General features: G+C 35.7%; 4 protein-coding genes and 2 pseudogenes across 53 annotated transcripts; 3 read left to right on the top strand and 3 right to left on the bottom strand.

Moving 5' to 3' along the window:
- Window positions 1-3,409: 3,409 nt before the first annotated feature.
- Window positions 3,410-12,435, bottom strand: LOC126692005 (ubiquitin-activating enzyme E1 1-like; annotated as a pseudogene).
- A 5,701-nt stretch (window positions 12,436-18,136) lies between these two features.
- Window positions 18,137-24,489, top strand: LOC126692003 (DEAD-box ATP-dependent RNA helicase 38). Its single transcript, XM_050387399.1, has 9 exons — window positions 18,137-18,297; window positions 18,536-18,873; window positions 19,245-19,538; window positions 20,407-20,634; window positions 21,512-21,577; window positions 22,770-23,171; window positions 23,266-23,377; window positions 23,823-23,908; window positions 24,169-24,489. Exons 2-9 carry the CDS (start codon window positions 18,565-18,567, stop codon window positions 24,238-24,240), a joined length of 1,569 nt encoding a protein of 522 aa, XP_050243356.1. The 5' UTR covers window positions 18,137-18,297; window positions 18,536-18,564; the 3' UTR covers window positions 24,241-24,489.
- A 142-nt stretch (window positions 24,490-24,631) lies between these two features.
- LOC126692004 (pistil-specific extensin-like protein) lies at window positions 24,632-25,636 on the top strand. Its single transcript, XM_050387400.1, has 2 exons — window positions 24,632-25,018; window positions 25,102-25,636. Exons 1-2 carry the CDS (start codon window positions 24,850-24,852, stop codon window positions 25,446-25,448), a joined length of 516 nt encoding a protein of 171 aa, XP_050243357.1. The 5' UTR covers window positions 24,632-24,849; the 3' UTR covers window positions 25,449-25,636.
- Window positions 25,637-25,999: 363 nt separating this feature from the next.
- Window positions 26,000-28,023, top strand: LOC126692002 (uncharacterized). The gene is made up of 3 exons (XM_050387398.1): window positions 26,000-26,456; window positions 27,201-27,531; window positions 27,680-28,023. The coding sequence occupies exons 1-3, from the start codon at window positions 26,191-26,193 to the stop codon at window positions 27,764-27,766; spliced, it is 684 nt and encodes a 227-aa protein (XP_050243355.1). The 5' UTR covers window positions 26,000-26,190; the 3' UTR covers window positions 27,767-28,023.
- A 1,435-nt stretch (window positions 28,024-29,458) lies between these two features.
- Window positions 29,459-68,583, bottom strand: LOC126691999 (vacuolar protein-sorting-associated protein 37 homolog 1-like). 50 transcript variants are annotated; one of them, XM_050387348.1, is made up of 20 exons: window positions 58,491-58,840; window positions 58,191-58,347; window positions 57,892-57,902; window positions 37,030-37,245; window positions 36,654-36,693; window positions 36,491-36,537; window positions 35,773-35,917; window positions 35,236-35,453; window positions 34,816-34,855; window positions 34,653-34,699; window positions 33,897-34,065; window positions 33,363-33,577; window positions 32,943-32,982; window positions 32,775-32,821; window positions 32,438-32,697; window positions 31,538-31,625; window positions 30,467-30,506; window positions 30,304-30,350; window positions 30,056-30,176; window positions 29,459-29,923 (listed from the first exon to the last, which is right to left on the bottom strand). In XM_050387348.1, exons 1-20 carry the CDS (start codon window positions 58,497-58,499, stop codon window positions 29,763-29,765), a joined length of 2,118 nt encoding a protein of 705 aa, XP_050243305.1. In that variant the 5' UTR covers window positions 58,500-58,840; the 3' UTR covers window positions 29,459-29,762. The 50 variants fall into 50 exon arrangements, with proteins under 50 accessions (XP_050243305.1, XP_050243303.1, XP_050243309.1 ...); XM_050387346.1 differs by lacking the exons at window positions 57,892-57,902; window positions 58,191-58,347; window positions 58,491-58,840 and adding exons at window positions 37,544-37,700; window positions 37,853-38,031 and having other exon boundaries at window positions 29,459-29,548; window positions 29,759-29,923; window positions 37,030-37,256; XM_050387352.1 differs by lacking the exons at window positions 36,654-36,693; window positions 37,030-37,245; window positions 57,892-57,902; window positions 58,191-58,347; window positions 58,491-58,840 and adding exons at window positions 57,411-57,450; window positions 65,980-66,067; window positions 66,886-67,110; window positions 68,383-68,583.
- Window positions 53,853-57,265, bottom strand: LOC126690755 (vacuolar protein-sorting-associated protein 37 homolog 1-like; annotated as a pseudogene).
- Window positions 68,584-72,089: the final 3,506 nt, after the last annotated feature.

Raw genomic sequence — 72,089 nt, 5'->3', positions numbered from 1 at the left:
TAAAATACATGAAGAATAGAGATAGGTGTGGTGTAAACTTAGGCAATTAATGAGATATTAATAAGATAACAGTAAAATAAGTTAATGTAAACTTTTGGATAACAGTAAAAAAAAAATTAATGAAAGAGGTAAAAAAAAAGTTATATGCCAAATTAAAGTGTCATTTGGCAAGATCTCATGCACTCTCGCATGAGATCTCTGCTTTTATATATATAATAATATATATATATATATATATATACATATATTTTGATATTGATTGATATCCACTATAAACTTAAATACTCCATCAATTTTTTTTTTTCCTTTCCTTTTTTTGCTTAGATCTTTTTTATGTAACCCAAAAGTCATGTTTTACCATAATTAAATCACCCCTAACAAAATCTATCGTTTCCTAAGAGGAAAAAAAAAAAAAAAAAAAAAAACTCTTTCCTTTTTCTTTTCTTTTCTTTTCTTTTTTTTTTTTCTTTTTTTCTTTTTTTTTGGTTTTTTCCCCTCCATCACTCCTAAAACAAAAATTTAATTATATATTATGAAATTAGATTTAAAACAATTTATATTTTTTCCCCTTTCCATAAACCTAAAGATCTATGCTCTCTTTCCTCTTTTTCCATTTTCCTATTACCATAATATCTATACTCTCTTGACTCTTCTTTCATTTTCCTATTACCATAATGAGTAATGACCCTTAATGTTCCAATTAAGCATATCTCTACACCTCTCTCTCTCTCCTTCTTTATCAGCATATGAATCGATATTACCTTATATTTTTTGTTTCCATTTGAATGTTAAGTTGTCAATATTTTTCTTTTTCGTTTTCGGAAAATTATTAGACACTCTCAGAGTATCATAAATGCATACTCCTCACTCTCACATAAATGGTGGGTCCTACCAAGAATTTAATTAGTTAAACCCACCATTCATGTGAGATGAGGGAGTACGCATTTATGGTACTCCGAGACTACACAATAATTTTCCTTCGTTTTCATTCAGCATTTATTTATACTTCTCATTGTGTTGCCATGATAGACTCCATTTACCTTTTTAAGTTTACTCTTTTTAACTGTTACATTTTATGGGTTTATCCAACCTTTCATATGTTGATATATGATCGTTACCAAAAAAATTAATAAATCTTCTATATCCTTTCCTTTTCTTTCAATAAAACAGTCAGACCCTTTTGGACATACACCACTGAAAATTTCTTTAAAAAAACCTTTTTCCCTCTCCCTGTGTGTGTGTGTTAAAAATACTAGTATTCTCATAAAAAATAAATAAAATAAAAAAGCAGTCAAAAATTTCAACTCTATATATTTTTTATATTTGGATTTTCTCTTTCAAATTCTCTAAGAGCATTCTCATCAGCTCTCTAAAAAAAATGTCATTTTAACACACCAAAAACCCACTTTATCATTTTAGAACATCATTTTACAACATACCATTTATCAGATGTTCTATACTTCAATTCTATATATTAAAATAATATTTTATACACATTAAAATAATATATTTACCCAAAACACAGCAAAAATACAAATGCACAGCCCAGTCACCACCAAGTCCAACAACCACCGCTACAACCACCGCCACAACAACCACAATCACCGGATCCTCCAACAAATTCCAAATCCAAAAACCTCAACAAAAAAACAAAAAAAAAAAAAAAAAAAAAACTCAAAATCTTCAACAAAACCCAACCCAACAGATCAATCAATGACCAAACTCAACCAACCATCGGCAACGAGATCGGCAGCAAGAGTTATGGAGGACGACGAGCAAAGAACGGCGACTGTGGAGGACGACGAGCAAAGATCGGCGACCACCCCTGGGCGAGCAGAGCTTCAGATCGGCGAGCAGAGATTCAGATTGGCGAGCTTCAATCGGTGAGCAGAGAGGTTCAGATCGGAATTGCCTTCTCAGGAAAAAAAAAAAAAAAAGAGAGAGAAAGAGGTGCAGAGACGGAGAGATGGAGAAGAGAGGTGGAGACCAGAGAGGAGAGAAAGAGAGAGAACTGTGTTGCGGAGAGAGATGTGTTGCGAGGAGAGGGAAGAGAGAATAAAATAAGAAAAAAAATTATAGCATTTGTGTCTGTACTGTCTCATATTTGAGACGGTACTGTAGCGGTGTGCCAAATTTTTTGGCATTTGGCACACCTCATGAGGGTCTATTTTTGTTGTTTGGTGTGCCAAATGCCAAATATTTGGCATTTGGCACACCTAATGATAGTGCTCTAATGCATTTTTCTCCCAAAAAATATCTCTCTAATACATGAAGTTTAGGGGTTGCAACAAGGAAATTAACTTCACCACAACAACAGTTCCTCTCTCTCTCTCTCTCTCTCTCTCTCTCTCTCTCTCTCTCTCTCTCTCTCTCTCTCTCTCTCTCTCTCTCTCTCTCTCTCTCTCATGTATTTGCATGTTCTTAATTCACATATTTCCTTTTTTGTATTTAGAATTTGTGGTTGAATGGTTATTTTGTAACCAAAGATTTATTTTTCCTAAAAGCTTGAAATGGTTGATATTATTTTAAGGTTAATGTTAAAGTTTTGAATCTCGGTGCTTGGATGAGTTTTCTTTAGATTAATGTTTTTATAACTTTGAGCATAAAATAGTTTTATAGGAATCAATTTGTTTGTACAATTTTACTTGTATCTTTAGTACAAAACTTATATTTGGTTGGTATTCTTCTTTGTATGACATGTAGTACTTTTTCAGGTCTTTGTTTCTATGATGTTGCATTGATCAAAACATGAAATTTGATGAGAAGCAACGTCATATAAATACCTCTACTTCCAATGCACAGATAACACATGCAAACATACTTTCATTTTAAGTTAACATCAATTTGACCATGCATTAATCTATATATACTATAAAACCGAAGCCTCTGACTTATTTTTAAGTTCTCACATTTTTCCACATCAACACTAATAAATAAAAAAACTATTTATTCATTGTTGGATTTTTTTTCATAGTCAATAGCTTTCTTGTGCATCGCACGAGTTAACGACTAGTTTTCTATAATTAATAAAATTTATTTATATAACATGTTTTATAATAGCATTGAATAAATTATAGCTACTTTTGAAGAGATTAAATTCTATAAGTGATTGTCATATCAGCATTTTACTTAAAATTCAATACATCCTACCACACCTAATAACATCTTGACAGATTCCCAATTTGGTTAGATGTATATATGGGTATTAGAATTGATTAAGTGCGATTGTGTTTATTCTTAAATGTGTGATAAGATAATGGGCATATTGGGATTGGAGGGGTAAAACATGAGTTTTACACCACGTCCTTATAGAATTTAATCTCATTTTTGAAATATATTAAAGGATCTATCATTAAAATTTGTAAAGATTATAGCAATGATTATGTTTTAAGGACTGTATACATATTACTAATTAAATGACCAAATATATTAATCATTGTATGAAGATATAAATAAGACTTGAATATTACAAAGCCCTACGGTTAAGGTGTAATTTTCAAAGATTTGTTAAATTGTAATTTTAGCAATATTAAATGGTAGAATGGTAACTATGTACTACCTACTCGGCTATTGTATTAGCTATAAAACTACACGTACCAACTACCCTTTTCTACATGGATGGCACCTCACCCCTCACCCAAATCATATTCTATCTTCCTGAATATTCCCACCCCAAGTTCATCCTCATGTTAGTCTGTGAAGGTGATGATCAAGAGAGTCAAACTTTTGAGGACATATCAACGAATCGATTCTACAAAAATAGTATTTCGAAGATGCATGGTAAGGTAATATACAGTAGCAGAAACTCGTGGCTGGTGTTAAAGACTGTTGTTTCAATGGAGGTCTCACTTTTTAACATTGTCTCTAAGGATTTGGTGCACCTACCACAGTTGTTATCATGTGGGACTATGGATATTTGTCTCCTTTTGTCATCACCAAATGAAGGTGATTGTTGTGTTATCTTCATTAACAGCTCGTCAAATACATTCTACTATTGGAAACCTAGAGAAGGGAAATTTCATGAACAACGGTTTCATGTTGAAGATTGTACCATAGTTGCTGCTATATTAAGAAGTACAATTTACTTTTTAGCATTGATAACAATTGAAGACCATGAAGACCGTAAACAGTATGCATTGTCATTGTTTATAGCTGTCTTTGTTGATTCATTGTTGCGCTTTGAGAAATTTACAAATGAAAATTTGCCATCACATGGTAATAATTCATCCGGAGAAGCTGATTTTCTTTTTGAATCTACTGGTGGGGAGCTCTTGTATCTTCATAGGTCGACCTTCATAGTACCATGACTCCATGTCTCGACCTATGAAGGTACAAGAGCTCCCCACCAGTAGATTCAAAAAGAAAATCAACTTCTCCGGATGAATTATTACCATGTGATGGCAAATTTTCATTTGTAAATTTCTCAAAGCGCAACAATGAATCAACAAAGACAGCTGTAAACAATGACAATGCATACTGTTTACAGTCTTCACGGTCTTCAATTGTTATCAATGCTAAAAAGTAAATTGTACCTCTTAATACAGTAGCAGCAACTATGTTACAATCTTCAACACGAAACCATTGTTCATGAAATTTCCCTTCTCTAGGTTTCCAATAGTAGAATGTATTTGACAAGCTATTGATGAAGATAACACAACAATCACCTTCATTTGGTGATGACAAAAGGAAACAAATATCCATAGTCTCACACGATGACAACTATGGTGGTTGCACCAAATCCTTAGAGACAATGTTAAAAAGTGAGACCTCCATCAAAACAATAGTCTTCAACACCAGCCATGAGTTTCTGCTACTGTATATTACCTTACCACGCATCTCCGGAACACTATTTTTGTAGAATCGATTCGTTGATATGTCCACAAAAGTTTGACTCTCTTGATCATCACCTTCATAGACTAACAGCCAGGGTATTGTTGGGGGTAGATGATAAAAGGAGGATAGGAGAGCTCAACTTGCATATGCTGTTCCATTTTATCAGCTAGCATTGTCTTTCTTTTGCTTGAATATTCTGTTTCATCAGCATCCATTGTCTTTCTTTTTCTGGAATCAACGGCTAGACCAAAAAAAATAAGAATTTAAATGAACAATTATAAATTAGTTATTTTGTGAATGAAAAACATAAAAAACAAACAAACACAGGGACAATTAAGAGTCATTCGCACAAGGTCAAAACAAGAGTTTAAAAACCAATCTTACACCAGGACTGTTCATCTCACACAACAAAACGCCCCAATTTCTATGACGACCATGCAACGTCACAATTATTATTTTCATATTAAGATTCAGATTAATTTTACGTACCAATCTTGGCTCCGAGGCCCTGCATCCCAGAAACCGTAACTTGAGAAGTGAAGAGCAGCAGCAGTGTCTCATTGATATCAGATGAAACGCTGTCATTGTTCCTCTCTATGGTTCCCGCAATAGAGCAACGCCTCTTTGTGGCTCCTTCTTCGCCGCCTTGCATCCTAGAAACTGTAACTTGAGAAGTGAAGAGCAGAAGCAGTGTCTCATTGATATCAAATGAAATGTTGTCATTGTTCCTCTCTGTGGTTCCTGCAATAGAGCAATGCCTCTTTGTGGCTCCTTCTTCGCCGCCTTGTTTTGTTTCATTGCTTTTGCACACAAATACATTTTCATTAAACAATAGAATAAACTTTCTATCATTTGAAATGTGACTCATTTATTTGGCATTTGGCTTTTAAGGAAACAAGTGAGGGTGTGAGTATTCGTGGACGTGTGAGCATGTGAAGATGTGAGAATGCATGGCTTGTAAAAAAAGCATGTGCTTGTGAGATACTAGCATGCGAGGAAGTGCAATTAGGCATGCATAGAGAAATTATACTAAATGCAAGAAATTGACCTCACTCCATTCGCAATTCATCACTTAGAACTTCCTATAATCATCATGCAAAACAAACCCTAATGGAAAGATTAGTGTTTAGGCGATGGGGGATTTGTTGGCTTATTCATGGGTCATGGATAAACATGTGAATTCCAAAGAGAATATCATGCAAATATAATCAACCAACATGTGAATTTATTGACAAAGAAGACACATCATTTATTTAAAGAAATTGAAAAGAGATTTTGGTGACCTTAGGGACAAAAAAAGAGCGATTTATGAAAGTTTGGGGGTCAAAGTGTAGTTTTGTGAAAATAAATTAAGGACATGAGGAAACAACCACAAAACCATGGCTCAACCTCAAAAGCAAAGCAACGCCAATATTGGTATTGAACAATTATCGATACTATATATGCAGATAAGGAGTTAACACTATCATAACTTGCATCCCATGCCAAGTAAACTGAATTTCTAATAAAAGCAGGGTTTTATCCTAAGATTGTAACACCATTCATTTGAGTATGTCAAAATGCCTACCTAAAGCAAATCGTAACAGGTGGGTAATCGATAAAACGGAATTTATTGCTTATATCGACATCATGGTTCTCACAATTCACTTTTACATCAAGGTGATGCCGATATAGAGGTAGATCTGCCTCGGCCACTTCCTTAGCCAGATCCACCAACTTCCTATCCATGAGCTCAAGATTCTTCTTTTTGTCGAATTTGTTATAAAGTGGGACACTACTGTGAGAAATCTCGAAAATGCTCAAGCCTTTGTCTTTCAGCCATTGAAGACACTCTCTCAAAGTTGGACTGCCCCTGAAAATCCATCTGTCCCACACAGTCCAGCTCAAGTTTTTGTACTTGATCACCTTAGGAGGAGCAGGCTCGACTATTGAGAGGAGGGAGTTCTAGGTCAGCAAAGGTGTTTCGGCAGTCCTCTAATTTGTGTTCTCCATCTATAACCTTGTACAGCTCCAAGCAGACAAGACCTGGCGCCATGGCACTGGAGGTTGCAATTTCTGGAATGATCCACCACTTGGCCTTAAGCATGTTAACTTCAGGGATGCCATAGTTCCCTGCTCTCATGCTTGCAAGTCCAGCTATTAGGTCCATATGATAGTTTGTGTCATCATCCTGGGCATCAAGAAAATATGTTGACAACAACCAAGTCTTAGTCCAAAAAGTTTGAAATCGGATATGGATTCTTAGCAAACTTGTCACAGTCAGCCATCTAGAAACAAATTTTAAGTGCACTAAAAACTTCTCCCTCCCCTTGGGGCCAATACTTACAAGGGGAAAAAAAAAAAAAAAAAAAATCCAACCACCTAGATGCATGATTCTAACATAGAATCTAAATAAACACCAATTAACAGAATTCTGTATTTGAAAACAGGAAGGAGATCATCAGTATGAAGTGAATACTATAAGAATAACAATGGTGTCTTATCATATCAGTACCAAGAATACTGCGGGATGAACAAGCCTAAATATGGCAACCGATTTATCAACTTGGAAACCTTCAGAAATGGTTTTTCAAAAAGGTCTGAGCACCATGCCAAACACATGAACTTGACCTAACGTAAGATTTGGAAGGTAAAAGCTACCTCCTCTCATCCTTAGCCAAACACATGACTCAACCCACCATCAAAATGAACCTCCCGAAGAAGGGCATAAAGGGCATAACTTTAAAAATCAATTATGTACAGCTATGAACTACACACATGACAATATATATAAGAACTGTAGCACGACTCTATATATACAAGAACTTTAATACATGATTGTAAAAGTCCAAAAAAATTCACTACAAATGTGCACATTCTAAACACTTCCAGGAGGGAAGGGGGAAAGAGTAGGGAGGGGAGAAAAGAAGAGAAGAAAGGAAACTAACCTTCTCAAACTGAATTGGATTCAACCTGAAACCTGGCGGCAACTGAATCCAGCATTCGTTTAACTTCATGATCAACTCCCTGATAGCTACAGCATCATCTTTAAAAATTCCTTCCACATCAGGCTGGAACTCAGGGACATCAGGCTGGAACTCAGGGACTATCACACTGTTAACAGCATCAGCCATCTCTGTAGGAGACTTAATCCAATCAGGAATTGGGATGCCAAATGTCTCTGCCCGTAGAACAGATGCTGCCAGAACAAAATAAAAGTGACTGGGATCATCAACTGAAAACTGCAGTGGGCTAGGGAAATGTTTGGGAGCACTCCAGAATGACTCCTCATCAGATCCTGTGGCATCCTCAGGATAGTCGTCTGTTAACTGCTTCACACGGTTAGCAGTCTTCGAACCTGGTTCCAAGAATACATGCCATTAGACACTCGGTTAAAAATGTGATCATATAATGTTAATTAAATAAATGTATTTAATAAATAGAATAAGTACTTCAGACGAGCCCATTCTATGCAATCTTGAAACACTTCACATTTCTCCTTGTCAAGAAATTCAATAGCACGCTCCAAGAAGTCCCTGGCCTGAGCAACTGAAGTCTTCATTGGGAATATGTCTTCCTCTCTCTCTCTGCCTCCTGTTGTCAGTTAAATCTAAGCTTCTCTCTAAGGCAGGCATTCTTCATTGCGAATATGTAATCACTTGGGTCCATTAGATAAGTATTCACTTCAGCCGGTGTCTTCTCAAACAAATCCTCAAACTCATATCGAGCCCATGCCAAGCAGTGTTCAATATTGTGAGAAAATGAGTCAACTGTGTCCCAGGAAAATTGCTTTTCAATTGCATCTCGAGAGGCATCATAATTTTGAGTTAGGTGAGGAATGACCATCTGGGTGTTACACCTGGTACCTAGGGTCCCTGATTCCAATAATGGCTTTTGGAAATATAAGCACTTCCGACCAACATACAGCCTATCATTCACATTGTCCACAGCATCGATTACAACATCCAGGTCCTCCCAGAATGTGTAATGAAAAGTATCCTCTGCCCGACTGGTTGTGCGGATCTGCAGTGCTTCAATGTTGAGGTTGAGACTAGGGTTTATCAAACAAGCAGCTGAAGCAGCGACTGATGACTTGCCTAGCGCAATGTTCTGGTCCCGGAAGAGAAATTGATTGCTGGGGTTACATTTCCCAACATCACCATCTGTAACTATTAACTTCCCTTGTTTACCACAAGAAGCCCCATCACAGCTAAATTCTTCAAGAATTCACACCCCAGTGCACCAGATCCTACAATAAACACTTTGGCATCCTCCAGATTCTTCTGAATCTTGGATCCAAACACAGAAATTTGTGCATCATAACGACTGTTCAAGGGCTTCAGATCACTAGGATGCAAGGGTTGCGTGGGAAGGGACTCAATTGAGTCAAAGTACAAAAACTGTGCAGAAAAAAAATAATTTAAATAACATTTGAGTTAAAAATATAAAATGTGAGAACTTCTATGACATAGGATAAAGTTTTATAATTATTATGTGAGTTGATGGTAAACTCAAGACAGCAGGGGAAAAAAAGGTTCACTCAATCAGTAAAGCAGCCCCAATCCATAGTCTGGACAAAGCAAAGCTTTAAGTAGACCCAACTATCAATCTATCAAGCTTCAAGATCCACTCAAAACCAATCCCCAAATTACGTGACTAACCTGGAAATGAGGATGACATTTCCCAGAGCAAGCCTTCACAACTTCCTGTCCAACAATACCACCAAACATTGCAGCCATGGGATTCAGCACAGTCCTAGCACCAGATGCAAAATGACGAAGAAGGTTTTGGTCAATCGCCTCAAGCTTCCCATCTGATAAGGTCTTGTTGATTTCAATGACCCAAGAAATGAATTTCTGAGCGTCATTCTCTGATCCAGCAACTGGGAATCGTCCAAACTCTATTATGAATTTATCTAGCGCTTGAAATGCCAGGTGTAGGAGGGGTTGACGATCAAACTTGGAGAAGTCACGTAGATATAAATCACCAGGGTCCCTTAGTGCTTCTCGCAATGGCTTAAAATTTACATTAGGTTGCCTCACCTGTGTGACAATACCTGTATGTGGATCCTCATCATGAAATACTGGAAACTAAGGGCTAAAGTCACAGAACACGCTACCAAAAAGGCCTCATACTTCAGATTTTATAAAGATGATTGGAGGTTGATGACTACGGCAGTAATCATTATATTCAAATGCTTTCTCCAAGCAAATATCAGTAAAAACTACAACCTGTAAAAATTCAAATGCCAAAGACATGCATAGAATTAGAAGCAAAATCAGAATTGAAGCAAATGCATCTTTTCCGAGATTCAAATTACATTTTGCAGAAATCATGTTGTCCATCTAGCAGTTAAAGAACAAACATAAATACATTTCACAAACTCCTAAGCAAACACACTAATACAACTATACAAGTTGCATTAACCTGATAAAAGAACAATTTCAGATGTCACAGATAACATGCAGAATTATGCAACCTAGAAACATTTATCAGGCTGATAGAAATATCTAGAAAGAGGTGAAACATGACTTCATATATCCACATATCCCCCTCTTTAGCTGTGATACATCATTTTCCAACTTAATAACTCCAAGAAGCATTGAAGTTCCTTGGACAACGATCAAGGAAATAGTTGACCAGTTCTACCATCAGAACATTTGTTGGGCCATTGGTTCATATATTCTAAACAATTAATCTATGACACAGTTATTTATTGGATTTTAAATACTATCCACTTGCAGCTTAGTTGTAGCAATTTCATACATACGATAATTGTGTAATTGGTTCAAACTCTCCAACCCTTGCTGTTTTCATCTCAGAACTTGAAACAGACATTATTTTTCTCAACAAGGCTTGGTCAGGTTTAATAGTACCTATTAACTTATTTTCAAGACACTTTATTTTTTCAAAATATGATAGAATTTCAACCTATGATGTCCGCCCTATGATGACTGCTGCTCTTTATCATTAGGCCAATATACCAATTGATTTTTTATGTAGGCGGTGTTTAAAGCTCACATCTCTTGCTTGCTCAACGACAAGATACTTTATCAATGGAGCTAAATGAAACCCACCAAGACGCTTTATGTTGACTTATATTACAAATAATGTATATTGACAAACAAAAATACAAAGAATGAAAGATGGATGTTTTTTTATAATTTAAAAAAAAAAATGCTTAGTTCCTCCAATGTTAGATGAACGCCCATTCTAGCATCCATCAATCTACATGCACATATTATTCTGCAACCATCTAGGAGAGCTAGTCCACAAGTAACTGCAACAGATCAATTGGGCAGAGGGCACTTGCCATCATGCCAAGGTCCAACCTCTCCGAGGATGGAACAATTGTAAAGGACATAAGCTATGACCATAATGAATCAAATGTCTTACCACCAAGTTGCATTTTCCATGATGCAAGTGTATTATGTGGTAAGATATCTCTTGGCATAATTATTGATTAACCAATACTTTGATGTCAAAAATAGTTTTTTTTTTTTCTTCTTCTTAATCTTACCTTAATTTCTACCACTGCATCAACACATACAACCAAACAAATTTTTTTAAGGTTCCAGACATAAAGTACTACCAATGAAAGTCAAGCATCCCATTCATATGCAATTTCCTTAACCAACAATGATTAAATAACTCGACAACATTACCTGAAAATCCGAAAGTTTTTCCTTAGTCAATTCAGTTGTCAAAGTTGAAATTACCACAGAGTTATTCAACCCTTCCAATTTCTGCACAGAAGCATTGGCACGATTCTTACCCACATCATCCTCAGAAAAAATGAAATTTCCAGATAAATCCCACAACTCCACAACACCTTTGTCATGCAACATGACAGACTTCACACCAGCAAGAACAAGGTTCTTCACTGCAAACAACATAAACCCCAAAATTTTATAATGCAAATTAATGCAATATCACAACTATTAATGCCATTGCATGCCATTGACATATGATTTATGTTATCGTAACATAGACTAATAGTAGCATTACTAAAAAGCACCAGCAGCCATGAAATCACATACCAATCTCAGCACCGAGGCCCTTCATCCCAGAAATTAGAACTTGCGAAATGGGAGGAGCCATAGAATACTCTCTGTCAGTTACAAATGAATCCATGGCAAGAAATTATGAGTGTTATACAATCTTTTAACATTATCTCAATCTTTTACTAACATGAACATGAACTTGAAAATAAAATATAATGATATGATATTCCTTCAATGCCAAACTAAAAAGTGTTCACTGAGAAATTTAAACAAACACATAGAGCAAGTCTTAGGAACAAAAAAAAATTAATCTAAAATTTCAGCATATGTTAATTATTAGGTCATTAAATCAAGTAAAAATTGATAAAAAGATTACCTGAAATCGTGAGAGTGAGACGGCACTGTGACAGAGGAGAGAGCTACTAATCGGTGCTGTTGCAGTGGAGTGCGTGAGAGACGGAGAGAGTGTCGTTGAATGTGATGGAGTGAGTGAGAGACGGAGGGAGATATGCAGAGCCTCTGCTGAGTTCAGTTCCTCTACTCTTTCTCTTGCGCCTCCGGCCTCTGCCCTTCTTCACACGTTATTCGGGTTGAACTTATTTTTGCTGCAACCTACAAACTGAAAATATTGTAGCAGAATAGTGTTGTAGGGCTCATGAATAGTGTATGAATTGTACATAAATAGTACATAAATAGTTTTTTTTTTTTTTTTTTTTCTGTACAGTAAAATCATGTGATATTACTGTTTATGTGCAGAAAAAAATAACCGTAGACACCCCGTCCGAACCCCACCTTAATATGTTTTTTTTTTTTTAGTTTATCCTTTTAAGTAATCTAACTTTACTATTATTTTAAATGCAACCGGCAGATATGTACTTAAGAAAATTAATAATTTGTTACTTTACTGGCTTACTTGTTTTGTTTGTTTTAAGATTTATCTTTTTTTAAAGTTGTAAACTTTGTAATTATATGCTTTTTGACAATGAACATTAACATTGAAAATTTTTTCCATCATAAATTTATAACTATAAATAATTTTTGTCATGCTCAAAATTATTAGAATTGAAAGATATTAACAAGCGGTATTAAGTGCAATTCATTTCCTTAATTGATTTAATTCATTCTCTTTAAACATGTTGTCATTGATTTCTTTTGTAATTGAAAAAAAAAAAAAAAAAAAAAAAAAAAAAAAAAAAACTTGTTTGAAAAATACGTGTAAACCCGATCTGACCTGCAACCCGATTGACCCGTTTAAAAATGACATGTTTTAACCCACAACCCGTTTGACCCACAAACTTGATTGACCTGACCCGCCCATTTTGCAACGTCTAGACAGAGGGAAGAAGAGGAAGAGTGTTGTAGAAGCAGGACGAATTGAGTGAGAAAATGGTTGAGATTTAAAGTTTTTGAAAAACTATTCAAAAAAAAATTTCAATCAATGGTTGGGATTTAAAGTTACCTTTTGCAACTTTGAATTTCAGCCATCTATAACACCTGATCTCAGTTTGTGGGAAACCTTACCTCATCCCATATTATTCTATCACTAAATAATAGCTGGAATTTCATGATCAGTTTTTTTTTAAATTAAAAAAAATCCAAAAAAAAAAAAACCAAAATCTTAAACACAAAATTAGCATTTAAAAATTTGACATCTTCATCTTAATAAATAAATGTCACATCATCATTTTAATAAATAAAAAGCAACTTGTATAATTGAATTACTTCATATAAAAAAGCCCATAAAACAAGGTAAAATTTGGAGTGTGCAATGAATCTACCAAAACCGACTCAACTTTTGATCGGTTTTTAAGGTTAGTGGGTTAAGTTGGGTCACAAATTTTTTTACAATGGGTCGAGTTGGGTTCGGGTCATGAGATTTACAAATCTGCCTAACCAGACCTGATCTACCTATATTTAATATATTTTTAAAATTTAAAAAATATATTATATAATTTTTTTATTTACTATTTGCCCTTCCACCTAAATAAAAACCAAATTTGGGCCCGTTTGGTACGTGTATTTAAACAACAATTTTCAGTTTTTTTGGAAATACGTGTGGGTGAAAAAGTGTGTGTGAAAATATATATAATGTTTAAAAACTGAAAACATATATTTAAACTCGTGTACCAAGCGGGGCCAGTATTTTTTATATAGTTTGTATTTTTTTGGTGTTATGCTCATTATCATTTTGTTATAAATTTGCTCTTATTTGCAAGTTTCCTTGCATCTTTCCTAAATCCAACAAACCAAACCATTAGGCGATTGACAATAGGACATACTATCAAAACAAAAACTTCCAAATCATCAGTATGACTATTTGATCAGAAACTTTTACATCCAAAACAAGCCTAATTATGTTCGATTTCTATAATTTGTTTGTGAGAAACAACTTATATTAGGACCCAATAGCAACTTGATAAATCTAATTTGGGTTTTAAAGATAATACCATCATCATGGTTGTTGGACCAAAGTGACCGAATTGAACAGTAGATGAAAGGGGATCGAATTCGACTTAAGTGAGTCAAAATGCTATGTTAATGCGGCTCAAAATGAGCGCGGCAACAATAAATGTTACATTTTAGCTTTTAGATATTAATCACCCAAAATGATTCAATTAGACATTGACATTATTTCTATTAGGATCCTCATGAGTTCATAGGCTAACTCCATCATTGAGATACTTAAGTCCTATCCATCTATTTTGAAATGCATAGATTGGGTTTTCCCACATCATCAACATTCAAAACAAACATTAACTATCACCATTGGTGGAGACCACTCATTTAAAATCAAATGGTTAGGATAGTGAAGTTATTCTAAGAACTCTAGATGATCTTAGGCCTCACCATACTGATACCAGTGCAACCACAATCAAATGAATATCCAACATACATGCTCACTCGCACACACACAAAATTGGGAGATTATTCACCATTTGGTGGTACCAAGGACAATTTAAAGTTCCTGGTGGAGTTCTATGGAATCCCACACACCAAAATATATTTTCTCTCTTCACATAAATCCATATATTATACGTCGATTCCATCCTTCACAAACATAGATATTTAAAAAAAAAATTTTGACACAAAATTAACAACAAACAAGCTCAAACTCAGGACCTTCTGAATAATAATATGTAGTAAATAACCCTAAAAATGTGGCCAAAATAATAATAATAATAATCATGAGCTTCTCAATTAAATTTAGGGTCTCAAAATGTCCTAATTAAACTATGTAATATGATTTTTCTGCAAGGAAACAATCTAAAACATACAAATCACAATTCAAAGTTTCTAACAAAACGAATTCAAACTTGAAAAAACTATAATTTTAAGTTTTTACCCCCAAAAAAGAAAAAAAAAAGTTACAAAAGAGAGGGAAAGAGACTAAGTGCCTGTTTGTTTCAACTTTCCCAACCCAAAAAGCCTGTTTTGAAGAAAGCAAATACAAAATACCCGTTTGGTTAGGTATAAAACGCAACTTTTTGGAAAATGTTGCGTTTTGGGTTTGTGAAGAGAACGCGCAATGCCATAAAGGAGTTCAGAGGTGCATTTTGGAAAAAACCCGTGCGTGTTGATTTATATCCGTTGGACTTACAGGGCAATTACCAAAGGCCTTGTACCTGAATTGGCACCTCCCCATATACAAAGTGCTTGGGGGTCTAGGGAGAAAAGGGTTCGAGCTGTGGGGTTAGCAACATGTTGTAATTATTTCTCAAAAAAAAATGATTCTTCATTCCTCTCATGTCATCTCTCTGCTCTGCCCTTTGCCCTGAAGCTCACTCTCACGCCATCCTCTTCTTCTTCTTTCTTTGTCTTCTTCAATGCGCATTCCTCTATATATATATATATATATATATATATATTTTTTTTTTTTTAATTTTATTTATGTCTAATCTAATCTGAGAAATACAAAAACCACCAAGTACCACCAAAGTTTTGACATGGTATTGAGCCAACTTCGTTTGATGAGAATCAAATGGTGTGGTTGTGTGTGACTTTTTAGTTTGTGTGTTTTGATGAGATAGAGGGAAAGAAACTTGCAAACGAAGTGGCAAGAGAAAAGGGAGAAAGGAAGAAAGAAAATAGAAAAAGAAAGAGGAAGAAAGAGCTCAGTTCTATGTGGAACATTCTGGAGTGTGAAGTGGTAGGGAAAAAAGACGAAAGTAGGAAACAAAGAAAAAAATAAGGGTACGTGTATGGAGGAAGTGGCAGGCAAAAAGAGAAAAGAAGGAAATAAAGAAAAAAAAAAAAAAGGTACGTGAGTGGAGGAGAAAAAAAAAGGGAAAAAACAAAGGAAATATGGATTAAAAAATAAAATAAAATAAGGGAAACATAAAATAAAAAATAAAAAAATTAAAATTGATAAATACTGTCATAATATTTTCATAATACTTTCACAATAAATTTTAAATGGTAGGTTATTATTAGTTAATATTGATAAAAAATAATTTGTTTAGAAAGAGAAAAAAAGAATTGTAATAATACGTTCAAATTAAAATCAGTATAAATTATCACAATATTTTCACAATAAATTTTAAGTGGTAGATTATTATTAGCTAATATTTGTGAGAAAAAAAATAATTTCACTATATTGATTTAAGTATGAAATAAACTCCTTTATATATACATTATCATTTTTGGTAATTTACCACTCAAACTACAATTTTTATAAGTGCTAGTCAAACACTTAACTTTTTCAAAAATTATTTTTTAACAACTTTTACGAAGCACTCAACTTTTACAAAAAGTCCAATTTCATAAAGCACTTTTTGAAAACCCCACTTTTTCAAAAAACCCAATTTTAAAATGCTGAACCAAACTCATCCTAAAGTCTAGACTATCACGCTGCTCTAAAATATCCTAAAGTCTAGACTATCACGCTGCTCTAAAATATCATGTAGTTAGATTCATCAACCAGTATCCACACTTCATTATTCTATGCAGACTGGAATAAGAAAAAAGGCCACATATAAGTATATAACCATGTAAAACGCGTCTAGATTCAAAACAAATAAAAAAAAAGGCTCGTTAGTTCTTCTTGAAATGTTTTTTTTTTGGTTGAGAATATTTGTTCTTGAAATGTTGATTAATAAGAAATACTACCCAATTAATGAAATACCCATCTACATTTGCTTGAGTTTGGATTACAAGTCAATGGGACTATAATGAAGTCACTGTCCATATCTTTCAAACTAATGTGTAACGCATGCACATGTACAAGAATATTTGACCAATATTGATAAAAAGGGAAAAAAATTTGAAAATTTTTGTCAGTTATCTTTGTCCTCACCAACTTCAAAAATTCTTAGAAAAAAATTGAACAATATTGATAAAAAGGAAAAAAAAAAAAATTATCAGTTATCTCTATTCACTAGATGTGATATCATGATAACATCTTTGCCAACTTAAAAAATTATTGGAAAAAAATGTTCACTAGATGTGATATCATGATAACATCTTTGTTTTCTTACACACTTATCTTGATGTTCTCATCAACTTCAATATGAGACTTTCATATCTCACACAATCACCTAAATGTACAACTAGCCTTCAATGTGAAAGATTTAAATAGTTAAAAAAAAAACAAAAATTAGTGTTAGGGTTTTCTTGAGAGAGAGAGAGAAAGAGAATTGGGTTTCTATTTATACTTAACAGGGTTTAATAACTGTTGCAAAATATTGAAACAAATATTATATATAAGGATAAAAGAAAGAAACAGCTAATGCCTAATCACAACCCAATCCTGGATTTTGACATGATTTTTTATATTTAATCCTATGTGTTACAGTGGCAAAATATTAACTCCATGGATCTTTGTTTTTACTGAACTCTATGGATCTTTAACAACAAAAATTTGTTTTCAATTAGGTTGTAGATTTATAGCTCTTACACGTCCGAATATGTATCATAGAACTAAGGCATGGTGCTGAAGATATCACCTACGTTGTGAAATTAGTAACAATAAAAATTATTATGGTCCATAGATGTAGTTGTACATGGCCTTTAAATTACAGGGTATAAATAAGTTTTATTTTCATAATAGAGCACCGAAAACCAATGTCGTTTCCTAGTGGGATTAGAACAACTTTTGTAAGTCGATTCCCCTGGAATTTTAAAAAAAAAAAAAAAAAAAATTAGAGAAATTATTATAGAATATAAAATAAGCAAATCTCAACGTGAAATTATAAAGAAAAACTTATTATATTTTATCAAGCAAAACTCTCTGCTAATTTATTTATATATAGGACATAAAATATACAAAAATTCTATGGGGATTTATATAAAGAAAAGCTTATTAGGTTACTTTATCTGTCTTCCTCTCTCTTATATAAAAAACCCTATTTCTGCAACTTCAATGTCTCATTATATAATTTCCTAGAGAGAGAGAGAGAGAAGAGTTTGTTTTGTAGAGAGAGAATGGTTCTCTAAAGCTCTATCTCTCTTTGTTCGGTTCTGTTTGTGTTCTTTGGTTTTCAAGGTAAGAGAGTTTTGTTTTTCCTACGATTCTCTGTGACGGTGATATAGGTTTAGGGGTTTTTTTTTTTTTTTTTTTTTTTTACGGGTCGGGTTTGGATAATATCCATACTCTATCCGGTTAAGCTCTGCCCATGAAGAACGGGTATTACCGACTTATTATTAACGCAAACGCCACTGTATAAAATCCTAGCTGCCCCAGATTTTTCTTTTCTTCACTCTATTCCTTTCCTTTTTTTAAGATTATTTTTATCGATCACTCTCTCTCACGATGGCTGACACCACCGACACCGCCACCGCCACCACGGCAGCGCCACCGCCTCAGGAAAACACCACAGCTGCGGCTGCTGCTGCTGCTCCTGCTCCGCCGCCGCCACGGGAAATCCTTGTTCCAAAGACGGAGACGAAACGGTGGGGCGACGAAGAAGACGACGAGCCATTGGAGGACACGGCTACTTCGTCAACTTCGCAGCCGGACAAAGTCGCCGCCGAACTCAACGTCGAGGCCTTGACAATCGACGACACCAAAAGCACCGTCAACAAGTACCTCGATGAACCCCAAGACGCACACATCACTGCGGTACCATCAATCTCTCTCTCTCTCTCACATCACCAAGATTTGAATTTCTTTATTTGCCTGATCCTATTTAGGGTTTCGATCAACTCGATACCTTTGCTGCTACTTTTGGTTAAAATATAATAAAGTACTGATTTTGATTATAGTTTGAGATCCTAATTAGGGTTTCGAATTTTCATCATAGATATTAATTTTTGTTTTGGTGCTTTTACAATGTGGTTAGAGATATAGTGTTCTATAGTTTTAATTCCTATTATTATGCTACTTGGAACATGAATGCAGAAACACAAGTGTATTGTTGAGTCTAATAGATATGTTTTGTTCAGTTTTCAATTTTGTGTTTTGATATATTAGGGGGTTAATTTTTGATGTAGGTAACTGTGAATGATACCCCGTATACATCTGCAAGTACTTTCGAGGACTTGAATCTGTCGAAGGAGCTTCTGAAGGGTTTATATATTGAGATGAAATTCCAGAAGCCAAGTAAAATTCAAGCTATTAGTTTGCCCATGATTTTGACTCCTCCCCATAAGGATTTGATAGCCCAGGCGCATAATGGTTCTGGAAAAACTACTTGTTTTGTGCTTGGGATGTTGAGTCGCATTGATCTGAATCTAAAGGCTCCTCAGGCCCTTTGCGTCTGCCCCACGAGAGAGTTGGCTTTGCAGGTAAAGTTTTGCTCTTAATTTGTTATATAGTTAAATGTTTCGTTTTGTTTCTTTAATGTTGTTCTTTTTAATGTTCTGTTCAAGATCATCCCTTAAATACTGTAGGACTTATTTTAAGGATCTTGAATGTATTGTTTTTTCCCAGTCTGCAAGGTCTTAATTAAATATGAACCCAAGTTATAATAGTTTGTAATTTATTGGCGGCGGTATTTTATTTAAATTTTTTTGCAAGAAAATAAAATTCAGGAGTTGACGTTGTTAAAATGTTGTTTTCTGTGTCTTCATCTTGAAATCTCAACTGCACAACTGAAAACTTGTTAAAATGTTGTTTTCTGCGTCTTCATCTCCAAATCTCAACTACCCCCAACTGAAAACTATCTTTTATGAAATACTTCTGCTGGTTCTATCCTCAGTATAGTTTAAAAAAATCAGAATTGCTAGAATTACATTATTGAAGCTTAAACCAAAATGCTTGTTGAATTTTATGATTTGCAACTACCTGTCAGGGTGCCTCCTAGTGGTTGGAGGAGCTGTAGACCCAGACATCCTGGGCTTGATCCTCACTAGGAGTTACCCTAGATTACCTTATACACGGTTTTGGCGGGTGGGGTTGTGTATCCATGGTGTACTCCCTAGGGGTGGTTCCAAAGGGCTTCTTTGATAAGGTTCCGTGTTATCAAAAAATTTAAAAAATAAAAATAAAAATAAAAATTTATGATTTGTAATTCTAATGTATTCTAGCATGATATCCTTGGCTCATATTTTCTGGAGATCAGAATGATATGGTGAAAATTAAGTTCTGAAAACCATGCAGATGCTTTTCTATGTTCCATATCTCTAACAAAGTTTAATTGTGTGCATCTGGCAGAATTTGGAAGTACTTCGGAAGATGGGGAAATACACAGAGATAACTTCTGAGTGTCTTGTGCCAATGGACAAAGCAAATTATGTTCCAATATCAAGAGTACCTCCATTGTCAGCTCAAATCGTAATTGGAACTCCTGGGACAATAAGGAAATACATATTGAATGGGAAATTGGGCCTATCTTATATTAAGATTCTTGTTTTTGATGAGGCAGATCTCATGCTAGACGATGTAAGTTTTTGTTTTTTGTTTTTTTGGCTTAATTCTAATAAATGAACATTCTGAAATATTGGGACTAAATCTGAAGTTTTTATGTAGCACAATGCCATTAGCCCTTGCTGGATTTAAAAAAAAAAATCCAAGCTTCTAGTTTTCTTAGTTCTAATGGTGGTATGTAATGAATTTATCCATCCTTTAGCTTTAGCCCGTTTATTGGCATTGTTAGTTCTGGAAATTATAGGAGTAAATAGTAAATATAATAAAACTTTTCATATGGTCAATAATACTAGAAATGAAGAAAAAAAAAGGTAAAATCAAGCATTTGCAGCCCTTCAGTGAGTGAGGAGAATAAAGATCTCCTCCTGCCTTTTCTTTTGAGCTGGGGCAATCAATCAGTCCATACTTTTCTGGGTGATTTGTGGTTGCAAGCACGTCTTACATAGTATGATATGTAGACATGAAACTAGATGCATTTCAGATTGCCCAATGCCTTCAAGATCAATACAATAAAGCTGTCATATTTGGTGGTTAAATCTTGGGTTTATTTGGCCCAAGTTGCATTATGAAAATATATTCTATTGTATCCATAGGGCGAGTTTTTTTAGCATTCTTTTTATTTATTGCTGAAGCATTTTTGATGTGCAAGTGGACTAAAATTTTTACTTCATACTATTTATCAATTTTTTTATTTTTTACTTCATACTAAGTAGCAAGTTGTCATGCATGCACCATCTTTCTTAGCACTAATGTGTTTTTTTGCTCAATTCAACCCAAATCAACATTGCTAGAATTCCAATTACATTATTTGTTTCTAGTGCTTACTTGCATATGGATGCTTGGCTTGCAACTAAATTTAGTTTTTAATCATTGATTGTTCATTTTGGTGTAGGGTGGCTTTAAAGATGATTCATTGAGGATAAAGAAGGACATTGAAAAAAAGAGTTCTCACTGTCAGGTTTGTTTAACTAATGTGGTTTATATATTTTTTTGCGTGTGGGCATATATTCTTAAAATGAGATTTGCTTGATGAGTTCTTGCTATTTACTCTTTTCTTCCCTTCTGTTGACATCATTCAAGATTTTAAATTACTTGTGAGTTGTGAAGTTGGGGAGATGAATTAGATGCTTCTCTTTTGTTTAAATGCTAATTTTACATATAGTTCCTTTATATGATGACCAAATACCTTTGGAGCTGCAATGAGAACAATATCAAAAGTACTTGGTGAAACCCAATTCCTAAAATTTCTGGCTAATAAGCCCATGAATATTACTTTAAAAATATCTCAGTTTGGTTTAAAGCACTTGGCAAAAGTCCCAAGAAAGATTAAAGGATCGAGTAGGTTATTGTTAGATATTACTAACTATTTTGGTAAAGGTTCCTCCTCGGGTAGCTTTTTTCTCTTGGACTGCTGCTTTAGGCAAGATTCTAACTATAGATAACCTTCAGAAGAGGCATTTTGTTGTCCTTGAGTGGTGTTTTATGTGCAAAAGGTGTGGGAAATCTGTAGATCATCTCCTCCTTCACTGTCCTATAGCCTTTGAGATGTGGAGTATGATCTTTTGCTTGTTTGGTATTTGTTGGGTGATGCCTCAAAGGGTAGTGGATTTGTTGGATTGTTGGACATTGAAATTCAGGTGTCATCTTAATATAGTTATTTGGAGGCTTGTGCCGCACTGTTTGATGTGGTGTATCTGGCGGGAACGGAATTCTAGAAGCTTTGAGGGTCGTGAACGGTCCATGATTGAGTTTAAGTCTTTCTTCTTTTTTACTCTTCTCGAATGGTGTCTTGTTTTACCATCTTTTTCTTGTACTTCCCTTTCTGTGTTGCTTGATCATTGTAATTTGGTTTCTTGATGTTTTTGCCTTTTTGTACATTTCCTATGTACCGGGCTGTGTGTTTTTTAATAAATTTTTTTTGTTACTTATCAAAAAAAAAAATTATGGTAAAGGTTGCATTATATCTGTTGTGTTGATATATTATCTATTACTTCCTTTCTTGTGGTAGGTAAGTTGTAGTTACATTAGGGATTAAAGCAATACTTTGCATAAGATTCTGTTTATAAGATATGTTGACATAGGTCTGAATGAGTTGTATTTCCAACTAAGAAAAAATAGTTAACTTATTTCTATAACCATTTTTTTTTCAGGTTGTACTGTTTTCTGCTACATTTAATGAAACCGTTAAAAATTTCATTTCAAGGGTTGTCAAAGATTACAATCAACTTTATGTCAAGAAAGAGGAACTATCTTTAGAGTCTGTGAAGCAGTACAAGGTGCGTTGTCCTGATGAACGTGCCAAGGTTCTAGTGATTAGAGACAGAATATTTGAATTGGCAGAGAACTTGGGTCAGACAATAATATTTGTACGTACAAGAAATAATGCGGCAATGTTGCATAAGGCACTTGCTGAGCTTGGTTACACAGTTACTACCGTTCAAGGTGCTGCTACTCCAGAAGATAGAGACAAAATAATCCAAGAGTTCAAAAATAATTTGACTAAAGTTCTTATATCAACTGATTTACTTTCCAGAGGCTTTGACCAGCAACAGGTGCTTCACAATCCCCCTCCTCTTTGACTCTCTGTGCCTAAAGAGTGGTTCAAATTTGACATCTGAGTATCTGTCTTTTTTTTTGTAAATGTAGGTTAATTTGGTTATCAACTACGATCTTCCGGTGAATCATAACTACCAATCAGAGCCTGATTATGAGGTGTACCTGCATAGGATTGGTAGGGCAGGGCGTTTTGGCCGCAAGGGTGAGTACATACTATATATTTTAAGTGGTTGCTAAAATATTACTTGATACATGGGGTTCAAGGGATATACGAGTAGTTTGGCGCCTAGGCTTGAATCCCACCAGCCCCTTTCTCCCCCATTACCTAGCTAAAAATAAAAAATAGAAATTGCCCCTGGCCATGTCAGATCTGAGGCCAGCCCTAAAATTGTTTAAACATATTGTTTTGGTGCATGTTTGAAGAGCGATAGTAGGAATGAATTGGACTTATGACTCCCAACTCTGAAGAATTTTCTTCTACATACAATCCTGGCAATCCGTGACTTAGTTAATTGGATCCTGATTACATCTCTAGTCGTATGGAAGCAGAAGAATATTATGTCGTGATCACTCTTCTTTATTAATTATTAAATATACAATATATAGTCCTTCATAGTAACAATGTCTTGTGTTTTTTGTTCCTACAGGAGCTGTGTTTAACTTGCTGTGCAGTGACAGGGATGAGATGATCATGACAAAAATTGAGGGATATTTTGGCACCCACATCGCAGAGGTAATTTTAAGAACTCCCTATCTAGTTATATGATTCTTTCCCTGTTTATGTTCTGATGATGAAGGTAAATTGGAGATAATAGAAGTAAAAAGCTAGAACCTTGTCAAATTCTAGATATGATTCTTTCCTTGTCTATGCTCTTCTGATGATTATAGATAAATATAGTAGAACAGAGAAAAAGGCTAGAATCTTTTGATCAGGTTTTGGTTGGAGCAGCTCCTGTGCAAGATCTAAATTATGTTTTTGCACCATTTTTGCAGGTCAATTCTTGGGATCGTGATGAAGACTTCAACAATGCCCTTAAGGAAGCTGGATTGTTGTTTGATTCATAGATGGAGCTAGAGGAGCAACCAACTCACAGCGTTGTCGAAGAGTTTGATTTAATTTTGTCATTGGCTTTCCGTTTGTTTGAGTATCCTCCTTTATGGTTGTCTTTCCAGAAATTTAGTCATTTTATGTGTAAATTGATGTAATAGTACTTTATACATTTTTTGGTCCACAAATATAGTTCGTGTTGCTCAATGTAATAGTACTTTTTAGTACTATTTTTTCCCTCAAAATTCATAATATTTATATCCAAAGCTCTTGTATTTTAAATTTTTAAAAGAATTGTATTAGATTTGATATTTTCATATTCAAAAGATTCTTTCTTTTGGTCCTAATTATATATAATAAAAAAAAATCCTGAGCTATTTTGTTTGTTATTTATTTTATTTTAGATAAGCAATTATTATCTTGAGAGAAAATATATTGAATATGTGCACAAGAAACTTAGAATATATTCTCAAAATAATGTCAAAACGTGCCAAAGTGGATTGCACGTCAAGAGTAGTGCCCTCCCTCTCCTAGTCAAAGCTCTCCTACTACTTATGTATAGCTTCTTTGGAAGTGGTTCTCATCTTTAACTTATTTTGGTGTGTCTGAGAGAGAGAGAGAGAGAGATGGGAGCTTTGGTTTTGGCAATATTTACAGCATCACTTCTAGTGAGTTGTACCAATTTAGCTTTGGCAGTGAATGAACCCAAAGTCATACATGTAGGTGGAAAAGTACTGTGCCAGGATTGCACCCAAGAATGGAACGAATGGGTTCATGGTTGCAAACCAATCAAAGGTAACATTTTTTCTTAACTTGGTTGGGACTGAGTAAGTTTTTCCACCACCAAATAATGTGTGGATTAATTGGGTTCATTGCAGGTGGTAAGGTATCAATAACATGCATGGATGATAGGAGTAGAGTTGTGTATTATGGAAGTGATGCGACCGACGAGTTAGGCCAATTCGACATCATTGTGAACAAGTACATAAACGGGAAGGAACTCAAAGCTAAGCTATGCTCAGTGAGACTTGTTTCCTCCCCAGACTCGACTTGCAACATTCTCACGGACTTTGCTGGTGGAAAGAGAGGAGTGAAACTCAACCTACCAAGTTTGGTGTACCGTGATCAGATTAAATATACTCTAGGCCCATTCTACTTCACAAAACCCTTGTGTGATGAACCCAATACCACTGATTCTGATGACACCCATGGAGGCCACTATTGATGTTTCTGAACTGAAACATATTGTTCTTTCTCTTCTATTTTGTTGTGTTTTTCTTTCTTTCTCAAAGTCTTGTACATCTTCTACTCCCTTGTGAGTTGAGAGGACTTTTGTTTTGAAGTGATGTAATAGTTACCACAAAATTGACTATAAATTAATTTAATAGTTTTTTTTTTCTTAAAAATATAAAATGATGTGACATTATTACTTTGTTTTTTTTTAATAAGAAAATCTAGTATCACAACTTATCTCATAACTTTTTTTATATGATGCGGCAGTATGAGTGATAGAGAAAAATTAATGGGTCGATGTATAAATAATAAACAACTACTCACAGTTTGCCACATTAGTATTAGTATTGTGGTGAAAAATTGTGAAATAATGTGTAGTTCTAAAACTACTGTTCCAACAAGGTTTATGAAATCATTGAAATGTTTTTGTACAATCACATCAACAAATTAGTTTTGAACACCCTAAATTAAGATCTTATTATTTGAATCTAAAAAAAATAAAGAAAGAAGTTAAGATCCTTAATAATTTGAGACACAGCCTTAAAAGGCCACGTGGAAAGAGCATAGCCGCGAAGAAACCCAAAAACTCAGCAAAGAGTCCAACACTCCAACTAGACAGACAAAGTGTGGTCAAACTCAAATACCCCTATTCCTTGTTAAAGATCAAAGGCCCAGACAGACTGAAGAGTCCCATAGAAGCACAGTTCAACCCGGTCGGGTCCTCTCAATTCTCAATGAATTCAAGTTCAACCCGGCTTGCCAGAAGAACCATCACCACATCATGGTCTTTGATCCCAAGATCAACGGCTGTGGTTGGCCGTGGTGGGCCCAGCACTAGGTCGGCCTCGTCTTCCTCTTCCTCTTCGTCACCGTCACCGCCACAATCAAATAAATCTCCGAAGACAGAGAAGAAGCTGGTCGACCGTTTATCCGCCGTCATAGACGCCGTCAATGACCGGAAACTTCCCCCTGAGCTTCGCGGCCAGCGCAACGCCGTCAGGTCCTCATCTCTCTCTCTCTCTCTCTCTCTCTCTCTCTATTATAAGGTTTCATTCTGATAAAATTGGATGAATGAGAAAGACATAATTTTAGTACTAGTGTTAAAATTCCATGATGTACATGTTACTTGGGATTTGTCTTAATTTGACTTCTGACTAATGAATTATGAAGTTGCTTTATTCTATTAGCATTTGTTCCAAAACTTTAAGACATTAAGGAAATGAGTGAATTTTGATCATTAATTATGGAAGGCTACCTCGACTTTTGAACTATGGTAATGAATTTGACTTACAAGATGTAACAATGAGTGATCGATGCCTAATGTTTGAATTATTTTTTAATAATTAGTACATTAGTACTTTAACAATATATAAATAAATGTTGAAATTTCCTTTTTATGATCGATTTCTCATTTACGAATTATGAAGTAAAATTTATTGAATCTCGAACATTACTCTTTGAGCATTATTCTTATGCTATGTTTGGAATGGAGAGAGATGAAGGGACATAGGATTAGGTTTTTACTTCTTATCATGCATGGGCTCAAACTCGCCATCAAATAGTGGCACATGGGGTATCTATTTATTTGTAATTGGAGGTAAGACTGATAAATCACCATTTATCCCAAAAGATTAAGCTGATAGGAAACGATGAATTTAATCATTTAATCATTATTTTGACCAAAAAAGTTAAAATAAAATTATTGAACCATATTTATTTTGATCTTTGGCTATGATTGGGACAGATCAGAGACTGATATAATAAATGTAGTGGAGCAAAGAATATGGCACTCCATGGAAGAAGGGCAGTTTGAGAACCTACCTGGCAAAGGAAAGCCCCTTAACCTTTCTACCAATCCTCATGCAGACCCAGCAGAAGACACCTTGTATAGAATCCTCTCCCAGAATGGGTGTGCACCGGAGTGGGTTCAACTTAACAAAGAAATAAGGACTCAAATATCTGAGTGGCGAGCCGCGTTGAAGAAAGCTTGGGCAAAAACAAGCAATGGAGATAATTCTAATTGGATTCAAACTTCAGAGCCCTTAAAAGTGCAAATGCGAGAGATTAATAGCAAGGTGCAGTAGTATTTGATGGTTTGGTTTAGTTTTTTGGCTGAATGGTGAATAGTACACTACCTTATATGTGTTGGGGGCCATGAAATGTTGTTTAGAATTTAGACTATGGTGTAAACATGAACTGACTGTGTGTATGTGTGAATTACAGGTTTTACGCTATAACCTTATTGTTCCTTTTGGCCGCCAAATGTGTGGGCTAAAGTGGGAGAAAGAGATGGATCGTGTAAATGAATGATCTCTCTGCCCAATGTTTAAGCTCGAGTTGGAGGAGACGAATCACTTGAATGAACTTGCACTCTCAGTCAATAATTTTAGTTAAGGCTAGATCTATATTGCAACTTGTAGAGAAAATAAGCTTGGAATCCAATTTTTTTTTTTTTTTTTCTTCTTCTGATTGCTGGCATATGCTCCTTTCTAGTTTATTTTTGCCTGTTACATCATATATACACATTGTTTGCAAAGACGCATTTATGTTACCTGGTGTTTGTGTAAGTGCTATTCGGGTGTATATTTATTGACAGTGTAAGCTGTCTTTTCTAGTGGTCCACTAGTAGTGGATAGCAGGATGAACAGTTTGGGTAATGAAGCCTAGGATTTTTGGTTTGAGTGAGGGTGAGAAGTCCCAATCCTAGGTTCAAGTTTTTCAAGTTCTTGAGGTGATGTTGGGATTGGGAGGCCCAAATCCCAGCTTCAAGATTTTCTAGTTCTTGATTTGGCGTTGGTTATGGTGGCACTTTAAAGTTAAAACTGCCAACTACCTGATTTTATATTGCTCAGGCATAAAACCAGCCGGAGAGAGAGAGAGACCATAAATTGGTAGTGACAATTTTTTTGCTAAACAAATTGGAAGTGACAATTCCTGCACAAAGACACCTTTGTAGTTTTTTCTCATGAGTTATCAAAATCCAAGATCCAAGACCTTATAAGAAACAAAAGCTAATTGGTAACATACAAATCTATCTTTACCAAAAAAAAAAAAAAAAAAAAAAAAACATACAAATCTATGCAACAATACTTGAATTTTTATTCTTGAGTTTCAAAATTCTGCTGTAAACAATTATTTTTTGATAGGCCTGCTGTATACAAATGAATATTATGGAACTGAATAATGGGTTTTGTTTCAACTCCTGATGTGTACTGCAAATAAAGCTTTGTTTTAGCTAGTGTTGGTCGCAGCTTGTAGTTGGCTAGCTTTTGCTGTGTTTTTGTACTTCTGTGGTTATGTCTGTGCTTTTCTGTCTGTACTCAAGAGTCTAGCTACTCTTGTTTCTTTTGTTGGTTAGGCTATTTTTACTCTGCCCTGCTTTTATTTCAATAAATTTCTCCCTTGTTATGCCCCCCCCCCCCTCAAAAAAAAAAAAAAAAAAAAAAAAAACTATGGAATTGAATAATGCAATTTTTTTTTTTTTTTTTGAGATAGAATAATGCAAATTTTATTCAAGCTGCATGGTATAATCTCATCAACAGGGATGATCCTTAGTTTGTTGAAAAAGGTAACGTAGTATAGACTACAGCCTGTAGCCTCCATCGTTTTTTCAATAACGAATCCGTGTGGAGAACTACACCTGAGATATTACAAGTTTAAATTATCTTCTACCATTTTTTTTTTCTCCATATAGCATAGGAAATAATGCAAAAGTTCCGCACGATACAATATATCACAAGCTGCAGTCAAGCCTCCATGAAAGATCACCTGATTCTATACTATAACAATTAGCAAAGTGTCAGAGAATATCAAGTCTGTCAGGACTCAAAATTGATACAAAAAGTGGGACGTCGGTAAAAATGTGCGAAGTGATAGATTGAACATAGCACTTGCACATACAAACAATGAAGTTATTGTTAACCACGATAATGGCTTTGATTTGATGCGGATTGGCATAATGACAATAGCCAAAAAAAGACTGACATGATATACAAAACGAACTTACACCAACAAAACAAAATTATACCAATATCATACAATAAAACAAGCGGCAACGTTCCTCAATATGAAATTATACAACATCTGCTATACCTATTCAACCAAACGAAAAAGTTTTGGCTGAAAGGTGAATAAGCGCACCAATGTGAATACTCTAAGGATTGGCATAATGACAATAGCCAAAGAAAGACTGACATGATATACAAAACGAACTTATACCAACAAAACAAAATTATACTAATATCATACAATAAAACACGAGGCAACGTTCCTCAATATGAAATTATACAGCATCTGCTATACCTATTCAACCAATTGAAGAAGTTTTGGCTGAAAGGTGAATAAGCGCACGCCTATGGTAAGTGGTACGGAGCTTCTTGTATTTCTGCACAAAGGTCCCAAGGTCCACATCCCTATCTAAGAGCTGTTTGTGCAGGTTTTCCGATTCCTCCTCTGTCTTATTCGCATCTGAAATAACAAAAAATTATTTCATATCTCCATAACATATATCTCTAAAATAAAATCAAGCTTGAGCCATAAGTAATGAATAACAAAGTTGGCCTATTCTACAGAACCTTGAGTTGTCATGATGAAGAATACCTTGAAGCCTTTGGAGAAGGGATTGAGGGGAATAGAATTTCAATGTCTCTTCCTTCTTTCTCTCAAGCTCATTGAGTTTCTCCTGAGCAGCAGCCAATTCTGTTGTCCGTATTATTCTGCACTGTACCATAGAATCAAAGGAGGAAAAAGTTCTTCAATCAGTTGACTAATCTTAAAGCAAGGAAAAATTTATTCAATCAGTTGACTAATCTTAAATCAACAAACGAAAGATGAGCGTACAAACTAACCTGGTTTCTAAGCTCCATAATCCGTGGTTCCTTTTCCAAGTTCTCCCCTGATATAAAAGAAAGTGTTAGGATCTCTCCCCCAAGTGTAGTATTGTATTGCAACTACCTAAACCACATGCTGAAAAAGTAGATATATTGGGTGGGGAAAAGGACAAGCACTCACTTGCAAGTTGAAGAGTCTCCTTACGAAGTTCATCTCTTGACTGATAAGCCATAAAAGAACAGAATGGGAAAAGATTAGAAAGACATGGAAACTCAAATATCATAAACAATAGAAATTCAGCATGTAGTGTATGTGAGTGCACACATTCTTGTATTTGCAGTTCGCAGATGTCTCTTTATATATTATAGCATACATTAATCCTCAACCATGCAAGCTATGACTACAATCAATTAATGTTATTTGCACTTACACAGTTGATTTTTACATTGCTTTATCACATTTTCATCTCATAATATCAGCAACTTGAAATGAAAAGAATGAGGACAACGCATCTTCTTTTCCCATAGAAGTGATGGTAGTGACTTCAAGATGAAAATCTATGTATTGCTTGTATTTGATGCTCCAACCAAATACAAGTAACCTAAGGACATACCAGCAAACAGCAAGCTGGAGACTCATGACCCTATCAATCAGAAACATCTCTGTCCTTCAAACACAGTTATCTCTCTCTCTCCCTCTCTCTCTATGTATATATATAATCCCAAACAAATCTAAGCAGCTAACATTTTTTCCCTAAGTATCTATAATTCCATGTGTCATGCATTCCCTTTCTTTCATTTATTTCTGAATCAAATATGGACATATAGATAATCTGTAGACCATATCAGATAATCACAACAGGCAAGATTCTATTAAAGCACCACATATCTACAAGGGAATCCATGCCCAGCAGCCATAGTTGCTCACACACTTCAATAAGTTTCATCAAAGCAAAAGTCAGTTGTATGGGTCTGCCACTAATCTGGATAAACCCCTATCCCCTACAAACTTTGGGTGGGAGGTAATAGCACCAACGGATTACCAGTTTTCAGTAATCCTCCATGAGAACGTCTTTTCTTACAGCCATTGTCAAACTATTTCAGTTCCAAAGAAAAGGTACCACAACTAAGAAATATTTTAGCATAACCATTTGGCAAACCAGAGCAAGCAACATGCAACAATTCCATTCTATATTTGAGAATGTTAGATTAGAGAGAGAGAGAGAGAGAGAGAGCATAATCCACAACTTACATTGTTTTGAATTTTCACTTGATCAAGTGAGAGTAAGAAATGATGGTATGCATCCTTGTCAGACAAAAGCTTCCGTAATTCATCAACACTAAAGAAATTTATCAAGAAAACAAGAGATGATTAGAAACTACAAAAGTGAAGTTAGAAATCTCATAACATAATACGGGAGAGTTAATTATCTTTATTGGCACTACTGGAGTGACTAAGACACATGCATTAAATAAATGTACTCCAAGGAGGAGTGACTCAGATTTTCAATCACTTACTAAATAACTTAATATCTAGTAATAAGCTTTACAATTTGGCCAAAATATGATCAACATTAAAAAATAGTGTATTGGAATAAAACCTCAAACAAACAAAAGCAAAGTGCTGAGAGAACTTAATAGGCAATTTAAAATCCCAAATCATAAATGATACAATAGAAACAACATTAATAGGAAACATGGTTAATTTCCTTTTTGACGACAATCTTTAGACTGTCGCAACATACATGTCCATGATGAACTTTAATACTAAACTCCCGTCGGATGGTGAAATTAATATTATAAAATGACAAATTACAAGGAGCAGAGATTGAAGCATTCAATTTTAGCTTCCTACAGTCTAATGTATTTGGAAATTTCCATGAATGACAGGGTGGTTCTTGACAAGCCAAAGGTGTAGTCCTAATTCTTAACAAGATTTCCCACACCCATTTTGCAAGCCATCTAAAGAAACATAGAGAATCAATAAACATATAGTAATCTTAGTAATAAAGATAGGAACAATGTCCTTAGTACACTATATAACCAACCCCCCCCCCCCCCCCCAAAAAAAAATTTCATAGAGCAAAAATACAGTTGACAAAATTGATATATATATAAATAAAATGGGAGTCTTAAAGTACCGAGCACCTACCTTTTATCCTTCAGAACAGCAATAATACCCGCAGCTTCAGCAGGTGAAACATGTGATGGTGACTGTGGCCTGTCTGAAGTCCTATGTGAACTGAAGCTGCTAGAAGAGGCACTGCTTGGTGTTCCTGGACGAGATGAATTTGGGGAGCTAACTACAGATGGAGGATACCAAGACTGTGAAGAACCATCCTGTGGACGTGGCTGAGGTTGTTGGTCCAATAGAATCAAAGGAGGAAAAAGTTCTTCAATCAGTTGATTAATCTTAAAGCAAGGAAAAATTTATTCAATCAGTTGACTAATCTTAAATCAACAAATGAAAGATAAGCGTACAAACAAACCTGGTTTCTAAGCTCCATAATCGGTGGTTTGTTTTCCAAGTTCTCCCCTGATATAAAAGAAAGTGTTAGGATCTCTCCCCCAAGTGTAGTATTGTATTGCAACTACCTAAACCACATGCTAGCCTAAAAACGTAGATACATTGAGTGGGGAAAAGGACAAGCACTCACTCGCAAGCTGTAGAGTCTCCTTATGAAGTTCATCCATTAACTGATAAGCCATAAAATAACAGAGGGGAAAAAGATTAGAAAGAAATGGAAACTCAAATATCATAAACTATAGAAATTCAGCATGCAGTGCATGTGAGTGCACACATTTTTGTATTTGCAGTTCGCAGATGTCTCTTTATATATTATAGCATACATTAATCCTCAACTATGCAAGCTATGACTACAATCAATTAATGTTATTCGTGCTTACACAATTGATTTTTACATTGCTTTATCACATTTTTGTCTCATAATATCAGTAACTTGAAATGAAAAGAATAAGGACAAGAGTATCCAATCTCTAATCTCTAATTCAAAAGTATGGACCACAAGAGTATCCAATCTCTAATCTCTAATTCAAAAATGCCATGAGTTAAGTACCTCTTTAGGTTTCTTAGGCTCTTCTTTGTTTTCAGCCTTCTTCTCTTTCGGCTTCTTATAGCCACAGCCGCCGCCACTGCCTTTTTTGGGTTGAGGAGAAACCAGTTCAAATTTCTTCTTGATTTCTTTTTCCAATTTCTCTCTGATTGCTGTGGGCTCTAAGTTGGTCCCTTTTACCGTCAATTTGTTACAATCTATCCTCAACTCTTCCACACCTACAACAATTACCAACAAGAATCGTATCAGAATTGCCATTCAATTCATTAGTAATATACTTTTGTTGAGTCAAGTTTACGTTATTGTGCTGTTCACACAAAAAATATATACCGTTTTTCTTAATCTAACAAACAACCTCAAATCTTATCCAAACAATTTCCTAATTCAAACTATGAAATTTTTCTGAAAGTGACCAGCGGGAAACGCAGATCCCAAATTCCTCAGTTTAGTAAAACACGTTGGATTAAACAAATAATAACAATATACAATTTGGAAAATACAATGAAGTTGGTTGGTGGATTTGTGTGTGAATTTTACCATCAAAATGACAAAGGGCTTTTTTGATTTTCTCAGCACACCCTTCGCAATTGCAGTCGATCTTGTAAATGGCAGTGACGAAAATGTCGTCTTTCTTCTCTGCCGGCACCGGCACCGGCGCCTGCACCTGTGCAACCTTGTTATCTCCACTATTCTTTTCTCCCTCTTTCTGAAAAAAAAAAAAAAAAAAAAAAAAAAAAAAAAAAAAAAAAAAAAAAAAAAAAAAACCATTAAGTTGGGAGCAACATTCTGCAAATTCAACACATTAAAGAAAAGAAAGAAAAACAACCAAGACCCAATTTGAGTTTTGGGAATGGAAGCTTGAGAGACTGACTGATTAAACTAACCTCGCCCATTTGTTAATATGTGACTCAATGAGTTTTCTAGAATCTGGGAATTTGATTAAATTATACGATGTTCTGATTACTAGGATGGTGCTTGAAGAGAGAAAATGGGAGGTGAAGTTGAAAATATATAGTGTGTGTTTAGTTTCAAATTAAAAAGTCAGTTTTTTTTATTATTATTTAGCTTATTTTTGCTAATATTTATGGGGACACTGTTCTTTTTGGTACTATTCATAGATCATACTGTACTATTTCAGCTAATTTTTACATTTATCTACAGTACTTTCAGCAAAAGTTTTCAGTTTCAGCAAAATAGGCGGTTCCCAAACAGACCCCTTAAAGCAAGGAAAAATTTATTCAATCAGTTGACTAATCTTAAATCAACAAATGAAAGATGAGCATACAAACTAACCTGGTTTCTAAGCTCCATAATCGGTGGTTCGTTTTCCAAGTTCTCCCCTGATATAAAAGAAAGTGTTAGGATCTCTCCCCCAAGTGTAGTATTGTATTGCAACTACCTAAACCACATGCTAAAAACGTAGATACATTGAGTGGGGAAAAGGACAAGCACTCACTTGCAAGTTGTAGAGTCTCCTTATGAAGTTCATCTCTTAACTGGTAAGCCATAAAATAACAGAGGGGAAAAAGATTAGAAAGAAATGGAAATTCAAATATCATAAACAATAGAAATTCAGCATGTTGTGCATGTGAGTGCACACATTTTTGTATTTGCAGTTCGCAGATGTCTCTTTATATATTATAGCATACATTAATCCTCAACTATACAAGCTATGACTACAATCAATTAATGTTATTTGTGCTTACACAATTGATTTTTACATTGCTTTATCACATTTTTATCTCGTAATATCAGTAACTTGAAATAAAAAGAATAAGGACATGAGTATCCAATCTCTAATCTCTAATTCAAAAGATTGGACCACAAGAGTATCCAATCTCTAATCTCTAATTCAAAAATGCCACGTGTTAAGTACCTCTTTGGGTTTCTTAGGCTCTTCTTTCTTTTCAGCCTTCTTCTTTTCTGGCTTCTTATAGCCACCACCACCACCACCGCCGCCTTTTTTGGGCTGAGTAGAAACCAGCTCAAATTTCTTCTTGATTTCTTTTTCCAATTTCTCTCTGATTGCCGTGGGGTCTAAGTTGGTCCCTTTTACTGTCAATTTGTTACAATCTATCTTCAACTCTTCCACACCTACAACAATTACCAACAAGAATCGTATCAGAATTGCCATTCAATTCATTAGTAATATACTTTTGTTGAGTCAAGTTTACGTTATTGTGCTGTTCACACAAAAAATGTATACCGTTTTTCTTAATCTAACAAACAACCTCAAATCTTATCCAAACAATTTCCTAATTCAAACTATGAAATTTTTCTGAAAGTGACCAACGTGAAATGCAGATCCCAGATTCCTCAGTTTAGTAAAACACGTTGGATTAATCAAATAATCACAATATACAATTTGGAAAATACAATGAAGTTGGTTGGTGGATTTGTATGTGAATTTTACCATCGAAATGACAAAGGGCTTTTTTGATTTTCTCGACACACCCTTCGCAATTGCAGTCAATCTTGTAAATGGCAGTGACCGAAACGACGTCTTTCTTCTCTGCTGGTGCGACCTTGTTATCTCCACCATTCTTTTCTCCCTCTTTCTGAATAAAAAAACAATAATAATAAAAATAAAAAATAAAAAAACAAAACAAAATAAAACAAAACCCCATTAAGTTGGGAGCAAGATTCTGCAAATTCAACATGTTAAAGAAAAGAAAGAAAAACAACCAAGACCCAATTTGAGTTTTGGGAATGGAAGCGTTGCCCATTTGTTAATACGTGACTGAATGAGTTTTCTGGAATCTGGGAATTTGATTAAATTATACAACATTCTGATTACTAGGACGATGTTTGAAGAGAGAAAATGGGAGGTGAAGTTGAAAATATACCGTGTGTGTTTGGCTTCAAATTAAAAAGCCAGCTTCTTTTATTATTTAGCTTATTTTTGTTAATATTTATGGGGCCTACTGTACTTTTTGTACTATTCATGGGTCATACTGTACTATTTCAGCTAATTTCTAAATTTTAACTTTATCTACAGTACTTTCAGCAAAAAGTTTTCAGTTTTAGCAAAATAGGCGGATCTCAAACAGACCCCTTAAAGCAAGGAAAAATTTATTCAATCAGTTGACTAATCTTAAATCAACAAATGAAAGATGAGCATACAAACTAACCTGGTTTCTAAGCTCCATAATCGGTGGTTCGTTTTCCAAGTTCTCCCCTGATATAAAATAAAGTGTTAGGATCTCTCCCCCAAGTGCAGTATTGTATTGCAACTACCTAAACCACATGCTAAAAACGTAGATACATTGAGTGGGGAAAAGGACAAGCACTCACTCGCAAGTTGTAGAATCTCCTTATGAAGTTCATCTCTTAACTGGTAAGCCATAAAATAACAGAGGGGAAAAAGATTAGAAAGAAATGGAAACTCAAATATCATAAACAATAGAAATTCAGCATGTAGTGCATGTGAGTGCACACATTTTTGTATTTGCAGTTTGCAGATGTCTCTTTATATATTATAGCATACATTAATCCTCAACTATGCAAGCTATGACTACAATCAATTAATGTTATTCGTGCTTACACAATTGATTTTTACATTGCTTTATCACATTTTTATCTCATAATATCAGTAACTTGAAATGAAAAGAATAAGGACAAGAGTATCCAATCTCTAATCTCTAATTCAAAAATGCCACGTGTTAAGTACCTCTTTGGGTTTCTTAGGCTCTTCTTTCTTTTCAGCCTTCTTCTTTTCCGGCTTCTTATAGCCACCGCCACCACCGCCGCCACCGCCTTTTTTGGGCTGAGGAGAAACCAGCTCAAATTTCTTCTTGATTTCTTTTTCCAATTTCTCTCTGATTGCCGTGAGGTCTAAGTTGGTCCCTTTTACCGTCAATTCGCAGGCATCACGATCTATCTTCACCTCTTCCACACCTACAACAATTACCAACAAGAATCGCATCAGAATTGCCATTCAATTCATTAGTAATATACTTTTGTTGAGTCAAGTTTACGTTATTGTGCTATTCACACAAAAAATGTATACCGTTTTTCTTAATCCTAACAAACAACCTCAAATCTTATCCAAACAATTTCCTAATTCAAACTATGAAATTTTCTGAAAGTGACCATCGAAAATACGTTGGATTAAACAAATAATAACAATATACAATTTGGAAAATACAATGAAGTTGGTTGGTGGATTTGCATGTGAATTTTACCATCGAAATGACGAAGGGCTTTTTCGATTTTCTCGACGCACCCGTTGCAATTGCAGTTGATCTTGTAAACGGCGGTGACCGAAACGTCGTCTTTCTTCTCCGCCGGCGCCGGTGCCGGCGCAACCTTGTTACCTCCACCATTCTTTTCTCCCTCTTTCTGAATCAAACAAAAACAAAAAAAACAAAACCCCATTGATTTGGGAGCAAAATTCTGCAAATTCAACACGTTAAAGAAAAGAAAGAAAAACAACGAAGACCCAATTTGAGTTTTGGGAATGGAAGCGTGAGAGACTGAGTGATTAAACTAACCTTGCCCATTTGTTAATACGTGACTGAATGAGTTTTCTGGAATCTGGGAATTTGATTAAATTATACGATGTTCTGATTACTAGAACGGTGTTTGAAGAGAGAAAATGGGAGGTGAAGTTGAAAATATATAGTGGGTGAAACCAGGGGCGTAGGAGGGGCAACTGCACACACTCCCCCCCCCCCCCCCCCCCCTCGACACCGCCCCAAGCCCCACGTCAAACTCAGTACGCGTTTGATACGCGTTTCATGGCTGCGTTTGCATTTTCTTTCTTTTTTTTTTTTTTTTTTTTACCAAAGTCTCTTGTACTGTTTACGAAGGACAAAAATTATTTTTTTATTGCTTTCAACAAATAGTTTTACCAGTTTTCAATTTTCAGTAATGAACAATAACTAATGTTTCAGTTATGCATTTGTTGCCAAACATCAGTTATTATCTCTATTATTCTTTGTATTATACACCTAGATGTATTCTTTTCTTTTTTAATAATATTTCTAACGTTATTAAGTCAAAATTACTTCTTCCCTTTATGATATACTAATCATAAGTTGGCTGTAAGTAAAGGTAACAAAATAAATAAGAAATTTTAAAAAGTTTTTTTTTTATGGTTAAAAATTTTAAAAAATTGGATAGCATGAAAACTTCTCTGTTAATTTACCTTTTTTTTTTCATTCATGTTTATGTGTTTTACTTGTTTAAAATATTTACTTGAAACTTATAATCGCCTTAGAATTTAGAATATCTTAATGTGGCTTTTAGTACGGAGTAATGTTTTAGAATTCTAAAAAATGTTTAAAAATTCTCATGTTTTGTTGCAAATCACTCTAAGGAATTAGATGTTAGGAGAATCTGAATTTCCCTTAAACCCCTCTTAGTAGGAATGTGGATTCCTTTTAAAACAGGTGGGTATCCAGATTCCCAAGTTTAAAAGAAATTGTATTTTTTAGAAATTGACAATTTTAACCATTTTCCTTATCATTAAGCAATTAAAATAAAATATAAAACAAATCATCAATATCTTTTCTCTTGTGTTATAGACCCACAGGTTGTTTTGTTATGGATTAAGCTCTTTTAAAAATTGTTATTAAGAATAAAACATTTGAGAATTTAAATAGTTATTTTTGTATTGTACTTGTCATTTTAAAATGTTAGACTATAGTATTAATGAATTTGTCATAATTAATAATTTATATTTTGTTTTTCATTATTTATTTAAAGGAAGATTTTTTATTTTTTTTAAAGGACTTGGTAGTTCACATTTAAATCTAAGGATAGAATGAGAAAAATAAATAATTCATTTAAGATTTCTAAGAATAAACTAAACATTATTATCTCACATTCCTAAGAATCTTAAAAGATTCCTAATGAAACAAAACATAGGAATAGTTACATTCTTAGGTATCCAAATTGCAATGAATCACATCCTTAGGAATCTGGATGCTAGGAGCAACGTGGATTCTCCGATACCAAACACCACATAAGGATAACAGTGACTGTTAAGTTTCAACTCTTACATTAGGCATGGAAAAAAATTGAAAAAAGACTAGAACAAAATATAATTTACATGTACCTTTATATTTAATCTTACTCCCCCTAAACTAAAATTCTGACTCCACTACTGGGCGAATATAATATTATTTCTAGTCATGTATGTATGTACGTGTGTGTGGTTATGTACTTATGAGGATTTTATAATAATAATAATAGTAATTGATAGGGGAGCAGAAAATTAGTCCAACTCCAGTTCGTCCAAAGGTATCGTCCAGAGCCAATAGAGCAAGTTGGACCAAGAATCACCCCAGAAGAAGGAAAAATGTTCATGGACAATAATACTACTCTTGATCAGTGAAGTCTCCCATGGACGATAAAGTCGTCCATGAGGGTCATCCATGGAAGACCTTCAAATGTCCATGGACGACCAAACCGTCCTACACCAGACGGACGACTACGCAACACTTGGAAAACTTTCGACTCTCTATAGCGGTTACTAAACCCGTAACTATTGCCATGAATCCATCAAATAAGTTAACTTCCGTTAGCGGTTACAATTTTAATAGCGGGTGAGGAAGTTAACTCCGGACTCGTTGGCTTCCACAAATCTTGGGGAGGTTATTTGGACAAATAACCGTCCCTAGGATCTCTATATAAAAGACTGGTCTGAACCCGAGAGAGGTAAGAACTTTTCTGAGACTTGACTCCCAAATACTTGGAACTTCATTCCTGTGAGACTAACTTTGCCATCGGAGGGGGTTTGGCCGGTCTCCTCTTTGACTGCACTTGGTTTTGTAGGCCTTCAACCGCTTCAGTAGCCCATCGAAGCCAGATCATCCACTTTACTGATTTGGAGCGATATCAGTTGGCGTCGTCTGTGGGAAAGAGATTGTTTTGCAACTTTCTTTTCTGCGACAAAGGGTTAGAATGGTCAGGACCAGATCGAGGGCTACTAGCCCAGGCCGTTAGGGAAGCAGAGGCGCTTCAAGTGATCCCCAACGTGATCGCCAATCTGCACCAGTCATGCAGACATCGTCTATTCAGCATGTGCAATCTATGGTGGCTGCAATGGCAAAGTTGACTCGCCAAAACCAAGAGTTAAGAATGGAGATCAATCAGAGAAGACATACACGTGAGGAACATGAAGGAGGAGGACAAACACAAGGTCATGGCAATAGAGAAAATCCTGAGATTGGAAGTCAGTTAAGAGGCACCACTTCACGGACGGTACCACACTTGAAAGAAAAGATGGACCAAATGAAGAAAGTCATGGAGGAAATGAAAGAGAACATGAGGAGGACGAATCCTATAGAAGATTTGGTCCACAGAACTGACTCTCCCTTTACAGCTTCCATCAATGGTCATCCTCTACCATCAAAATTCAAACTGCCTTCCCTGGATTCGTACGATGGAACGCGTGACCCATTTGACCACATTGCTACTTTCAAGACAACGATGCACCTTCAAGGGGTCCCTGATGAAATCATGTGTAGAGCCTTCCCTACCACTCTTAAAGGCCCGGCATGAGTTTGGTTCAGCAAAATACCCCCAAGTTCTATAGGTTCTTTCGAAGAGTTGAGCAAATTGTTTGTTAATAATTTCATCGGGGGACAGAAACACAAGCGTTCTTCGTCCAGCTTGCTGACCATAGAGCAAGGGGAGAACGAAAGCCTACGGTCATTCTTCACTCACTTCAACAAAGAAGCCCTTAGTGTGGACGAGGTAGACGAGAAGCTTCTATTGGCGGCCTTCCACAACGGGATTAATTCTGATCTATTTATCCACAAGTTATATGAGAAGGAGCCTCAAACCATGGCTGAGCTCGTCCATTCGGCTCAGAACTTCATGAATGCAGAAGATGCGATCATAGCCAAGAAGAGGAAAAGAGCTGAAAGGATGGAAGCGCACCCAGCACGCCACTCAGAACAAGGCCCTTGTCCAAAGAAGGGACGGATGGAAGATAAGAAGGAACGAGATAACAGGAAGACGGGTCCTTTAGGAAGAAGCCAGAACTATACGCCCCTGAACGCTCCACTTGATCAGGTGCTCATGCAAATCAAAGACAAGCCTTCTCTAAAATGGCCAGAGAAGATGAAGGGAGATCCCAATAAGTACAATAAGAGTAAATATTGTCGCCTCCACAGGGACCATGGGCATGACACGGATGAATGTTATGACCTGAAACAGCAATTGAAAATCTTATTAGACAAGGAAAGTTGAGGCACTTCGTTGGAAGGGATCATAGAGATGAGAAGTTGAAAGGAAAAATGGAGGAATCGTCCCGGCCCCCACTAGGAGAGATAAGGATTATCATTGGAGGAAACTCGATGGGGCAATCTTCCAAGTCGAAGAAGACGTATCTCAAAGTGGTGCAAAACGTCCAGCTCTCTGGACGATCACCAAGGACGAGATCAGTGGACGAGCCGGCCATTTCCTTCACCGACGAAGATGCTGAGAGGATCCATCACCCGCATGACGATGCAATTGTCATTACTCTGCTTATTGCAGATTATACAACCAGGAGAGTGTTAGTTGACAATGGGAGCTCAGCAGATGAGGCTTGGGCGGGATCAATTTCGTCCAATTTGCTCACCATTGACAGGGTTTGGAGGAATGAAGGTGCAACCTGTAGGCACCATTACATTACCAGTAGTGGTAGGGTCATACCCGCAACAGATAACTAGGGAAGTCAATTTCCTCGTGGTGGACTATTCGTCTTCATATAATGCCATTATTGGAAGACCAACTCTGAACAGTTGGAAGGCGATAACATTTACCTACGATCTATCAGTCAAATTCCCTACGGAGTACGGGTTAGGGCAAGCACAAGGAGATCAATTGGCAGCTAGAGAATGCTATTTAGTCATGATGGCTTTGGACGAACAGATGCAGACAATGAGCATTGAGGAAAGAAGGGTTGTTGTAGAGCCCACAAAAGTATTAGAAGATGTTCTTTTGCAAGAAGATGATCTCGAGAAATCCACCAGAATTGGAACAGGTATGAAGGAGAAGGCAAGAAAAGACCTTATCCAGTTCCTGAGAAAGAGTATCGACGTTTTTGCATGGAGTCATGACGACATGCCGGGAATCGACCCAAGTGTAATCACTCATCGATTGAATGTGTACCCCTTTTTTAAGCCCGTTCATCAGAAGAAGAGGGTATTCGCTCCTGAGCGAGATAAGGCAATCAAGGAAGAGGTTCAGAAACTGACCACGGCATAGTTCATTAAGGAAGTTTATTACCCGGATTGGTTAGCCAACGTGGTGATGGTGAAGAAAGCAAATGACAAGTGGAGAATGTGCGTAGATTTCACTGACTTGAACAAGGCTTGTCCCAAGGATAGTTATCCTTTGCCACGCATTGATCAATTGGTGGACTCTACGGCTGGCCATCAGTTGCTGAGCTTCATGGACGCCTTCTCAGGATATAATCAGATCAAGATGGATGAAGCTGATCAGGAAAAGATTTCCTTCATTACCAACCAAGACTTGTTTTGCTACAAAGTGATGCCCTTCGATTTGAAGAACGCGGGGGCAACTTATCAAAGGTTGGTAAATCACATGTTTCGTCCACAGATAGAACGGAATGTAGAGGTTTATGTCGACAACATGCTTGTGAAGAGTATAGACGAGGGAAGCCATTTGGACGATCTATAGGAAACTTTTGAAACACTTAGGCGATATAAGATGAAATTGAACCCAAGTAAGTGTGCATTCGGAGTATCGTCGGGAAAGTTTCTGGGGTTCATGGTTTCGCAAAGAGGAATCGAGACGAATCCAGACAAGATCCAAGCCATATTGGACATGGAGCCACCGAAGAATATCAAGGAAGTCCAATCCCTCACCGGACGAGTTGCTGCTTTGAACAGGTTTGTTTCGAAAGCCACAGACAAATGTTACCTTTCTTCAAAGTCCTCAGGAAGGCATTCGAATGGACGGATGAATGTCAAAAGGCCTTCCAAGACCTGAAGGACTATCTCACTACAGCTCCATTATTAAGTCCGTCCGTGCAAGGAGAAGAACTGTACCTATACTTAGCGGTGTCCCCACACGCCGTAAGTTCAGCTCTAATCAGAGAGGAAGGGAAAGTACAAAAACCCGTGTACTACACTAGCCGAGCACTAAGAGGAGCAGAGGGAAGGTATCCGCTTATAGAGAAATTGGCTTTTGCACTGATAACAGCTTCTAGGAAGTTAAGACATTACTTCCAAGTTCATGTCATCAATGTCATGACGGACCATCCGCTCAAGAAGGCAATGAACAAGCTAGAAGCCGCAGGACAGCTGATTCAATAGGCAGTGGAACTTAGTGAATTTGACATTCGGTACCAACCAAGAAATGCAATAAAGGCTCAAGCCCTAGCAGATTTCATTGCAGAGTTCACTCCGAATTATGAAAATCTTGGGGAAGGAGAGTACAATAAAAAATGGGTCGTCCATGTAGATGGATCGTCTACATTGTATGCTGGAGGAATTGGAGTTGTTTTGCAGTCGCTAGAAGGAAACAAGTTAAAGTACAAGGCTCGTTTGCAATACCAGACTACTAATAATGAAGTAGAGTATGAAGCCCTTTTAAAGGGGTTGGAGTTGGCTAAGTCTGTAGAAGCAGACTCAATACTTGTCTTGGGAGATTCTCAGTTAGTTATAGGCCAAGTAAATGGGACATGTGAAGTCAAGGAAGACAGAATGAAGAAATATCTACAGAAGGTAGTGCGCCTTGTAAAGAAATTCAAAAAAGCTGATTTCATTCAAATCCCAAGGGAAGAGAATGTGGAAGCAGATATTCTGTCAAAGGAAGCATCTGCGAATGTTGGATGCGGTACAATACATGCCAAGTATAGACTTTCTAGAGATGCTGCAGATAGATGGTGACGAAAATTGGATGACCCCAATAGTGTCATACTTGAAGGAAGGAAGGCTTCCAGAAGAGAAGGACGAAGCTAGGAAGCTCAGGGTCAAATTAGCCAGGTACATACTTATGGACAAAGTGTTATACAAAAGAGGTTTTTCCCAGCCTTTCTTAAGATGTTTGGCTCCGGACGAGGCAAACTACATGTTGAGGGAGGTTTATGAAGGAGCATGTGGTAACCATTCGGGAGCCAGATCACTCGTCCATAAGGTCATCCGTAGCGGATTCTATTGGCCAACCATCCAAGCTAATGCTAAGGCATATGTTAAAGTATGCGATCAATGTCAGTGCTTCAGCAACATTCCTAGACAGCCAGCAGAGTATCTCACGCCAATGATGGCCCCTTGGCCTTTTGCGCAATGGGGACTCGACATTTTGGGACCCTTTCCAACTGGAACTCGGCAAATGAAGTTTCTGGTGGTAGGAATAGATTACTTCACAAAATGAGTGGAAGCCGAACCCTTAGCAAAAATTACACAACAGAATGTTAAGAACTTCATCTAGAAGAGCATTGTATGCAGATTCGGGGTACCTAGGGTACTAGTGTCTGACAATGGACGACAGTTTGACAACACACCTTTTAGGGAATTTTGTGAACAGCTTGGAATGAAGAACCATTATTCCTCACCCTCCCACCCACAGGCCAATGGCCAGGCAGAAGTAGCAAACCGATCCTTATTGAAAATCATCAAGACTCGACTCGAATGGGCAAAGGGAGTATGGCCGGATGAGTTACCAAGTGTTTTATGGGCTTACAGAACGAGAGTGAGAACTCCAACAAGGGAAACTCCTTTTAAACTAGCCTATGGAAGTGAGGCAGTTATACCGACAGAAGTACACATGACGAGCCACAGGGTGAGGAAGTATCAAGCTGAAGAAAATGAAGAACAGCTCCATCTTAACCTTGACCTTATGGACGAAGTCAGGATGGATGCAAAACAGAAAACAGCGAGGTACAAAAATCTTATGGCAAGACAATATGATGCCATGGTGAAGCCTAGGTACTTCAACATTGGGGATCTCGTCCTGAAGAGGGTTACCTTGGCAACAAGAAACCCGGCCTACAGGAAACTTGGGCCAAATTGGGAAGGACCTTATAGGGTTACCAACTGCAAGAGGCAATGATCCTACTATTTGGAAGCTTTGGATGGGTGGAGGCTAGAACACCCTTGGAATGTTGAGCACCTCAGGAAATACCATCAATAAGTGCCGACTCTTGACAAAAGTGGCCTTGGACGAGATAGCTGGACGAGCAGAAGTATCTCATGTTTATTTACTACTATTATGCGTTTTAAGTATTTTAATAATCCCCTAGAAAGTACATTAGTGTTTTCACTTTTGTGCTATTCATGAATGAGTTGGTTTGTATTTTTAATTCAATAAGGCACTAGCTCACGAGCATATGCCATGCCTGTGGACGAATGTTTACATAAGTTTGGATTTTCAAATATATATATGATGTATTTTCAAGTATATTATTGGAATCCTTTATTTTTGTATATTCATTCAGATTGATCCACAAAAAAGAAAAATAACATTGGACGAATGAAATCCTTGGAAGCAAGGATATATCCTCCATAAGCTTTCCTCAAAAGGAAAAATAAAACAAGGTACATCCGTCCAAAGCTTATAGACGAGATGAAACCTGAGTTGAAAATAAAACAAGGTACATCCGTCCAAAGCTTAAAGACGAGATGAAACCTGAGTTGAAAATGAAACAAGGTACATCCGTCCAAAGCTTAAGACAAGATGAAACCTGAGTTAAAAATGAAGCGATGGTACATCCGTCCAAAGCATAAGACGAGATGAAACCTGAGTTAAGGGTATATCCGTCTAAAGCTCAAGACGAGATGAAATCCGAGAAGTGGCCATCCAAAACATGGACGAACAAAGACTGCAAAAACCAGCGTAACAATCCATTGCTTGGACGAGAAATTGCTGGGAAGTCTTATCAAGGACGACAAAATGATCGTCCCTAAATTTGAATGATGAATAAAATCTAATCGAAAAGGAAGTCATTCATAGACGAACTATACATAAGCTAAAAGGATTCAATTTGCTCTATCTTGGTGATGTAATAAAAAATTCACCCCCATACTCAAGACGAGGCAAACTGAATTCCTGGATGGACGAACCACATAGCCAAAAATGATATGACTAATTAAAATAAAAATTTCATACATAAAACTGGAAATGTATGTATTCAAACACAATGGAAGGTGAAAATAAAAAATATTCATTTTTTCATGAAATTTAAAGAAGGGTGGACGACCCACGTCCAAAAACCCCTTAAGTTGTGAATATAAAACCCCTTAAGTTGTGAAAATGAAACTAAATTGTATATAAAACTTGTCCAAAATCTTGGACGAGACAATTGTACTTGTATAAACTTGAATAAAAGAAGTAAAAAGCCCAAAACAACGGGCACTTCCAGTAAAAGGTAAATAAAAGTAAAGTAAATTTTCTAAGGGAAATGATTTCACTTGGGCAAGCTAGTCTTGGGGTTGTCCTTGGTCACCTCAGTGTTAGCATCGTCCATTATGTTGACGTCCTCAGAGCTCGTCTGCAACAAGGAACTTTCAGTAGCGAGGGGAAGCTTGAAAGAATTGAAGTCCAAGTCAGGATATGCCTTTTTAGCATCAGCACGAAAGTCCTCATAACCAGCTGCGTAATGGCTGTCTAGACGATTCTTGTACTCGTCAGGCTTTTTAAAAGCTGCTATGGCTTTTTCACGTGCTTTTTCTAAGGACGAGGCAAACTCAGAGACTTGTCCTTCGAGATGGACGATACGGGTATCCTTCTCCAGGTTATCAGCCTTAAGCTCTTCCACCTCGTTCTTCAGCTTTGTCTCACTTCCTTGTAGACAATTAAAATCCTCGGTCAACCTAAGGACCTCCCCCTTCTTTAGCAAAACTTCATTGTTCAGCTCCTTGGCTTTATCCTTAGCCGTCTTAGCCTCTGTAGCAAGCTCCTTAGCTTGGCAGGTTGCTGTATAAAATTTTGATATAGCTTGCATATGGACGAAAGGGAGTTAGACATCCTATTCAAATTAAAATTAAAAAAAAAAAAAATTTCACACAAGGACGAGGGAAAGACTTTACCTTAAAAAGGTCATGTATGCCGGAATGTTCAAACTCCTTCACTGACATGTTATAGCACTCATTCACTTCACGATCAGTGACGATTCCTTTGAACGTCCTCCATGCATAACCCTTGTCCAGAACTAGATTTGAAGGACGATCAGAGGGCTTCGACGAGCTAGGCTTGCGAGAAGCTTTGGGTGGAGGGGGAGGATCGCTCTGGACGGGATGGATTGTTTGGAGGGCTCCACATCCACCAAAGGTTCATCCAAGTTCACTGTTGGAGGTACAAACTTGGGGACCTTGGGAAGGGAAGTCTTACTCGACTTTTGCTTCTTAGGGCCTCGACGACTTGGGAGGTCGTCTAGGTCCACAACATTGGATATTGGCTTGGACTTCCTCTTCCCAGCCTGGACGGAAGCCACTTGGACAGATGGAGGTGCAGCAACATCCTCGTCCCCACTAGTCACTGTTTTCTCTTTGTTTTCCCTCATTGTAGTTATCCCTGTAACGAGGAAAACCAATAATAATAAATAAATAAATAAATAAAAAAAGAGAAGAAAGGGAAATGAAATAAAGTGGACGATACTTACTTCGACGAGTAGTCTCCTCATGACTAAGGTTCTCTGCAGTAGGCACTGGGCCAAGTCCCCAAGCTGCTAGACGACTGAGGGTTACCAAATCGTGGAAAGTCCTCCCAGGGAAGGTACAAACCACGTCTATCCGGTCCAGGTAAAATTTGTCCAAGCGTGGACGAACAATAGCTGCATCACCAAGAGAAAGAGTTAGACGATTGAAAGATAGGAAAAAAGTAAGGAGAAAAAAAATGAAATGGAAAGAAAACATACCCTCAGGACGAAGACGACCTAGAGGGCTGGTAAAAGGTGGGAAGGGGGGACTACCCACATCAGCTGGGTCCCCAGCCCAATTTCCAAAAATAACAAAAAATTCTTTTTTCCAAAGTCGGTCAGACGAGCTACGACCCTTAATTAAACTGTAATAAGAGCCCCTGGACGAGAACTGGTAAAAACCAGTAGATTTCTTTATCTCCGAGGGCTTATAATAGTAAAGGAACTCGTCCATCGTAATTGGACGGTTCCCTTCCAGTGCCTCACGCCATATCACTTGCATGGCAATTATCGTCCTCCAACCATTGGGGTTGAGCTGGTTAGGTCCAATACCCAACCTTTGGAAGAGGTCTCTACAGAAGGAATTTAGAGGAAACCTAAGGCCAGCTAAAAGGTAAGAAGTATATACTCCTAAACCAGAGGAAGGAGAACAACACCATTCTCCAGCCTTGGGTAGACGAGGGTTAAGCTCTTTAGGAATTTGGTATCTATCTACAAGAGTTTTTAACTTGGTAGTGTCTAAGGTGGATGCTACCTCTGGGGCACAACTATAAATGACGTCTTCCTCGTCTTGAGGAGGGCTAGATGGCTGTCTGGACGAGCTAGCCCCAGATCCAGAAGCCATCCTACGTTGTAGTTCCTGAAATTCCTCTAAGGGAATGCCAGGAACCCCAGACGTGTAATGCTCGTCTGAGGAATCACTACAGGACGAGCTATCTACACTATCCTCACTACCCTCACTCCTAGAAGAAACATCCTGATACTCGTCTATCTCCCTCTCTATACTACTAGACGAAGACATGGTTGAAATGTAGAAAGATTTAAGATGAAAACCTAAAAAGAAAGAAGAAATACCTGATAGAACTAGGACGAGGGCTAGACGAGGCTCTTGGACGAGATGGTAGAGGGGAAAATGAGAGGAAAGTAAGGGGCATGAAAGAGAATGCACTATTTATAGGCCCCAGCAACAGGGTCACTGAAACGACGTTCGCCACTCAAAAATTGACACGTGGTGATTCCTTTGGGAAATGGGTTCGACACGACTGGCCAACCAATAGCTTCGCGACACGTGGCTCACAAAAAGTGAAATTTTATTAAAATCACAAAAATATCCTGGACGACCCTTTGAACAAAGGGGCAACTGATAGGGGAGCAGAAAATTAGTCCAACTCCAGTTCGTCCAAAGGTATCGTCCAGAGCCAATAGAGCAAGTTGGACCAAGAATCACCCTAGAAAAAGGAAAAATGTTCATGGACAATAATACTACTCTTGATCAGTGAAGTCTCCCATGGACGATAAAGTCATCCATGAGGGTCATCCATGGACGACCTTCAGATGTCCATGGACGACCAAACCGTCCTACACCAGACGGACGACTACGCAACACTTGGAAAACTTTCGACTTTCTGTAGCGGTTACTAAACCCGTAACTATCGCCATGAATTCATCAAATAAGTTAACTTCCGTTAGCGGTTACAATTTTAATAGCAGTTGAGGAAGTTAACTCCAGACTCGTTGGCTTCCACAAATCTTGGGGAGGTTATTTGGACAAATAACCGTCCCTAGGATCTCTATATAAAGGACCGGTCTGAACCCGAGAGAGGTAAGAACTTTTCTGAGACTTGACTCCCAAATACTTGGAACTTCATTCCTGTGAGACTAACTTTGCCATCGGAGGGGGTTTGGCCGGTCTCCTCTTTGACTGCGCTTGTTTTTTGTAGGCCTTCAACCGCTTCAGTAGCCCACCGAAGCCAAATCATCCACCTTACTGATTCGGAGCGATATCAGTAATAATTTAATTGAGTAATAATAATTAAATAATGGGTGTGGTCAGAAACTATGTGTGCGTCATTAGGATTTTGGGCTACCGTTGGATCGGACTAATAGTTGTCGAGAAAGTGAGAAATGACGGCACCGTGACAAAATCATCTTTTTTGTGATTTGACCCCCAACACCATTGCTATAGTAGTAATTTTAGCTATTTAAAAAAAAAAAAAAAAAATCTTAAATGTCAAACCCAAATTACCATACTAACCCTCTACCGGTTAAAATTGCTATTTAGACTTAGGGCTTATTTGGTAATATTATTCTAGTGATGTTGTTTGTATTTTTTAGAAATACTTGTGGATAAAAAAGTGTATAGAAAGATGTGTAATGTTATTTAAAAATTGAAAACTGTTGTTTAAATTATAGTACCAAACACCCCTTTAATTTTTGAACTATATTGCCAAATTGTCCCATTTTCAAACTATGTAATAAAATACACTTGTTTTGGAATGGTCGAGTTCTACGCAAAATTTTCATAAGAATTTAGGAAGTAAAATACGCATAGAACTTGACAATTGACATTGCTAGTGTTGAGTTTTGCCTTGAACTTGATATCAATAATGTCAAGTTTCAAAACAAGAGTATTTTGTTATATAATTTGTAAATGAGGTTGTTTGACTACATAATTCAAAAATTAAGGCTAAATCATAAATTTTTCTTGAGAGCATCCCAACTTTGATGTAACAGACTGTGAGTCGTCTTTCACTTCTATATAAACTCACTATTTTTTTTTTCCTATCACTCACAGTCTATTATTTGAGGATTATGTTAAAGTTGCGACAAAAAAAGTTTTATTACTACTAGATTTTCTTTAAGGAACCCTTAGTGTGTGTTTGTTTGGAGGTGAAATAGGGTGGATGAAAAACTTTGGAGAGGAAATGGGAAGGAAAATTTTTTTAGAGTGTGTTTGGTTGGGCAGAGAGAAAGAAAAATAAATGGTGGAGTCTAGATATTTTCTCTCTGAGCTCACTAAAAAGTTTTCTTTTCAAAATAGAAAGAAAATTGAAAGGAAAAATTAGGTATCATTTTTAGACGAAAATGTCTATGTGTAATTGCACATGAGCTTCACCCAAGTTGCTTTTCTTCCCACTTTTTCTTTTTTCGTCTGGACGTGCCTGCTTCCTCTTCTTCCTTTTTTTTCGTTTTCTTTTTTTTCTTTCCTTTAAGACGTTGCCTGCCTCCTCTGTTTTGTTTTTTTTAACTGGGCCGGCGTTGCCCGCCTGTGTTTTTTTTTTTTATTTACTGGCAGGCTTGTCCAGTATTTTTTTTTTTTTTTTTTTTTTGGGTTTTTTTGTGTTTTTGTGTTTTTTTTTTTTTTTTTTTTTTTGGGTTTAGATGTGATTTATTTTGGACATAATTTTTATTTTTTAATAAATTTAGGTGATTGATTTTTTTTTTGGTTGTTTACCACTTTTTTGGTTTTAATTGGACATCATTTTTTAACAAAGGTATATGCATAAAATTATATAAACTCACTTTTTCCATCATTCTATTTTTCCATTCCCAACCAAACAAAAATAAGAAAAATTAAAATCTTTTCTATCTTACATTTTTCCATCATTTCACCATTTTCTATCCTTCCAATTTTTGACTTCTTCAATTAAATGGACCCTAAATGTACTTGCACCCAATAGAGGAATTGGAATCTTTCATGGTGGCATATTTGTGTTTGTAGTCATACTTAGATAGTAGACAATTAAAATATTACTGTTCTAATAAGCTCCAGTTTAAATGGCATCTCTTTCTTCTTTAAGTACAAGGTTTGATGGTATGGTTTGGGTTTCAAAACCCATCAACTTTATGTGTTACTTACTAGTAAAGAAAGAAACACGACCGGGGAATCCTCACAGACTTGATGACAATGCTTCACAGGCCTTACCTAATTATGATAAGAAACATCTCACGCATTAGGTTTGATCCCATCCAGCTGGACCACCTGCATTTTTTGAGTTCCTATTGTGGCAGATGTTTTTAGGATCTCCAAAATGTGCATGAGTCCACTGTTGTTGAATTTGATTGGTTTAGATTATTTCTATTATTGGGCTGTCTAATTTTCTATTACTTTATCTTTATCTTTCCTTCATTTCAGGGTTTTGTTTCACTTGCAACTGTGGATACTTTATTTTACTTGTACATTACATTTATCTGATTCTGAGGTAAAGCAAATTTTATAGATTATTTTGTTCTGATGCAGGAAAGAGTGGAACGCTTCACAGGCCTTATGATCTCACCTGTTTGTCGCGTATATTTTGATGGGCTGCTTCAGAAATGAGGATTTTCTGGAAGTACTTGTTTCCTTTTAATAAGTATTTGTCTTTTCTTTGCCACTGAGGACTGTTTTGAGGGAATTCAATGCTAGTTGGAAATTTGGAAAGTACTGTTTGTTTTTTTGTTCTATCTTAACTTCTCTTGGCTACTTATGTTGAATAAGAATTGGATTCTTTTGGTCCCATAATTTGGAAGGGATGTTGATGGATCAACTGCAAGGGTCAATTACCCCAATGATAAATTTGAAAAAGAAGAAAAAAATTATAAGACCATTTTTGATATCTTAAATTATGACCTTAAAAAAAAAAAAAAAGATTGTTCCTAGCTGGAAGTAGATGATGTAGAAAATTTGATAAAATAGAGCCGTTTGAATGAAATTAACTTCCCACCACCACCACAAATAATTGCAAATTTAGATAAATTCTACAATATAGATACTGCATGGAATGATTTAGGTCTTATAAGCAACTATAAGAAACCCCAATTGTGACTAGACTAGTTCTATAAGGGTATAGTATATAGTATATGTGGTTAGTATTTTTCCTTTGATTGTTACAAGATTCAATTTTTTTTTGGTTAAAAACAAGATTCAAATTTGAACTGTATAACTAATGAATATAATAGTCAAACCTTAATATGTAAATCTTACAAATTAGCATATTAACTTTTAGCCAAGAATCTTGCAACTTAATTGGTTAGTATCTTTTGTTATTTCTAACAAATACATTTATGGTTCAAATTCTCTCATTCCTAAGTCTCAACTATCAAATAATAATAATAATAATAAAAAAGACATCAACTTTTAAAATTAAAAAAAAAAATTGTTCAAAAAAATAATTTATTATGTAATTGATGTGATAGTTATTAAATATTATCATCAACATCTCATGCATGATGTGTAATTTTTTTTTTTTTGACCAGGCGGCTTGTTAAAAGTCCAATAATACACATCATGCATGAGATGTTGATGATAATATTTAATAACTATCACATCAATTACATAATAAAAAAAATAAAAATAAAAACCAATTAGTTGCAAAAAGAAAAAAAAAAAACCAGTTAGTTGAGGTCAGTCACAGACAAGGGTCAATCAAAGTCTACATATTGGACGGTTGTGATCTGGGAAGGTCTGAATGTGGGTATGGATTAAAGATTTGATTAATAATACAATGACACTCCCATGTATAAAAGCAGTAACACTTTATGCCTCTCCTCTATACAAACTTCCATGCCTCTCTAATATGTTAATCCCTCTATGTTGACAACATATCACCTTTCTTTGATAGATTTATGTCACTCTAAAAGACTGTCCAAAAGATTAGTTTAAAACAATTGGTGACAAACTGTCAGTAGGTTTCACACCTTTTGATCTTTACACTTCACAAGAAAAGACATTCCTAGAAAAGCTTTCTCACACTGCTTAAAAAAATTGTGCTTCTCAAAAATAATAAGGTTAACCAAAAAATTGTGATAAATGAAACAATTAGCAGGTTTGTTATGATGCATCAGAAAATAGTAAGACATGCTCCCAAGATAGCCACACTGCTAGTCAAACAGCTGAAAAACTATGACACTTCTAGTTAAACCACACGCACAAAACTAGTTACTTGGCATATATACATATTTTATTGAATACCACAACAAGAAGTCATACTGTTGCATTCATTTATCCGTACACTGTCTTGTCGGTTCATTAACTTCATCATACCCCATAATATGAGCCACCACTTCATTCAACATGTTCGCACTCAAGGTTGCAATCCTCCTTGCGTGGTCACGCTCTTCAATGGCAACTTCCAACTGATACCTCAACAAGGTGTTCTTCATGTCTCCACTACTAAAAAAAAACCGACTGAACCAAACCGATTACAACCCTAATTCCAATATCATACAATAAAACAAGAGGCAACGTTCCTCAATATGAAATTATACAACATCTGCTATGCCTATTCAACCAATTGAAGAAGTTTTGGCTGAAAGGTGAATAAGCGCACGCCTATGGTAAGTGGTACGAAGCTTCTTGTATTTCTGCACAAAGGTCCCAAGGTCCACATCCCTATCTAAGAGCTGTTTGTGCAGGTTTTCCGATTCCTCCTCCGTCTTATTCATCGCACCTGAAATAACAAAAAATTATTTCACATCTCCATAACGTATCTCTCTAAAATAAAATCAAGCTTGAACATAACTAATGAATAACCAAAGTTGGCCTATTCTACAGAACCTTGAGTTGTCATGATGAAGAATACGTTAAAGCCTTTGGAGAAGGGATTGAGGGGAATAGAATTTCAATGTCTCTTCCTTCCTTCTCTCAAGCTCATTGAGTTTCTCCTGAGCAGCAGCCAATTCTGTTGTCCGTATTATTCTGCACTGTACCATAGAATCAAAGGAGGAAAAAGTTCTTCAATCAATTGACTAATCTTAAGGCAAGGAAAAATTTATTCAATCAGTTGACTAATCTTAAATCAACAAATGAAAGATGAACATACAAACTAACCTGGTTTCTAAGCTCCATAATCCATGGTTCCTTTTCCAAGTTCTCCCCTGATATAAAAGAAAGTGTTAGGATCTCTCCCCCAAGTGTAGTATTGTATTGCAACTACCTAAACCACATGCTAAAAAAGTAGATACATTGGGTGGGGAAAACGACAAGCACTCACTCGTAAGTTGAAGAGTCTCCTTACGAAGTTCATCTCTTAACTGATAAGCCATAAAAGAACAGAGGGGAAAAAGATTAGAAAGACATGGAAACTCAAATATCATAAACGATAGAAATTCAGCATGTAGTGCATGTGAGTGCACACATTCTTGTATTTGCAGTTCGTAGATGTCTCTTTATATATTATAGCATACATTAATCCTCAACTATGCAAGCTATGACTACAATCAATTAATGTTATTCGCACTTACACAGTTGATTTTTACATTGCTTTATCACATTTTTATCTCATAATATCAGTAATTTGAAATGAAAAGAATGAGGACAGTGCATCTTCTTTTCCCATAGAAGTGATGGTAGTGATTTCAAGATGAAAATCTATGTATTGCTTGTATTTGATGCTCCAACCAAATACAAGTAACCTAAGGACATACCAGCAAACAGCAAGCTGGAGACTCATGACCCAATCAATCAGAAACATCTCTGTCCTTCAAACACAGTTATCTCTCTCTCTCTCTCTCTCTCTCTCTCTCTATATATATATATATATAATCCCAAACAAATCTAAGCAGCTAACATTTTTCCCCTAAGTATCTATAATTCCATGTGTCATGCATTCCCTTTCTTTCATTTACTTCTGAATCAAATATGGACATATAGATAATCTGTAGACCATATCAGATAATCACAACAGGCAACATTCTATTAAAGCACCACATATCTACAAGGGAATCCATGTCCGGCAGCCATAGTTGCTCACACACTTCAATAAGTTTCATCAAAGCAAAAGTCAGTGGTATGGGTCTGCCACTAATCTGGATAAACCCCTATCCTCTACAAACTTTGGGTGGGAGGTAATAGCACCAAAGGATTACCAGTTTTCAGTAATCATCCATGAGAACGTCTTTTCTTACAGCCATTGTCAAACTATTTCAGTTCCAAAGAAAAGGTACCACAACTAAAGAAATATTTTAGCATAACCGTTTGGCAAACCAGAGCAAGCAACATGCAACAATTCCATTCTATATTTGAGAATGTTGGATTAGAGAGAGAGAGAGAGAGAGAGAGAGCATAATCCACAACTTACATTGTTTTGAATTTTCACCTGATCAAGTGAGAGTAAGAAATGATGGTATGCATCCTTGTCAGACAAAAGCTTCCGTAATTCATCAACACTAAAGAAATTTATCAAGAAAACAAGAGATGATTAGAAACTACAAAAGTGAAGTTAGAAATCTCATAATATAATACAGGAGAGTTAATTATATTTATTGGCACTACTGGAGTGACTAAGACACACATGCATTAAATAAATGCACTCCAAGGAGGAGTGACTCAGATTTTCAATCACTTACTGAATAACTTAATATCTAGTAATAAGCTTTAAAATTTGGCCAAAATATAATCAACTTTAAAAAATAGTGTATTGGAATAAAACCTCAAACAAACAAAAGCAAAGTGCTGAGAGAACTTAATAGGCAATTTAAAATCCCAATACATAAATGATACAATAGAAACAACATTAATAGGAAACACGGCTAATTTCCTTTTTGACAATCTTTAGACTGTTGCAACATACATGTCCATGATGAACTTTAATACAAAATTCCCATCAGATGGTGAAATTAATATTATAAAATGACAAATTACAAGGAGCAGAGATTGAAGCATTCAATTTTAGCTTCCTACAGTCTAATGTATTTGGAAATTTCCATGAATGACAGGGTGGTTCTTGACAAGCCAAAGGTGTAGTCCTAATTCTTAACAAGATTTCCCACACCCATTTTGCAAGCCATCTAAAGAAACATAGAGAATCAATAAACATATAGTAATCTTAGTAATAAAGATAAGAACAATGTCCTTAGTACCCTATATACCCCCCCCCCCCCCCCCCACCCCCCATTACATATAGCAAAAATATAGTTGACAAAATTGATATATATAAAAATAAAAATGGGAGTCTTAAAGTACCGAGCACCTACCTTTTATCCTTCAGAACAGCAATAATACCCGCAGCTTCAGCAGGAGAAACATGTGATGGCGACTGTGGCCTGTCTGAAGTCCTATGTGAACTGAAGCTGCTAGAAGAGGCACTGCTTGGTGTTCCTGGACAAGATGAATTTGGGGAGCTAACTACAGATGGAGGATACCAAGACTGTGAAGAACCATCCTGTGGTCACGGCTGAGGTTGTTGGTCCCATAGAATCAAAGGAGGAAAAGGTTCTTCAATCAGTTGATTAATCTTAAAGCAAGGAAAAATTTATTCAATCAGTTGACTAATCTTAAATCAACAAATGAAAGATAAGCGTACAAACTAACCTCGTTTCTAACATCCATAATCGGTGGTTTGTTTTCCAATTTCTCCCCTGATATAAAAGAAAGTGTTAGGATCTCTCCCCCAAGTGTAGTATTGTATTGCAACTACCTAAACCACATGCTAAAAACGTAGATACATTGAGTGGGGAAAAGGACAAGCACTCACTCGCAAGTTGTAGAGTCTCCTTATGAAGTTCATCTCTTAACTGGTAAGCCATAAAATAACAGAGGGGAAAAAGATTAGAAAGAAATGGAAACTCAAATATCATAAACAATAGAAATTCAGCATGTAGTGCATGTGAGTGCACACATTTTTGTATTTGCAGTTTGCAGATGTCTCTTTATATATTATTGCATACATTAATCCTCAACTATGCAAGCTATGACTAGAATCAATTAATGTTATTCGTGCTTACACAATTGATTTTTACATTGCTTTATCACATTTTTATCTCATAATATCAGTAACTTGAAATGAAAAGAATAAGGACAAGAGTATCCAATCTCTAATCTCTAATTCAAAAATGCAATGTGTTAAGTACCTCAAATTTCTTCTTGATTTCTTTTTCCAATTTCTCTTTGATTGCCGTGAGGTCTAAGTTGGTCCCTTTTACCGTCAATTCGCAGGCATCACGATCTATCTTCACCCCTTCCACACCTACAACAATTACCAACAAGAATCGCATCAGAATTTCCACTCAATTCATTAGTAATATACTTTTGTTGAGTCAAGTTTACGTTATTGTGCTGTTCACACAAAAAATGTATACCGTTTTTCTTAATCCTAACAAACAACCTCAAATCTTATCCAAACAATTTCCTAATTCAAACTATGAAATTTTTCTGAAAGTGACCATCGAAAATACGTTGGATTAAACAAATAATAACAATATACAATTTGGAAAATACAATGAAGTTGGTTGGTGGATTTGCATGTGAATTTTACCATCGAAATGACGAAGGGCTTTTTCGATTTTCTCGACGCACCCGTTGCAATTGCAGTCGATCTTGTAAACGGCGGTGTCCGAAACGTCGTCTTTCTTCTCCGCCGGCGCCGGCGCCGGCGCAACCTTGTTATCTTCACCATTCTTTTCTCCCTCTTTCTGAATCAATAAAAAAAAAAAACCCATTAAGTTGGGAGCAAAATTCTGCGAAGTCAACACGTTAAAGAAAAGAAAGAAAAACAACGAAGACCCAATTTGAGTCTTGGGAATGGAAGCGTGAGAGACTGAGTGATTAAACTAACCTTGCCCATTTGTTAATACGTGACTGAGTGAGTTTTCTGGAATCTGGGAATTTGATTAAATTGTACGACGTTCTGATTACTAGGACGGTGTTTGAAGAGAGAAAATGGGAGGTGAAGTTGGAAATATAAAATGGGAGGGGCAATAGCCCCCCGTGACTCCACCCCAAGCCCCACATTAATGCATATTCATGTATCTCCTGAAAGCCAAATCAGTACCCCTCATGGCCATCAGATTGCTCTTGCAAGTTTTACACGTTTTCACACCCGGCCACTTTATAGCTCTAACACGGCTGTAAAAGGTCGTTCTGCCCTCTGGACCAAAGAAAACGCTGCTCAAAAAGCACATGCTTTTCTTGAGAAATTATTGCTTCCTCCTGGAGGACCACTGATAAGTTTGTTGCAGGACTCATAGGAAGAGTAAGAGAATGGTGGATCAATTTAGGAGAGTTCTGGCAAAGACAGGCGGCCCAATGTAAAACACTAGAAGATTTTTTCACAATTATCCATAATGAATTCCTTGGCTAGCCGACCCATCATACAGAAGTAGTACAAGAAGAATTCTTGGCTATGAAGTGTTGCTCATTTGAAAGAAAAGGTTTGGAAAAACATTTTGATAGAATGTCAAGAATAAAGGTTGAAAGGCCCTAGGCCCTAGGCCCCCAGGGCTATTCATCAAAAAGTATCCATAAACAAAAATGCCCCAATGGGTCCAATACTTACATATGTTAATGTTATAGACTCATAGTACTACTAGATGATAATAATTAAATTAAATTAAAATGGAATATACCACTTTCCTGTCAAATATTTGTGCATGTTTTTTCTTGATTAAACATCAATGTAATAAATGTTACGACCTAATAAGGTATGCATTACCCTCTATCCCGTCAAATCCATTTCTAGTATTTTCTACACAGTTCTGTTCCCTAGACTAAGCTCAATTATTTTAATAGTTATGAGGATAGAGAGAAGATTTGAATATTTGTGCCCTCATAAAGATAAGGAAGCAATACCACAAATCTATAAGACTTTTTGGCAAATAAGCTTTTGCAAAAAGGCTATTTGGAAACTAATTTATAAGACTATTGACAACTATTGTTGTAGAATTTTAACTATAAAGTTTTTGTAATTATGATTTTTTTATAAATAATTTTAACGCTTTTGATGATTGTTCTTTATTACCATATTAAGACATTAATTGATTTCTTTTATGTAGTCGTGTAAGTAGAGATCGAACCCTATATTTATTTTTTTGGCGATACGAGATTTACTAGTTTAGTTAATTAGGAAAAAAAAGTAGTGTTTGTACTTTATAGTTTTTGATATATTAAAGTGATAACGTAATTGGAAAAATGAGTGTGAGTTAAAGAAGTTTAAAGCATATGCTGTAAACCTCTCCCTATGTGTGTGTATTAAAATATTTAGTATTCTAAAAATGGAAAAGTGATAACGTAATTCAAAGCTATTACATCTCGATTGATAATCAATAATCAATTTAATCAAAATAATAAAAGAGAACATAATAAAACTACTTTATATTTCTATATTCAAACCCAATTTTTTTAATTAATGACCAATTTTTATTTAATCTATATCTATATCTATATCTTATCTCTATCTATTTAATTTAAAATATATTTATGGGAAAAATATCTTGTCTTCTCTATATATTATTGGAATAGAATATCTTGATCTCAATGTGTTTGAGCTTGATGAGAGAGTGTAATTATGTGTGTGTATATGTGTTTAACATTTAGTTTGTTTTTCAAAAAAAAGAAAAGAAAGAAAGAATATCTTGATCTCCAATCATTGAAAGTTCCTAAAATATCCAATAAACTATTATAAAAAAAGAAGAAGTAAATGATCATAAGCATATAAAATTGTCAAAACATTTTTCTTTTTCATTCACTTTTATTCAAAGTCTTAAATTCAAAATTATTTTACAAGAGAGAGAGAAGAATCTAAAATCACTAAAAATACGAACTTTGTGCATGTGCGGAGACTAATGATATATTATATTAAATTATTAGAATAGAACATTTTGGTATCTACCTTTTTAAAGTTCCAGAATATCCAATAAGGTTTTGTTCAAAAATCAAAATTATGTTATGAGAGAGTGAGACTCTCTCTCTCTCATAAGGTTTCATTTTGATAAAATTGGATGAATGAGAAAGACATAATTTTAGTACTAGTGTTAAAATTCCATGATGTACATGTTACTTGGGATTTGGCTTAAATCACCATTATGTGACTTGTGACTAATGAAGTTGCTTTATTCTATTAGCATTTGTTCCAAAGCTTTTAAGACATAAAGGAAATGAGTGAATTTTGATCATTAATTATGGAAGGCTACCTCGACTTTTAAACTATGGTAATGAATTTGACTTACAACTGATGTTGCAATAAATGTGATTGGTGCCAAATGTTTGAATTATTATTTTTTAATAATTTGTTCATTAGTACTTTAACAATATATGAATAAATGTTGAAATTTCCTTTCTATGATCGATTTCTCATTTACGAATTATGAAGTAAAATTTATCGAATCTCAAACATTACTCTTTAAGCATTATTCTTATGGTATGTTTGGAATGGAGAGAGATGAAGGGACATAGGATTAGGTTCTTATCATGCGTGGGCCCAAACTCGCCATTAAAGAGTGGCATATGGGATATCTATTTATTTTTAATTGAAGATAAGACTGATAAATTACCATTTATCCCAAAAAAAATTAAGCCGATTGGAAACGATGAATTTAATCATTTAATCATTATTTTAACCAAAAAAGTTAAATTAAAATTATTGAACCATATTTATTTTGATCTTTGGCTATGATTGGGACAGATCAGAGACTGATATAATAAACGTAGGGGAGCAAAGAATATGGCACTCCATGGAAGAAGGGCAGTTTGAGAACCTACCTGGCAAAGAAAAGCCCCTTAACCTTTCTACCAATCCTCATGCAGACCCAGCAGAAGACACCTTGTATAGAATCCTCTCCAAGAATGGGTGTGCACCGGAGTGGGTTCAACTTAACAATGAAATATGGACTCAAATATCTGAATAGTGAGCTGTGTTGAAGAAAGCTTGGGCAAAAACAAGCAATGGAGATAATTCTAATTGGAGGACAAAATGACTTTATGCCCTTTTCACCCAAATTATATAGCCTTATGCCCCCTTTTCCAAACTAATTAGAGAAATGCCCCTCTTTTTTAACTCAATTTTCTCAAAATCGAGTTAAAAAAAAAAAAAAAAATTCAGGAGCCCTATAGTGACGTTTTTAAGGACCTATAGTAACGTTTTAAGGATTTATAGTAATGTTTTGTAACTCGATCTCTATGAAATTGAGTTATTTTTATTACCCATAACTCGGTTTCGTGGAGCTTGAGGTACAAAACGCCACTATAGGTCCTTAAAAACGTCACTATAAGTCCTTAAAAACGTCACTATAGGGCTTAACTCAATTTTGAAACAAAAGAGGGGCATTTCCCTAATTAGTTTGGAAATGGGGCATAAGGCTATATAATTTGGTTAAAAAGGGCATAAGGCAATTTTGTCCTCTAATTGGATTCAAATTTCAAAGCCCTTAAAAGTGCAAATGCGAGAGATTAATAGCAAGGTGCAGTATTTGATGGTTTGGTTTAGTATTTTGCTGAATGGTGAATAGTTCACTACCTTATTATACGTGTTGGGGACCATGAAATGTTGTTTAGGGTTTAGACTATGGTGTAAACATGAACTGACTGTGTGTATGTGTGAATTACAGGTTTTACGTTACAACCTTATTGTTCCTTTTGGCCGCCAAATGTGTGGACTTAAGTGGGAGAAAGAGATGGATCGTGTAAATGAATAATCTTTGCCCAATGTTTGAGCTCGAGTGGGAGGAGATGAATCATTTGAATGAACTTGCACTCTCAGTCAATTTTAGTCAAGGTTAGAGCTATATTGCAACCTGTAGAGAAAATAAGATTGGAATCCAGTTTTTTGTTACCTTTTTTTTTTTTTTCCTCACAAGGAACTGTATAGGACTGCTGGCATATGCTCCTTACTTTTTTTTTTTTTTTTTTTGATGAACAAGAATTTTATTCACAAGACAAAAACAGAACTACAAATTGGATACAAGAGCCTCATCCTTAATGATAATCTCAAAACAGGGAGGGTCGAAACCAACATCAAAGACCCAAAAACATTGTTTGCAAATACGTATTTATGTTACCTGGTGTTTGTGTAAGTGCTATTTGGGTGTATATTTATCGACAGTGTAAACTGTCTTTTCTAGTGGATAGCAGCATGAATAGTTTGGTTAATGAGGCCTAGGATTTTGGTTTGAGTGAGAGTGGGAAGTCCCAATCCTAGGTTCAAGTTTTTCAAGTTCTTGAGGTGAGGTTGGGAGGCCCAAATCCCAGCTTCAATATTTTTTAGTTCTTGACTTCGTGTTGTTTTATGGCATTGTCTGTCTCCCAACGGTTATGGTGGCACTTAAAAGTTAAAACTGCCAACTACCTGATTTTACATTACTCTTGAGGCATAAAACCAGCCGGAGAGAGAGAGAGAGAGACCATAAATTGGAAGTGACAATTTTTTTGCTAAACAAATTGGAAGTGACAATTCCTGCACAAAGATGAACACCTTTGTAGTTTTTTCTCATGAGTTGTCAAAATCCAAGGTCCAAGACCTTTATAAGAAACAAAAACTAATTGGCATTTCATTGCCTTTCAATAATAAGGAGCCTGGAACGCACCAGTAACATACAAATTTAAATGAATATTTGAGCTGAACTTGTAATAGTAGCATACAAATCTTTGCAACAATACTTGAATTTTTATTCTTAAATTTCTAAATTCTGCTGTAAACAATTATTTTTTGATAGGCTTGTTGTATACAAATGAATATTATGGAACTGAATAATGGGTTTTGTTTCAACTCCTGATGTGTACTGCAACTAAAGCTTTGTTTTAGCTAGTGTTGGTCGTAGCTTTGTAGTTTGCTAGCTTTTCCTGTGGTTTTGTACTAATGTGGTTATGTCTGTGCTCAAGAGTCTAGCTACTCTTGTTTCTTGTGTTGGTTAGGCACTGAGGCTGTTTGTACTCTGCCCGGCTTTTATTTCAATAAATTTCTCCCTTGTTATGCCCACTAAAAAAAAAAAAATGGTACTTAATAATGCAAATTTTATTCAAGCTGCACAGTATAATTTAATCAACAGGGATGACCCTTAGTTTGTTGAAAAAGGTAAGGTAGTATAGACTATAGCCTATAGACTCTTTTTTTTTTTTTTTTTTCTCTCCATATAGCATAGGAAATAATGCAAAAGTTCCGCACGATACAATATATCACAAGCTGCAGTCAAGCCTCAATGAAAGATCACCTGATTCTATACTATAACAATTAGCAGGGTGTCAGAGAACATCAAGTCTGTCAAGACTCAAACTTGATACAAAAAGTGGGACGTCGGTAATAATGTGCGAAGTGATAGATTGAACATAGCACTTGCACATACAAACAATGAAGTTATTGTTAACCACAATAATGGCTTTGATTTGATAAGGATTGGCATAATAACGATAGCCAAAAAAAAGGCTGACATGATATACAAAATGAACTTATACCAACAAAACAAAATTATACCAATATCATACAATAAAACAAGAGGCAACGTTCCTCAATATGAAATTATACAACGTCTGCTATACCTATTCAACCAATTGAAGAAGTTTTGGCTGAAAGGTGAATAAGCGCACGCCTATGGTAAGTGGTACGAAGCTTCTTGTATTTCTGCACAAAGGTCCCAAGGTCCACATCCCTATCTAAGAGCTGTTTGTGCAGGTTTTCCGATTCCTCCTCCGCCTTATTCATCGCATCTGAAATAACAAAAAATGATTTCACATCTCCATAACGTATATCTCTAAAATAAAATCAAGCTTGAGCCATAAGTAATGAATAACCAAAATTGGCCTATTCTACAGAACCTTGAGTTGTCATGATGAAGAATACCTTGAAGCCTTTGGAGAAGGGATTGAGGGGAATAGAATTTCAATGTCTCTTCCTTCTTTCTCTCAAGCTCATTGAGTTTCTCCTGAGCAGCAGCCAATTCTGTTGTCCGAATTATTCTGCACTGTACCATAGAATCAAAGGAGGAAAAAGTTCTTCAATCAGTTGACTAATCTTAAAGCAAGGAAAAATTTATTCAATCAGTTGACTAATCTTAAATCAACAAATGAAAGACAAGTGTACAAACTAACCTGGTTTCTAAGCTCCATAATCCGTGGTTCCTTTTCCAAGTTCTCCCCTGATATAAAAGAAAGTGTTAGGATCTCTCCCCCAAGTGTAGAATTGCATTGCAACTACCTAAACCACATGCTAAAAAAGTAGATACATTGGGTGGGGAAAAGGACAACACTCACTCGCAAGTTGTAGAGTCTCCTTACGAAGTTCATCTCTTAACTGATAAGCCATAAGAGAACAGAGGGGAAAAAGATTAGAAAGACATGGAAACTCAAATACCATAAACAATAGAAATTCAGTATGTAGTGCATGTGAGTGCACACATTCTTGTATTTGCAGTTCGTAGATGTCTCTTTAAATATTATAGTATACATTAATCCTCAACTATGCAAGCTATGACTACAATCAATTAATGTTATTCGCGCTTACACAATTGATTTTTACTTTGCTTTATCACATTTTTATCTCATAATATCAGTAACTTGAAATGAAAAGAATGAGGACAACACATCTTCTTTTCCCATAGAAGTGATGGTAGTGACTTCAAGATGAAAATCTATGTATTGCTTGTATTTGATGCTCCAACCAAATACAAGTAACCTAAGGACATACCAGCAAACAGCAAGCTGGAGACTCATGACCCAATCAATCAGAAACATCTCTGTCCTTCAAACACAGTTATCTCTCTCTCTCTCTCTCTCTCTCTCTCTCTCTCTCTATATATATATATATATATATAATATCCCAAACAAATCTAAGCAGCTAACATTTTTTTCCCTAAGTATCTATAATTCCATGTGTCATGCATTCCCTTTCTTTCATTTACTTCTGAATCAAATATGGACGTATGGATAATCTGTAGACCATATCAGATAATCACAACAGGCAAGATTCTATTAAAGCACCACATATCTACAAGGGAATCCATGCCCGGCAGCCATAGTTGCTCACACACTTCAATAAGTTTCATCAAAGCAAAAGTCAGTGGTATGGGTCTGCCACTAATCTGGATAAACCCCTATCCGCTACAAACTTTGGGTGGGAGGTGATAGCACCAAAGTATTACCAGTTTTCAGTAATCCTCCATGAGAACGTCTTTTCTTACAGCCATTGTCAAACTATTTCAGTTCCAAAGAAAAGGCACCACAACTAAGAAATATTTTAGCATAACTGTTCAGCAAACCAGAGCAAGCAACATGCAACAATTCCATTCTATATTTGAGAATGTTAGATTAGAGAGAGAGAGAGAGCATAATCCACAACTTACATTGTTTTGAATTTTCACTTGGTCAAGTGAGAGTAAGAAATGATGGTATGCATCCTTGTCAGACAAAAGCTTCCGTAATTCATCAACACTAAAGAAATTTATCAAGAAAACAAGAGATGGTTAGAAACTACAAAAGTGAAGTTAGAAATCTCATAATATAATACAGGAGAGTTAATTATCTTTATTGGCACTACTGGAGTGACTAAGACACACATGCATTAAATAAATGCACTCCAAGGAGTGACTCAGATTTTCAATCACTTACTAAATAACTTAATATGTAGTAATAAGCTTTACAATTTGGCCAAAATATAATCAACATTAAAAAATAGTGTATTGGAATAAAACCTCAAACAAACAAAAGCAAAGTGCTGAGAAAAATTAATAGGCAATTTAGAATCCCAATACATAAATGATACAATAGAAACAACGTTAATAGGAAACACGGTTAATTTCCCTTTTGACAATCTTTAGACTGTCACAACATACATGTCCATGATGAACTTCAATACTAAATTCCTGTTGGATGGTGAAATTAATATTAGAAAATGACAAATTAAAAGGAGGAGAGATTAAAGCATTCAATTTTAGCTTCCTACAGTCTAATGTATTTGGAAATTTCCATGAATGACAGGGTGGTTCTTGACAAGCCAAATGTGTAGTCCTAATTCTTAACAAGATTTCCCACACCCATTTTGCAAGCCATCTAAAGAAACATAGAGAATCAATAAACATATAGTAATCTTAGTAATAAAGATGAGAACAATGTCCTTAGTACCCTATATAACCACCACCCCCCCCCCCCCCCCTTTCTCCAAACCCCCATTTCATATAGCAAAAATATAGTTGACAAAATTGATATATATAAAAATAAAAAATGGGAGTCTTAAATTACCAAGCACCTACCTTTTATCCTTCAGAACAGCAATAATACCCGCAGCTTCAGCAGGTGAAACATGTGATGGCGACTGTGGCCTATCTGAAGTCCTATGTGAACTGAAGCTGCTAGAAGAGGCACTGCTTGGTGTTCCAGGACGAGATGAATTTGGAGAGCTAACTACAGATGGAGGATACCAAGACTGTGAAGAACCATCCTGTGGACGCGGCTGAGGTTGTTGGTCCTGAGATCCCCTGCAGGTAGAGGTGGTTTAACCTTTAACGATAACAAAATATAACCATTGCAAAGGAACTAAAGGAACACAACAGCAACCTCAACAGACTAATAAGGGTTGGCCAATACGATTCAATAAAGCATCCCCAATGCTAAACAATCCGCTAATATTGCATAACATAATTGCCAATGAAGGATGACGCACCAGTACTAAAGCCCCAAACACATGTCAAAACTAATGAATTCAACTGTGTTCTTATCTGTGTTATGTTTGAATTAAGTATATATAAGGCATTAAGACTATCATTTCAACATGCCGTGTTCTTGCATCAATTGGAAAATGCACTTATGGGGCACTATTTCTTCTGGAACCTCATCATTCTGATTTTTAACAATTCCCAGAAAGACAAACTTCCTATTTTATCTAGTTTTACCAGAATCAACCGAAAAAAAAGTGAGATTTTTTTTTTTAGCTTAATAGGAAAATACTCATTAGCCAGATCCTCCGAAAAATCTAAACATAATCGAGATTATTCTACCACTCAAAATTCTGGTAATTCGGCTAAAATAAGTTCTAAGTACAAAGCTCGATGCATAATCAGAAAAAGTAATCTGAGTGACAAAACTAATGCATTCAATAGACATCATACATGAATTCAACCATGTTCTTATCCACGTTATGTTTGAACTAAGCATATATAAGGCATTAAGACTATCATTTCAACACGCAGTATTCTTGCACCAATTAGAAAATGCTCTTATTGGGCAATATTTCTTCTAGAACCACATTATTCAGATTTTTTAACAATTCCCAGGAAAACAAACCTCAGGTTTTATCTAGTTTTAAAAGAATTAACCAAAAAGTGAGATTTATTTATTTTTATTTTTTTAATATTAAGAAAATACCCAGATCCTCCGTAAAAATATAAACATAATTGAGAAAATCCTACCACTACGAATTCAAGTAATTCGGCTTAAATAAGTTCTAAGTACAAAGCTCGATGAATAATCAGAAAAAGTAATCTTAATAACAAAACGCAAATTATAATCAAAATTCAATGCAAATCACATACACGAGCTTCGATTATTACTAATCATATTGATCATAGCAACATAAAATAAATTAAAAAAAAAAAAAAAAAAGCCACAAAATTTAAGCTTCGGCAAACAATTGAACAATCAAATTGAAACAAAAAAAAAAAAAAAAAAAAAAAACAATTGATTGAAGAAAACCCTAAACAGAAAGTGAAATTAAAAGAGACAAAAATTGAGGTTGAATTAAGCGGAAATACCAGAACTTGAACATCGCCGATTAATCCACGAGTTGAAACGCAGAGAAACCCTAGAAATGAGGGAATTGAAGTGCGGAAGAGAATGAGAAAACCAATCTCTGATTAGAGTTTTGCGTCTTTCCGAGTATTAAGATTTTCTGACTTTTCTCTACGCGTGGTCTGTCCTCTTAAGCAATCGCTTCTTTTATTTATTTATTTATTTAAAATTTTGGGCTCAGCAACTGATAAAGAAATGAAAAAAAAGAAAATGACAGATTTATCCCAAAAATAGAAAATGAGAATGAGAAAGGAGAAAGAAATAACCCAGTGGGTTGGCCAAGCGGTTCGGCGCTTGGTCTCAAAGTGCTTGTACTTGGCTCGACTAGGTGTGCTCCCTAGTTCGAGTCATGCTACCTACACTTTGAAAAGAATTCCTGGGCCAGTGCTTTACCCCTTCGTGGGCCGACCCGGCACGAACAGTGATTAGTCTCTGGTTGAAAGTTTTGAGGATACACTGTGGGAAACCAAAAAAAAAAAAAAAAAAAAAAAAAAAAGAAAGGAGAAAGAAACATATAAGGTCAATGCTCTTTCGTCTTAACAAGAAATTTAGTTTTTTTTTACAGAATAATGATTCGACCATAACTTTTGTTACAATTTGTCACATTGCGAGTAACGGTAAAAAATAAATAAATAAATAAGATCATAGGTATACACATTTATCACAACTTTTTTTTCCCTAGTACGTTATCAATTATATTTTTCTATAGTAAACTTTCATCCCATTTACAAATTATCATTTGTTCAATCGAAACCTAAACTTAAAAGAATTTTATCAATGTATCACTTACTATGTAAATTAGGCATTGAATATGATGATATTGGGTGTAATTATAAAATTATTTCTGTTGGTTGTATTGAAAAATCACAATTTCTTTTTCATTTAACTTTTAATTTGAAGGTAGGAGTGTATAGTTTAAGATTCTCTCAAATTGAATTATCAATTGAGCAATTTGATATTTTGGGTTTGGGAGGCATTTTAAATGAGATAATAGTTCAAAAGAAAAGAGAAAAAAGTGTAATTTGACTAAAAGCAATGAAATAAGACAATAATATAGAGGTTTAGAGGCATGAATGAATTATTTTCATTGAAGCAATATTTGCTTACACTTGAATGAGTCTAATGGGTTGCATGCGGATCGTTTTCATGATACAATTAAGGCTGTGTTTGTTTTGGGTGAAAATCACTTTCGGAAATGCTTTTCCGTATTTATGGGTGTTTGGTTGTGCATGGAAAATGCATTTTCCGGAAATGCTTTTCAGTTGACCTATGTTGGGGTGTAAATTGATTTCCGTTTTTATTTTACCTTCAAATACCATTTTCCAGAAAACAGAGAGAGAGCTGAGTGAGAGGGAGATCGCACCCGCACGCATAGAGAAAGAGAGAGAGAGAGAAGAGACCGAACCCAGAAATCGACTCCGACGAACCCATAAACCGACTCCGATGAACCCAGAAAACCCAAGACCGAGCTCGTTCGTCGCGTCGATCGCACCACCAGCGAGATCGTCGCACCCCAGCACCGATTCACCCAAAACCGATCGTTCTCGTCGCACCTTAAAACCGATCGTCCTCGACCTAGATTCGTCGTCCCTGATCGCGATCTCGCCTTCGCGCCAATCGCGATTGCAGCACCGTGCCGTGTGATCTCGCCTTCGCCTCCGCCGCGCGATCTTGCCTCTCGTCGAACCCAGTCGCCTCTCTCTCTTCCTTCTTCTCTCAAGTTAATATTCAACTAGTAATATACATGAAGAATTGTGTTAATTTCTTTCCAATGGTGTGCAAAAATATGTAATATGTAAAAGGTGTACTTGAAATGTCACCCAAATGCTACCAAGGCTATTACTAGCGGTTAAGGACTTAAAATTATCATTTTTTTTTTTTTTTTACAAAATTATTTAGAAAACATACTTATGGCATTGGTAACTGTCTCACTCGAGCAAGAATGATTTACTTGAGTGAATTGTCATTTTTACATGAAAAAGCTTTTCAGAAAATCGAAATTTGATCCAAGTCCAAGAGTTTACCTGTATGTCACTTGTCTCTCACTTGAACAAAAATTCAAGTCTGAATGTTCATCTATATCTTCCCTCATCCTTGGACTTGAGCAAGTGCCTTTGCTTGAGTAAGATCCTTAATATTAATTTGTTATTTATTTCGATCTTTATTCATTCTACTACTCTTTTAAACATAATCTTCTCATATTTCTCTCTCTCTCTCTCTATGTATATATATATATATATATATATATATATATATATATATATAAAGATTCGTCCCAATTTTAGTTTTTAAAGTGTTTTAGCTAATTTCACTTATGTAATTAATTTTTTTGGCCTTGTGTTGTAACTTGTAATATTTATGGGGTGGTGACACCCAGGCTGGTTTAGTCGGGCCCGCGTAGGCCCCCAAAAAGAACCGAAAGGTGAATGTAAAAGATCAGAATCTTCTGGGGTCGGAGTGGGTTGGGACTTGGAAGCTTCTAGACTTGACTTGTTAAAATCAATTGACTTTCGTGGTGCAAAGTGTCTTGACTGTTAGGTGGGCTCACTCGTCGTAATAGCTTGTCGTTCGTTATTGGACAAATAGATAATTGGGCTAACCGGGCTTAACTTGGGCTCAACAAGCCACGTACATGCTTCTTAATGTGTGGTTGGTTAGACATAAAGATAATATATACTAAGCCTAATAGATATATTTTTTTTCGAGCCCAAATAAATAGGATGTTGATCATTTTAGTATTTTACTGGTCTATTGATCATATTGGAATTGGACACTACCGGTTAAAAACGGCAACTTAAACTTTTGCATGATTAGTATTATCTTAGTTTCTCAAAAAAGAAAAGAAGAAGAAGAAGAAGAAGAAGAGTATTATATCATAGGACAAAGTTTAGCTATAAAATTGGTTATAATTTAAAACTATAATCTTGCTCAATATCTTTTTATTTGAAGTCAATTTTGAGAATTTCACAATTGGATTATATATTTTTCTTATATCTTCTATATTTGCAAAATTTCAAGAAAATTAAAGATTAATAGCTATACTATCAATAAATTATACTACTTTTTAGTTTTTGTAGTTTAAGATTATGCAAAAAAATATAAGGTTATAGATCATATACTAAATAATATCTGATTGACACAAAATTTTACATGTGTGTTAAGAGTGTATTGAACATGCAATTCAACAGTTAGATTTTCAAAATATGTAGTGTGGGGACATAAGGCCTAGTGAAAATGATTTACCACTATCTTCTTCAAAATATGTAGGTGGATGTATGTCACTAGGCCTTATGTCCCCACACTACATATTTTGAAAATCTAACTGTTGAATTGCATGTTCTATACACTCTTAACACACATGTAAAATTTTGTGTCAATCAGATATTATTTAGTATATGAAGAAAATAGTGGTAAATCATTGTGACCCAGAAAACCGTGCCGAGGACAGCGTTGTCCTCGGCTAGCAAAGGCCGAGGTAGAAGAAAATTGATTTATCGACAAAGACAATCTTCCAAAGCATCTCAAGGAAAAGATAGGTACAGAAAGTAAGCACACTGGAGCATGACGATAGAGCAATTTCAGGAAAAAACTGCTGCCTCCACATTAAATGCTTCACAACTAACACTCTGGTCGTATTAATGTAGAAATGATACCTAAGCAGTGGCTTTTC

Source organism: Quercus robur, chromosome 7 (genome assembly GCF_932294415.1).
Source record: "Quercus robur chromosome 7, dhQueRobu3.1, whole genome shotgun sequence".
Classification (NCBI taxonomy): Eukaryota; Viridiplantae; Streptophyta; class Magnoliopsida; order Fagales; family Fagaceae; genus Quercus; species Quercus robur.
Note: the sequence above shows the minus strand (reverse complement) of the source record. Positions and strands in the feature narration are given on the sequence as shown.

Bases quoted from the DNA above. Each gene is read 5' to 3' on its own strand.
- LOC126692003 (XM_050387399.1), top strand. From the start codon at position 18,565: ATGGCTGACACCACCGACACCGCCACCGCCACCACGGCAGCGCCACCG. The intron at 20,635-21,511 runs GTAAGTTTTTGT...ATTTTGGTGTAG, and splicing joins CAGATCTCATGCTAGACGAT to GGTGGCTTTAAAGATGATTC. The intron at 23,909-24,168 runs GTAATTTTAAGA...CCATTTTTGCAG, and splicing joins TTGGCACCCACATCGCAGAG to GTCAATTCTTGGGATCGTGA.
- LOC126692004 (XM_050387400.1), top strand. From the start codon at position 24,850: ATGGGAGCTTTGGTTTTGGCAATATTTACAGCATCACTTCTAGTGAGT. The intron at 25,019-25,101 runs GTAACATTTTTT...GGTTCATTGCAG, and splicing joins TGGTTGCAAACCAATCAAAG to GTGGTAAGGTATCAATAACA.
- LOC126692002 (XM_050387398.1), top strand. From the start codon at position 26,191: ATGAATTCAAGTTCAACCCGGCTTGCCAGAAGAACCATCACCACATCA. The intron at 26,457-27,200 runs GTCCTCATCTCT...TGATTGGGACAG, and splicing joins GGCCAGCGCAACGCCGTCAG to ATCAGAGACTGATATAATAA. The intron at 27,532-27,679 runs GTGCAGTAGTAT...TGTGAATTACAG, and splicing joins TGCGAGAGATTAATAGCAAG to GTTTTACGCTATAACCTTAT.
- LOC126691999 (XM_050387348.1), bottom strand. The intron at 34,700-34,815 runs GTGAGTGCTTGT...CTTTTATATCAG, and splicing joins GGAGACTCTACAACTTGCAA to GGGAGAACTTGGAAAACGAA. The intron at 32,822-32,942 runs GTGAGTGCTTGT...CTTTTATATCAG, and splicing joins GGAGACTCTACAGCTTGCGA to GGGAGAACTTGGAAAACAAA.